The sequence below is a fragment of the Tetrao urogallus genome (genome assembly GCF_951394365.1).
Source record: "Tetrao urogallus genome assembly, chromosome: 6".
In the NCBI taxonomy this organism is placed as follows: domain Eukaryota; kingdom Metazoa; phylum Chordata; class Aves; order Galliformes; family Phasianidae; genus Tetrao; species Tetrao urogallus.
In genome coordinates this window covers 16,807,523-16,868,470 of record NC_136819.1, presented here as the reverse complement: position 1 = coordinate 16,868,470, position 60,948 = coordinate 16,807,523, and the positions used below count along the sequence as shown (strand labels likewise).

General features: G+C 38.8%; 2 protein-coding genes across 2 annotated transcripts; both read left to right on the top strand.

Moving 5' to 3' along the window:
- Nucleotides 1-11,622: 11,622 nt before the first annotated feature.
- Nucleotides 11,623-34,811, top strand: CPT1A (carnitine palmitoyltransferase 1A; the record flags this gene model as incomplete). Its single annotated transcript, XM_079537772.1, has 18 exons — nucleotides 11,623-11,763; nucleotides 12,775-12,914; nucleotides 13,315-13,486; nucleotides 16,527-16,628; nucleotides 17,367-17,504; nucleotides 18,722-18,799; nucleotides 19,524-19,631; nucleotides 21,263-21,350; nucleotides 23,923-24,118; nucleotides 25,394-25,582; nucleotides 25,816-25,921; nucleotides 27,564-27,680; nucleotides 28,432-28,596; nucleotides 29,843-29,977; nucleotides 31,117-31,269; nucleotides 32,187-32,291; nucleotides 33,155-33,247; nucleotides 34,725-34,811. 18 exons carry the CDS (start codon nucleotides 11,623-11,625, stop codon nucleotides 34,809-34,811), a joined length of 2,313 nt encoding a protein of 770 aa, XP_079393898.1.
- Nucleotides 34,812-38,799: 3,988 nt separating this feature from the next.
- TESMIN (testis expressed metallothionein like protein) lies at nucleotides 38,800-51,886 on the top strand (the record flags this gene model as incomplete). The annotated part of the gene is made up of 8 exons (XM_079537416.1): nucleotides 38,800-39,273; nucleotides 42,251-42,409; nucleotides 43,021-43,187; nucleotides 47,346-47,417; nucleotides 48,023-48,125; nucleotides 49,392-49,529; nucleotides 50,064-50,239; nucleotides 51,712-51,886. 8 exons carry the CDS (start codon nucleotides 38,800-38,802, stop codon nucleotides 51,884-51,886), a joined length of 1,464 nt encoding a protein of 487 aa, XP_079393542.1.
- Nucleotides 51,887-60,948: the final 9,062 nt, after the last annotated feature.

Genomic DNA, 60,948 nt, shown 5'->3' with positions numbered 1-60,948 from the left:
GGACACCAAAGGGATGAAAGTTACCAAATTCCAATTTGTTCTTGTTATAGGTAAATATATGCAGACATGGAAGCTGTTGAATTTGGAAGTGTTTTTAGTGATTTCTTTTCCTTTCTTTCTTTTTTTTTTTTTTTTTTTTTTGTTCCCCTTTCTTTCCCTCTTGCTAGTACTTAAATCCCTCTTCTTTTTTCCCTTTTTTCCTTGTTTTCTTCTGGGCCTTAAGTTTCCTCCTGGAATAATACCATCATCTTCAAAATGCATTATTGGGCATGGAATGCTGGAAGGGAAAATCCCAACCAGCACTGTGGTATTTTATTAGCGTTGCATGAGCTTGAGGGTAAAGGAGAGGTTCAGTCTGTAGCATCAGTTCATCTGTGTTTCATCACGTTTGTATGCTTTGGAGCCCTCAGGCACATAGAAATAGCAGCTGGCAGGAGCACAGCCGTGGCTGGGTGGATCTGATTACGCAGGGAAAGCCTATGGATCCCAGCTTGTGCTGCTTCAGAGCCTCTGTGCTGGCTCGACAGGTCGTGCCCTCATCCTGGAAGGGACAGAGTAGCCTTCCTGCTGCGATCGTACTGTAACCAAACATCCTCAAGCGCTGACTTCGTACTCAAGCCGTTTCTCCTCAGAGACCTGTACCTGTAAGTTCCCAGCCGCCACTCCACGACCCCACCTGAGCCCCGAGCCCGCAGGCCACCATAGCGGCTCCCTCACGCCCCGCCTACGCGCTCCCAACCAATCACATCGCGCAAGCCGCCCAACCTCAGCCTATCGCCACCCGTTTCCCTTCCCGCCCCCGCCCCGCCCTCCCGGGGAGCGCCCCGCGTCCCCCTTCTCATACCCCTTCGCGTTGGGCCCGCCCCCTTCGCTGCCGGCCGCCAATGAGAGTGCAGGCGGCAAGCGCGGCTCTGGCAGGGTGTGTGAGGGGAGCGGCCGCGGTTCCCACTCGCTCTTCGTCGGTGCTGCCGCTCGCTCCTGCTTGGCCGGCTGTGGGACGCTGAGAGCCGGAGCCGGTGAGCGGCGGCACCGCCATTCTGTCAGCGGGCGGGCGGGCGGAGGCGCGGCGGGCCCCGGGGCGGCGCTGCGGGCGGACGCGGGGCCGCAGCTCTCCTCTCTTGAGCGGTGGGCACCGCTGGCTGCGAGGAGCAGCTTGGGGGCGGCGAGGGGCGCGTCCGTCAGGTCGGGAAGGGCTGCGGAGATCCGCGCGACTCGAGAGCCGCAGCCTGACCTCGGCCGCTGGGATGTCGGCGCCCGGCGGCGGGCGGTGCGTGACCTACATGCGGCGTGCGCGCGTGGGGCCGGGACGTTCGTTCGGCGCTTTTGGGACGCGGCTCCTCCTGTCTGCGCTTTGCTCCGGGGCGCCGAGCCGAGCGGCAGCGCCCGCTGAACTTGTTGCTAAAGGCACGCTGACGTTTTGCCGCATCTTCCATCTCTGCCTTCTCGCTCGAGTTCAGGAGGCAGGATCGACGCGAAGCGCCGGTCTCGTTATTTATAGCCTGGCGGAACGCGGCTCTGTGCTGCTGCCGGCGGAACTGCCGCAGGGAGCGCCTTTCCTGGGGCGGCCCTTCCCTGCATCCCGCACGCTGCGCGGCGGCCGGTCCCAAAGCGGGACGCACTGTGCCGGGCGCGGCTCGCTTCCTCCTGCCGTGTTCTCGACCGGGGCGGCTCTGGTGCCTTTCGTTCTCGGTTTCTCCCGCGCTGTGTTTTCCTGCCTCTCTGACCTTCCCAACGCCCGGGTCGCGTCCTCTGCCTTGAGGTGAACCATTAAATGAGGGTTAGGAATGCGCTTTCGCAGCGGTGCTTTTCCTATTGTGGCCGTACTGAGTCTTTGGTGCTAATGAATCGTTACTGCTTTGTAACGCTGTGGGTGAGCGATGCGGACTGGGAAGCGATGCGGACTGGCTTTGCGTGCTGGCACCGAGGTAGAGCTCTGGCACAGCTGTAGAAATAGCATCTCTGAGGGCTCTTTGGAGCTTGGGGGTGATTGAGCTTTGGTTAGGGAGCAAGAAAGCCTTATTTTTAGAGGAAACCTTAACGCTGCGCAACCGAGGGGTCGTAACACTGCGAGCTGTACTGGAAACAGAACGTTACGCAGGCAAAGCACGTCGCTTTCTCCTGCTGCCTTTGAGATAGAGTCCGCTTCCTTCTCTTTAGTAACTTCTATCCGGCGCTGGCAACGCTCGGGAGCCGCCCGGGGCGCGCTGGCGCGGCGCTGCGGCGGCGCGACCTTTCCCCTACTTCCCGACCGCGGTCACGTGGGCCGGCCTGGCTCGCGGGGGCGCGCCCGACCGGGGCCTGGCTCGCGGGGGCGCGCGCGGCTGAGCGGCCGGGCTGCGGGCGTCCCGGGCCGGAGCTGGAATCGGGTTCCCCTGGGATCGGGCCGCTCCTCCACGTGGCCGTATCTGGGGGGTGAGGGGAGGGCTGGTGTGCCCTTGGCGGGGAGGGCATGTTTGCTTTCACTTCGTGCACACACTGTTGGAGAGCTGCAACTGGAGCACGACTGCGTGAGCAGTTTTGGAAAACCTTCTGTGAAGGTGACTCAAGTGGAAGCTAATGTTTAAAATAAAAGCCAAGTGCGTCTTTTTATATTTTGAAGCCGTTCCCTTTGTCCTGCACGGAGCTGTAATGCAGTCCCAAATTCCACTTGCTCAGAAAAACGGCATCTGTCTGACTAAAAAGCATTCCTGTCTTCCGTGTCTGGGTTAATGTTATTTGAATAATTGGTTCCAATATTAGTAAAATGTTCCATGCTCACTCATTCCACTCTTGGAATGATCATCGGGAGCAATTCATTCCGTTTGTCTTCAGTCACTGGACGTGGTGGTCAGCTTGTAGGACTTCAGAGGTGCTGGGAGGTGGACGGCTTCAGGTGCAGGGCTGCTGAAAGCGAAGACGTTACAGAAATATTTGCTGCCATCAGGAAGTTAAGCACAACTCTTTGCTGCGTGACCACAGAAGGTACTTAGTGCAAAGGGAGGGAGAAGTGGAAAAACACCTGCAGTGGTTTGAATGTCAGCAGGGACAGGGATGTGGTTGTTCCTCTCTACTCTGCTCTTGTGAGGCCCCATCTGGAGCCTGTGTCCAGGTCTGGAGCCCCCAATACGAGAAAGACAGGGAGCTGTCGGAGGGGGTCCAGAGGAGAGCCAAAAAAAAAATTATCAGGGGACTGGAGCACCTCCCCTACGAAGACAGGCTGAGGGAGCTGGGCTTGTTCAGCCTGGAGAAAAGAAGGCTGCGGGGTGACCTCATTGCAGCCTTTCAGTACTTAAAGGGAGCCTACAAACAGGAGGGGAATCAACTCTTTGAAAGGGTAGATAACAGCAGGACAAGGGGAAATGGTTTTAAGTTGAGGGAGGGAAGATTAAGGTTGGATGTCGGGGGGAAATTCTTTACTATGAGAGTGGTGAGGTGCTGGAACAGGCTGCTCAGAGAGGCTGTGGATGCCCTGTCCCTGGAGGTGTTCAAGGCCAGATTGGATGGGGCCCTGGGCAGCCTGGTCTAGTATTAAATGGGGAGGTTGGTGGCCCTGCCTGTGGCAGGGGTTGGAGATTCATGGTCCTTGAGGTCCCTTCAAACCGAGCCATTCTGTGAATGCCCAGATAATGTTTTTTATGGCAGCGTTTTTAAAAGAAATAAAATACTCAGAACCCAGAGGTTTGCTTTTGAGGGTGTGGGAGGCTTCTGCATGGTGCAGCAGCTATGCAGCATTTTGCTTTTTTGTGTTTATCTCTTACTCGTCAAGATGACCGAGTTTTGAGAAGATGAGAAGAGGTGGCTTATTGAATGAAATGTGTACAATCTAATGTGTGTTGCAGTGAAGATCAGGATGATGCAAAAGGCTTAGCAGAAGTTCAGTATGTCCTACTGCTCATAGAAAAGAATGTAAATAGCAACAATTGTAAGAGTTTCAGTTTTGATTACAGCTGTGGAGCAGTTCAGTGTTGCTGTTGTATGTTTGTTCTTGGTGGAGTAACATCATGGAACCATCCAGTAGAGCAGCATGATATTCAGGAAGAGAAAAGAGGCTATATGATCCATACACAGTAGGGATTAAAATTCATTAATGTTAGTCTAGTAATAAACACGTCTGCTATAACTGGTCTTCTTATGCTTTTTGCTTGACTGTCCTCAATTTCTGCAGGTGGGAAGACAGCTGCTTATCTATCCATGTCTTTTCTCCTGGAGGCACTGGTGAAAGCAGCCTGTTCTGTGAACGTGTCTCCAAGAAATCTTGGTGGGATCAAGGTTGAGTTTAATGGGAGCTTAAAGCCTGCAGGATAGAACTTGCATATGGATGTCTTAAACCGCACGATGAATCTGGCCTTTGGGTCTGGCCACTGGGATCACCTTGCTTGTTGCACAAGCCAACAGCCGCTAATTTCAGCCCTCAGAAATAGCTAAGAGAGGAGCAGGGCACTGGGTGAACTCTTATTCACCATCTTAGGCCTGCTAAATACAGCCAGATCAATCCAGTATATTCATGCAGCGTAGTGAAAAACAGTTTCACACTACTCTTTGTGACAATGCTTTCCTTTGGCATAAATTTTACTTGAGGGCTTCCAGTTTGATCCAGTCCCTCACAGCCATTGAAAGCTCTGCGTGAATCAAAGCTCAAACTGTTTTTCTTGACTTTCTGTTTCAGAGCTACAGTGAATTGTTTGTCATTGCCATCGTTTAATGGCTATTAGCAGCTAACAGCATTGGGATGAGTCTGGCTCTGAGCGTGTTCTGACCTACTCAAGAACCCAGCTGCAGTGAGTCTGTGGGATAGAAGATCTCTGGGGGACAAGCAGATCACAAATTCTTTTTTGAGGAATACAGAGCTGTTCAGGTATGTTTGCATTTCATTCTTTGGTCTGTTTGTCTGTTTTCATATTGTCCTTCCACATGTGCCTGCCACCCCATTTTAGCTTTTGGGAAGGGGATAAGGAAATTGGGCCAAAATTTCAAAGAAGCTGCGTTTGGAGGTTGTCTATTCTACCCCCATAAGTGATGCTGGAAAATGCTGAGGATGGGACGCAAGCTGATAGCTTTGTCAGTGGGGGCAATGAGTTACTGCACACTGCTTGGCTGTTCTGATCTCGAACTTGCTGCACGTGAGGTTTGTAGTAGGTCCCAGTGTTGCTGTACCTGTGCACATACATGCACTCACTTCTCTCGGTGGGCTTGCAACACACCATTTGTTCATTTTTTAGGTGCAGAAAATCCTTTAAACGTTGTAATTTCAATGGACTACAGCCCTCAGCCATAGGGGAGGATAAGAGGGATGGAAGCCAATGCTTATTGTTTATACAGCAATAATGACAACTAAAAAAATAACCCCTAAAATTTACATTAAAAAGTTCCTGTCTCATCCAGTGCTTTGCTTAAGCCATCTCAATCATTGGATTGGCCCAGTAATCCTATTTTGGCAATCCTTTGAGAGATCTATCATGTAAATAATTGCATTCAGCTTTTGGGGAAACTTAAACTGGTTTTAACTCCCTTCAGTTACAGCTAGCCTGGCGTGAGAGAACTTGTCAGGTTAGCGTAGCATTCAGCCCATTATCATTTAATGGAAGTTTTAAAGGCGGGCGATCGTTTGGTTTCTGTTTTATTTCTGTACCACAGTTATTAGGTTCACCCGAGAAGACCTGCTGAATTTAACCCACGTGGTTGTTTATTGCACACAAAAAAAAAAACTTGGCTTTGCTCCTCTTGGATTTCTCTTAATGGTTTTGTATCTGAAGTCCCATTGGAGTAGGAAAGTGAATTGTTGGTAAAACTTAAGCATGTAAAGTAGCCAGTGATAAGTGCAGCTCAAGCATGATTAGTTATTACTGAAGGTTTGTACATGAGCAAGCTATTCTGAAGTAGAAATTCTTAACTGAATAACAGTGTTGGTTAATCTGTATAGTAAGTTCAGAAGTCAGCCACTTGCAAAATATCACGTGGTTTGTGAATAAGCTCTTTATTCTTCCTGAGGGATCTCGTTACCTTTTTGCAAAGCGCTCGAACTCTAAGATGGGCCGCAAGAAAGTGGTATTAGCTGGTAGAACATCCAACAAACAAAAGCCTTTTTGGTCATGGTTAAATGTTTGGGCTGCATATTTCGCAGTGAAATATGAAGAGAATTGGAGATCAAAGAATTATTTTCCTTTGAGAGGCATAGCAACCTTTTTTGGGAAATTATACGCAAATAAAATTAGCCAACTTTCATCTTTGTATTTCTGTTAAATGGGATGCTTTAGTTTTAACTTCCTTCAACTGCTCATCAATGGAGCACCAGATTCTTGTAAACCGCTTCAGGCATCTTCTGGTTAGCTGTCTGCCTTACCCAAATCCTGTCTGATGTTAGGTTGTCAGGTAGTGGTGGGGAAGCACTCGTATAACGGCAGATGTGACTTTGACTGCATCGATGCTGGATACTGCTGACAGCATACGTTTCAGTGAATGAATCTTCTGCACCTATAGCAAACTCTCTGAAAAGACATCACTGAAGTCACCCAGGTTTTGTTATTGGTAATACAGGGCCTCAAGTGGATAAGAAGGGTCACTGTTTTCCTTTCCAATGAATCCACACATGACGTTAAGTTTCAAGGACTTTTTACTACTAGGAATTTGTGTTCTTTCCCACCATTTATATCACCAGCACTTAAGGTCAGCACCAGAAAGCTGCCTGCTACCTTTAAACCAGCCAGCTCTCACTATAGCAGTATTTAAAATGCCTCCATCTGTCTATAAAGTTCATACAGAAACGTCTGTGTATAAATTCTATTGTGGAATCCAACTTTCTGTCCTCCGGATTAATTATACGCTTCTGTCAGTTGCAGAAAGCACTTCCTGAGTGCTTGACTGGTTCTACTTTGTCTTCTAAGACATGATGGTCTTTCAAAGCAATTGAATTGTTTGTGCATAGGATTTCTTCATCAGGCCTATTTTTTTTAAATGAGATCTACTTTTAAAGATGTCTATGTTAAGTTTCAGAAAGAATCTCTGCTAGGTAGCCAGTTGAAACTCTACTTTTCAGAGAGCTTTTGTATTTATGTACAGTGTAAGTGGCACTAATGGTGAATTGGGAGTTTTGTTCTCCTGGGTTCAGGCCCTGCTGCAAATGAGATGCTACAGATGCTGACTGCTGGATGCTTTGTGTTGCACTCAGGCCATCCAGAGGAGTCTTTTTAAACATCATCAAGGGAGGTACAAACTTATCCTGACTTGAGAGCTTTGGTTGTTTTTTTTTACTGTATTAATTATTTTCTTCTGATGTCAGCATTGAGCTGTTGACTTGATCGTTTTTATTCCATGCCTTTGAAGGTGTTCTTTCAGCTTTCACTTCATGTATTCTTTCCTGAAATGTTATGCTTGGTCCATAAATAGTACATACATGGACTATAAGAAGCAGTAAGATTAAACAAAAGGGAAATGTGCTGCCTGTAAGGCGATCCATGCAGTTTCTTGTTTTTTTTTCCTGTTCTGCTCTGTATGTAGTGCTTCTTTTCTTCTGGTTCTGTCCTCTTTGCACTCTCCCTCTGGGTGTTTACAGACGTGGTAAGATCCCCCGAGCCTGCTTTTCTCCAAGCAATCCAGTCTCAGCTCTTTCAGCCTCTCCTCATAGGAGAGATGTTCCAAGTTCTTAATCTTCTCAACAGCTTTTCACTGAACTCTGGTTGCTTCATCTCTCTTGTACTGCGAAGCCCAGAACTGAAGGCGGTTCTCAGAATGGGACTTGAGCAGAGCTAGAGCGGGGCAGACTCACCTCCCCTGACTTCTTAGCAGTACTGCTCCTAATGCACCTCAGGGCTGTTAACCTTTGCTTGAAGGGCACCTTCCTGGCTGCTGTGCAACTTGCTGCAGGCTGGCTTTCCAGCCGGCCTCCGTGCTTAGACACCTCAGTGTTGGGAATTATCTTGCTTTTAGTTTAGTATCTGGTTATGATGTTTTAGCATTTGCATGCTGGTGATCTATCCTAAAACAACAAAATAGATAACAAATGATTTTTTTTTTTTTCTTTTTTTAATGACCATTTCTTCTGAAAGCTGCATCAAGCTCATCTCCTGAAGGGAAGCTTAACTGTTTTTATTTCTTAGAAGAAATGTGTGCACCTGCGTGAGTTTATAAGCTTTTCAGGTGCTTTTAAGCTCTGGAACAGCTTGCAAGCACTGGAACAGGTTGCCCAAGGAGGCTGTGGGTGCCCCATCCCTGGAGGCATTCAAGGCCAGGCTGGATGTGGCTCTGGGCAGCCTGGTCTGGTGGCTGTCAACCCTGCACAGAGCAGGGGATTGAAACTAGATAATCATTGTGGTGTCTTTTCCAACCCGGGCCATTCTGTGATTCTGAATCCAGCAGCATAATTTAGCTCTTAGCATGGAGATGTGTAATGCTTCAAGTCTGCCTGCCACCAGGGAGCAATCTGCGGTCAGGGTGTTGGAGATGTCTGAGAGCTCCAGCAACATTATATTTGGTGGGGTCCTATGTGGGGATGTTCTCAGAGAAACAATGTAGCAGTCATTGCTCTTCTCAGAAAATTCTCAACCATTGATTGTCAGAGTAGAATAATTGGGGGGATTTGCTGTGTAAGCTGAGTTTGATTCCTGACAGACGTATGCTCCACATAATGTACAAATAGATGTCAAAATATCATGAAGAAAGCTTCAAACTGAATTGTTGAGCTTGCTTGCAAGCAAGAGTCATAGAATTAAGTCTTTAACCCAGATTTTGGCAGTTCTGGGCCATGTGAATAAGAGATCTCTTCATTTTACCCTTCATTTGTGAATTTGCTTTGTTTGCAGGAAAAGGAGCAAAGGATGTAAAAACTACATTTAAATAGGAGACCCTCATCTCCTTCAGTGGCTACAGGACACGTAGGTTGTAATACGAAGAGGACTCTTTGGTGTCTGCACCCTGAAATCATTGAGTCTATGGGCAGTAGAAGCTAAAAAGTTAAACGTTATTATTGTAGCATCAGTAAAGGTGTAACAATAGCACAGTGAAGCTTTGTGTGTAGCAGACAGCAATACAGATTTTCAGTCATAGCATTTTTGGATGGTGAGGTCTATCAGGACTTGACGTGTTTTCCCAGCTGAAAAGCTTACTTCCAACCTACCAGCATTTTGTTTGTAACAAGAGGAAAATTGTGGCAAGCTTTGATTGGCTTAAGCTGAGATATGAAGAGGAAGAAGGAGAAGCATTGGTGGCTGATACAGCGTATTAGAATTGAACTGAAACCAGAAAAGAGCAAGGAGCAGGCAGCTTTCTCCTTTAACTCTGTTTGATTTTAGTAAGGAGCGAGGTGTGTTTTGAAGGTATGTTAATACTAGGAAAACAACACTCAAAGGATGAAAATAGCCACTTCAGGCTGATGGTGAACATGTGTTCATTTCTCTCTTCTCCTTTCAGTAAGATCGGCCAAACTGCTTAGCTCTTGTTTATGGCTGGGAAAGGTTATTCTGCATTTGCTGACCGAAACGCCTGGAGTTACGAGAAGTTATTGTTTCAGTGTTAGCAAGCTGATGGATGTGGGCGCTGCCTTACTAACATCGGCAAGTCAAATTGAGAATCCAGCGCATGCTCCTTCGGCCGGTGCCCTTTTCCCTACTTTGTTAGCGAGCACGTGACAGCGGAGGAATGCAAAGGAGGGGAAGTGTTGGGCAGCTTATGATTGAATTGGCCTGTGCGGGCTAAAAGAAGTGTTCAAAGGAAGGAGCTCCAGGAAGTCTTTGCTGCTCAGCCATCATAATTCAAACAAACAGTAGTCTGAGATACTCGGTTTTTCTTGAGTAAAGGAAAAGGATATGAAGAGAAGCATGCTGTGTGATGCTTTAATATCTTTCAGGATCAAGCAGTGCAGTTCTCTAACTAACCTTGTCTTCTGTGCTTGGTTACTTGATTCGGGTTTCGTTCTTGCTGGTTTAATGTTCTTTCATTTGTACTGTGGCTATAGGGAATGTTTTCCTTATTGAAGCTTATTTAAATTTAGCCTGACCATTGAACTAAATTTAGTAAAATATGAGGCTGTTTATGATTAATGCTATTTATAATCTTTTCCTACCTCGGACAATACAAATGCATGTACTTAAGTGAGAGGGTTTCCAGAAATTCTTTCTCTTCAGAAACAGAGGGAGGATGGTTATGAATTCTCAGGTTGAGAAGCCACAGGGGGCTTGAAGGGTAGTGAAAACCAGCTGACCTGCTGCTGATGCGTTGGCATCCCAGAATGTAAAATTCCAGGAGTGAACTGGAGAGTCAGTTGGCCTTTCTTGAGACAAATCGAGGAGCCTGTTTTTCCACTTAGAGCTATGGTTGGGTTTATTTTTGTTTTTTAAACTGTCTGAACAGCACTAGACTTATGATGAATTCTTTAATTGCTCTGTGTTTTTGCAAACCCTGTCGAGTCCAGGGTGTACCATGTATTAACCACTGCCTGTCTCTGCTTTATTGCTCATGCAGTTTTGGTCTCAGTGTAGAGCTGATGGTGTGTAACTCACATGAACGAGTACACAGCTGACTTTGACTTCCTGATACTTGCCTTCAACAATGCCATTATAAATAAGCAGTTGTTAGTGACTGAGTCATGGAGTGCTACAAATTGCAGCTGTTACAAGGAGGGCATACAGTGCTTGCCTTGGAACTTGTGTTCAAAACCAGTTTTGTTTTTTTTGCTGTCCTAATGAAACACTGTACATGCATAGATGAAATTGCATTCTATCACGGTATTGTGAGCGTTAGCTTAGTTTCTGGAGGCCCAGAAACCTGATTCACCAAGATTTGAGCCTCTGCCTTCCCCAGCAGCGACTGATGGATTTGGGAGGTCTTTGGATTGCCATCAGCTCTTCTAGGAGCAGTTGTATTTGCAGAGGCTGTCCTAGAGATAGGTACTTTTATAAATATTGCACTACCCGTTGGTCAATTACCTTACTAGATGTTGTGCAACAGCATTTATCTTGTTCATCTCGCCCTAATACTCTTTCTACATTGTGTATTTATTTCCTAGTCCTGTTAATACAGCATTCCCAGTGTTTACATTCCTTTACTGTATATTCATACACGAACCTTTGTATTTCTTCTCCCACGTTCCAGGTGATTTTGGCATTGTAGAATATTTACAGTGAGGAAGAGCGAAGTCACAACAGACTACTTTTGAAGTGCTCTGCTAAACTGTACTTGTTAGCTCTAACAAGCGGTTTAGCAAGGGATGAAGGTCAACTGGAACTTAATTTTTAATTAAGAAGTCTAAACTTGAGATTTGCAAAAGAAGTGCTACGCTTACAGAAAAACGTCAGTGCTGCCCTGGTCCAAATGGTGTTGATTATCGTAGAATCGTAGAGTCACCAAGGTTGGAAAAGACCTCCAAGATCATCCAGTCCAACCATCCACCTATCACCAATAGTTCCCCACTAAACCATGTCCCTCAGTACAACATCTAAATGTTTCCTGAACACCCCCACAATGACTCCACCACCTCCCTGGGCAGCCCATTCCAATGCCTGACCACTCTGAGATGAAGTATTTCCTGAAGTCCAACCTGAATCTGCCCTGGAATTATTATGATATGCTTGTGATTTTAGTACCTTTGTACAGAGTCTTAATTTTTTTTTTCTTTTTTTTTTTTTTTTTTTTTTAACAGAACTCTCTCCAAAAATGGCAGAAGCTCATCAAGCAGTAGCATTTCAATTTACAGTAACTCCAGATGGGATTGACTTGCGAATGAGCCATGAGGCACTCAAACAAATTTACCTATCTGGTGTCCATTCATGGAAGAAAAAGTTCATCAGATTCAAGGTACTTAAAACCAGTCAAGCCTACCAAACTTAAGGTTCTCATAGATGTATAGAAGTTTTGTTTAAGCAGAACTTAATTTTTAGGCCTCTTTGGCATATGAAGTTCCTTACAGCAAATGACTTCTGTGAATTTTAGTTAACAAGGGGTAGTAAGGAAGCATCAGCGCTGGCTGGTGCTGTGCTAAAAGTACAATGTCAAGACTGAAAGGATTCTTCTTTTTTATCTGTTCTATGGAATCAAGATGAAGCAGGTATTAGAAATTAATAATACCTTTATTTTATTCTCTTCTCAACAGCTCATAGAATTACATATTATCTATTTGCATAGATCAAAAATGTAATCATGACTTTCAAAATCACGTGGGTGCAGAGGTACCAAACTATGTTCTTGATTTATGTGTTCTTTACCAAAATAAATCTTCAAATTAGGAAAAAATGTTTGTTATTTTCAAAGGTACCTGAACATCCATCTTGAATAAATTACACCAAACAGTAATGTTTCTGATTGTTGTTTTGTTTTGCTCATAGAATCAGAAATGGTATCTATTCTATTAGTAGCACATGAGGTAAGCGACAGGCTGACTTCAGTGTCTTTTTCACATACTTTTAAAAAGTAGCCTTAAGAAAAATATCTTTGAGACAGACAGTTTAAATGACAATTTTCTGAATCTTGTCCAGTAGAGTATCTTTTCCCAGGTATTTGTTTAGGAAGGGCTAATAATGGGATTATGGAATCATAATTGGAAATGTCATTTATTCCAAAGAACTTTGCTGATTGCAGTGCTTTCACTAGAACTTGTGGCACAAACTGCATAATCTATGAAGTAATTATTGGTATTGTTGTGAGAATTTCCAGTAGCAATCAAACTTAGCTAAAATCCATGAAAGAAAATGCTGGATAATCTTGTTTAAAATTAAATGACTTAAATGTATTGATTTTTGTTTCTTTCCATGGTAATATGAAGTCAACCGCTTTGGTATGAAAAAATTATGTGAAGGCTTTTCTTTCCAGAATGGAATTATCACTGGTGTTTATCCTGCTAGCCCCTCTAGCTGGCTTATTGTAGTTGTGGGTGTGATGTCAACAATGTATGCCAAAATTGATCCTTCTTTAGGAATAATAGCGAAAATCAACCGAACCCTTGATACAACGTAAGTAGTCTGAAAACTTACTGTTCTCTAAACCAAATCAGTTTTATGTGTAATTGCTTTTCATCTAAATCCTGTTAAAGCATACCAGTCTTTGAACAGTGTCTTTGTGATAGAGTAAGCGTAAATCTTAATGCATGAAGTTATTAAATGTGTAGGTTGTTGTACCAGTATTACTGCATTGTTATATACGTGTTTGGGAAGTGCATTTGGCAACTTCTGTTGCCTTAGTTCTGGCCATAGGAGAGGAAGTTTGGAAAGGAGTTCAATAACAAGGAGCAGACAGGCGTAAAACTTGCACAATGCCTGCCTTTGTACCACAGAATGTAGGTTGGTAATGTTAAGTTCTCCTTAAAACTTAAACTGACGTTAACTGATTCATACTGCCTTTTGTTTTAAATAGTGGCTATATGTCAAACCAAACACAGAACATTGTGAGTGGAATACTTTTTGGCACAGGGCTTTGGGTTGCCCTTATTGTCACAATGAGGTACTCCCTGAAAATGCTGCTTTCCTATCATGGCTGGATGTTTGCTGAACACGGCAAGCTTTCTGCAGGCACCAAGCTGTGGATGGTAAGGATGTATTGTCTTTCTGTTCTATCTCATCTCTTTGTGTATGTGGTCTGTTTTCAAAGCTCTGAAGTAGATAGTTTTGTAGTTGTTCTTTTTTTCTGTCTTGCTTGAGTTTTCTGTGTCACGGAACAAGGGCTGTTGGGTATTTTTACTAATGACTATCATCCTTTTGATGCTTTAATTAAACTATTCAATATGGCCTTGTGGAAGGAAAAGCAAACACTTCAAGAAGAATGCCTAAATTTCCCAGCACCTTGGGACTGTGTGACTCAAATGCCTACTTCCCTATGTGCAACCACAGCTTAAACTCAGGCTATGGAACAACAACAAAAAAATGTTGTTCTCTCCAGAAAGCACTACTCTAATTCTTTTTTAAAATAGAAATGCTGGTATTTTTAGTCATCCGTTCTAAAATTAACCTTACATTTAAAGAAAACTACAGTCTGTCCCTTCAAACGGTCGTAGTGGTAGGACTCCAAACAGAGTTGGAGAAAACATATGAGGTGGGTAGCTTGTAACACAATTTACGCTTAAAGATAAGACTAGAATGACTTCTTGATAATTAAGATGCTTTGGAAAAGGGTTTGAGAGGCTGCCATCTCCCTTAAAGGCTGTAATAGGTGTGGGGAAGGTATGTATAGGTGCTCTGGAAGGGGGAGTGGATTTTTATTATTCAGGCTCAGTTGTTTAAACTTCTTCCATTGTTGACATAGAATTTAAGTGCTCTCCTAAGATAAGAATTAGCTTCCCTAAAAAAATCAAGAGATGTGTAATGATGTATTATGGAAGTTGTTCAACAACAGATATCCAGAATATACATTACAGTTCAATATTAGTTTGTTACAAATGAAATTTCTAATCAATAGTTTCTCCTGGAAGCAGTGTCAAGAGCCTCATGACTTGAATTTGTACAGTCCAGGCTCTGAATGGTAAGGCTTTCTGTCGATTGCTTGAAGCTCTCTCTGTCTGGGTTTTCAGCATGTCCTACCAAACAGATATGTTAAGGCTGTTAATCTTAGCTTACACTAGCCTTGAACAGTATGAACTGTAGTGCTACTTACCACGCTCTGTTGCATATTATTGATATACTTTGGTATATATGATATGCTGCATATATTTGTTCTATTTTGCTGTGTGTTACACGTGGTTTAAAAACAGGCCACTATACAGGTGTATGCCTAGCAGTATCTCATCTCTGTTTAATATAAGCCTTTATTTCACTCCTTGCATTTTTTTAGGTAGTTCCAACAAAAGAGAGGACTAGTTTACCTATAAACAGCACCAACTACCTCAGCTTTCTAAACCTTTGTTATCCAGGAGGGATTTTCCTGTGCATGTGTTGTTTTTTTCCCCAGCTGATTTTCATGCTGATTAACAGCATAACAATATACTCACGATGTTTTTCTTTGTTCAAATAGTGCTGCAGATAGCAAACTTGTGCTGCGATTTCAGCTGCAGTATTGATTGATTGGCAGGCTAATTGGAAGTCTGGTGACCCATCTAATGAAAATATTTCAGCTTCGAAGTAATTAGGTTTTCTGATGGGTATTAGGATGTGAAATCAGAGAAGTAATGAAGGAGGTGTCAGATCACTTCAGTGGTCTCAGACTCTTAAGTAAACTTGTAGTTGAGCATGTTTGTTGTATTTGTCAGTTGAGCAGGTAGTCTTACTCTCTATCTGAAGAAAATCATGCCTGGCTGAAGAGTTCTGGAATAAAATAGTCTCCAAGTATGGGAAGTAGATTTTCTTACGAAAAGCTGTGGTGTTTTTCTCACCTGGCTTTAAAATTGTTTTATCCACGAAGCACAATCAGATTTCATTGGGCTGATTACCATGGTGCATCTAGCAGATCTGTGCTGCGGGGAGGTCTTTTTTGCTGGTAACACACTGCGACTGTTAATGGCTTTGCTGCCTGAAACAGCCTCCTGTAGCTGTGCTGACCAAGGAAATGGAGAGGGAATGGGCTGTTCTCATAAGTAGTGTTTTCAGTTGTTTGTAATTTGGGTGAACAGGGCAAATGTTAGCAATTAAGTAGTGAAAGGGCATCTTCAGTTTTCTTCTGTCTTCAGCCCGTTTGAACACAGCATATTGAACTTCATAGAATATGCTATATAGGATGTTGAGATTGTACTTCACAATAAGTGAACTGTTGGTTTAATACTTGATTTTACTTTCTTGCCCAAATGGGATGATTAATATCAATATCCTTCCATGTATAGTCTAGAATTTGCCTGGTTGAGAGTTTCAACTTAGTGCATGTCACAGCTGAGAGGTATTCAGAGATAGAAGCAGCATTTCTATCTTCAGTCTCGTGGAGAAGATGGGATGCTGTAAAACTTGAAACTGAGTCTGAAACTGTTGTCTTTGATTTTTTTTAGTTTGTTTATTGGTTTTTGATAACACAAGGACTGTGCATAACATTGGCATGCTTGCACAACTTGATGTGTTTAAATCATGCAGTTGATTATCTGGGGGCAAACTGTTCTTAAAGAAACTCCCTTTAAATGTGTACTCTTGATGTTGAGCTATAACTTTGAAAAATATCAAAGCATGATTCCAAAGCATAATTCTTAATGATGGCTATTATTATGCGGGATGCTTGACTGAACGATTCCTGTTTTGGAGTACAATTGAGGTGGGTTTTTCTGTTGGCTATTTTGTAAGTAAAATATCGATGGGTACATTTGCTTTTTAGTCTTCATAAAGGAAAATGAATGAGGAAGTGCACTCAGTAACTGTCTCCATTTTCTATTGAGACCAAGGCGCGTCATATGCGAACAATATTGCCCAATGACCAGAAGAAGTCAGGAAGTCTCCATGATGCTCTTTTTCTTCAAATGATGTGTTGTTTGCTTTGGAATTTGCCATTGCCTTTTTGCCTTTGTCAAACAATGATAAAGATGATAGTTGGCTAAATTTAGTCTAATGTTGCTTACTAGTGAAAGGAACTCCCAGCTATGTTATTCCTTTTACTCTGTCATTTTCCTTTGTGGAGCATAATAAATTGAAGTGTATATTTTGATTTTGTTTTTCCTTCAGAGTCTTGTAAAACTCTTCTCAGGACGTAAGCCCATGTTGTACAGTTTCCAGACGTCTTTACCACGATTGCCAGTTCCAGCTGTCAAAGACACAGTCACCAGGGTGCGTGGAATTTGATTCATTATCTTTGGTAACATTGAATCCATGCTTAGATGCCTTTGTATTTATATCAGAGTGTTTTTGTTTTGTTTTTGCCGTGTCTTAAAATCATTATGTGGTGGTATCAATATTTTCTCATACATTAAAACGGAATGTGTAGAAACTAAGGGCTAAGACAAACCACTGAAATGGATGACAGTTTGAAGCTGGCTTGCTTCACGTTGGGTGATAGGGTGTCTGTTACAACACTTTCCAATGAAGTGATATGCAGGGCTTTCAGTGCATCTTGTATTTGTTATGTTGACTAGCATGCATGTAAGCGCGTGTTTTATGACAAAATCTTGCAGCAAAGTGTGTAAGTAGGACTGTGTGTTATGGAAACTGAAGGTTTGAAGGAAACTGAAGGAAAAGAGCTCGATGAAGCTGCTTAAAGCTGAAGAGTTGAGTCCTATGATAACAGTAAATATGTTCTTTAAAATGCTTTCTTCTCTGGAGAGGAGAATATATGGTTAGAAAAGTGACCTTTTCCACAAATTCTGGAAAAGTTTGCAGGAAAATGTTTAGAAGTGTTTTAACAAAACGGCGTTTTGCAGCCTTATACATTTGAATCTGAATGCTCTCTCTGCTGTAAATGATGTAAATGTTCTCTCTGCTGTAATGATGTATGTGACTTTCTGCTGAAATGATGAGAAGGTGCACATCTGTGACTACAGTGATGCTGATTCTCTTCCTGTATTGTAGTATCTGGAATCAGTCCGGCCACTTATGAATGACGAAGAGTTCAAAAGAATGGAGGGTCTTGCAAAAGATTTTGCATTTAACTTAGGACCAAGGCTTCAGTGGTACTTAAAGCTAAAATCGTGGTGGGCCACAAACTATGTGAGTAGATCAACAGACAACTTCAAATTACATCTGTTGAATATTTGTTTCCTGTTGTATTTTTGGCTTATTGTTCATTCTGTCTTAAATGGAGAAGAAGGGAATTGAAACTTGTGCAAAGTGCGTTGGAGACCACTGGATTTGCACAGAAATAAGTTGATGTGGGATTTTGAAAACAGAAAGTTTGGTAAATGGAACTTTATAGAGCACATCTTTGTTCAGTTCTGTGTTTGTTATTCTGGAGCCAGTGATTTAGCTATTACGACTGCTCATAGGCTATCTATCCTTGTTAAGATTTGTAATTAAACCCTGAACATAGCTGTCCAGGTAGTTTAGATAGAAGAGTACTTTAGGAAAACTTTTTTATGTAGAATTGATAAAGCATATGGAAAAGAAATAAGCAATTGTAACAAATGTTTTCCATCAAAAAGAAAATCCAAACTGCAGTATCATAGTGAGAACTGTGTAATGCAGTTATAATCATAGAATGGCATGGGTTAGAAAAGTCCTTTAGGAGGACCTCACCTAGTTTCAACTCCCTTGCAGTAGGCAGCGTTCCCAACCACTTGATGAAGCTGCTTAAAGCCCCTCATCCTACCTGGCCTCAAACGTGAGGCATCCACAGCTTCTCTGGGAAACTTGTTCCAGTGCTCACCGCCCTCATAGTGAAGAATTTCTTCCTCAGATATCTCATTGAAATCTCCTTTCTTTTAGGTTAAAGTCATTACCCTGGTTCTATCCTTTTATGCCTTTTTACAAAGTCCCTACTTTCCTGTAGGCCCCTTTTGTGTGGTGGAAGGCTGCAATAAGTTCTCTTCTGAGCCTTTTCTTCTCCGGGCTGAACAACCCCAAGGCTGCCCTTGAGCTTCCTGATGTAGTATCTAAAATCTGGCTCTACACATTAACTGTAGTTCTCTTAGGTTACCCCAGCATTTGGGGTTTCTGATGCATTTCAAATGTCATGCGAAGATGACAATTTATTCAGAAACTTACTATTTCTAGAATTATCCTACTTTTTTTTTTTTATTTGCTTTCCTTAAATATTAACAGAAATCAGTGGAGGATTTTTGTTTCTTTGTATGTTTTTAAGTGGGGGGGTGGCAAGCTGACTGTTAAATTTCTATTTCTGTACAAAGCACTGTAATGTGGAATTATCAACACAGCAGATGTCAACTATAGAAATAATGAACTTTTACTCATCTTTTTTCATCCTACAGGTGAGCGATTGGTGGGAAGAATATATCTACCTTAGAGGGCGTGGACCAATTATGGTTAACAGTAACTATTTTGCAATGGTAGGTAAATGCTATAAATGCCTTATGGGTCAAAGAAGCATTGGAAAATTTCTGTCATGGATCTTAACTTATTTTTCTTTAATATTTCCCTTTTTAGACCTCTGTTGCCACTGAGTATATGGCTGTCCTTGTTCTTTCTGGAGTACAATCTGAAACAAATGTCTTACAAAGTGCTATCTTCATAATGAACGTAGCACATCTGGCAGTTGGGCAAACTTGTGCAGTGATGGCTTCTTTTACAGTTTTATACTTACTGCAACAAGCTATCTTTAAAAAAGATTAATGTGAAAAAAAACAAACTGATGCATATGCATAGCACAGTTGTGTGTTCTGGTATTTGTAAATGTCTGTACAGGAAGTAAAATTGTGAAAGACCCTGAGGTTAAAAACATAAGTAGGAAATACTGTGGTTTTGAATTCAAATTTTCAGTAGCACTATATGGGATGACTGACAGCCATGCTGTAGGTTTTCAAACTGGTGCTGTTAAGGAAATTGTGGCTATTGAAGGAATGGAATTTAAATCATCAACTCACTGCACTAATGTACTTCATGTATTTTTAAGACTTGACTTCACTGACCAGAATATAGCTTAAAAAAATTTATTTAAAAAAAAAAAACAAAAAACAAAAAACAAAAAAAACAAACCACAAAAAACCAGTAGTATTGTATATTTTTCAGTGTTCTATGATAATAGCTAACTTAAGATTCTTATGTTCTTTGCAGGACTTCCTTTATTTATTTCCCACAACCATACAGGCAGCTAGAGCTGGTAATATTATCCATGCCATCCTGCTCTACCGGAAAAAACTGGACAGACAAGAAATCAAGCCAGTATGTACATTGGTTTAAATAGGTTTTGGTCTTTTCCAGCACAGTTTATAAGGAGTTGATCAGCTTTTACAGCAGGAGAGGGAAGAGTTGTGCCAGAACCATATGTGAGACTCAACTGAATTTGTGATCTCAGGCATCTTTGTTATCACTTGAATTGCACATGTGCACAAACTACTGGCTATCAGATGCAAGCTTCTGTTACACCAGCTAATTGCAGCACTTGAAACTGACCTAGCTATTTGCCCAAAAGAGAAATAAGGTCTTATGTTTGCATACGTTAAGTACACCACCTAACAAATTATTGATAGGTAGCAAGCATGTCATGGTACTTCTGAACCACTGAGTTCTGGAAATCCCAGCAGGAAAACATTTTCCTATTTCCTGCTAAAACTGACTGTAAGGATGAATTTTAAATTGAGTAGCATATGAAGTAGGTTATATGCTGAAATATCAACTACAATTGGATGTGTACTGCTTGCCATATTTTCATGTTGTGCTTTGTGATTTCTGCTTATAGTTGCTTTGCTTAGTGAATCTGCCAAATGCAATGAATTTATTTACTTGATATATCAAGGTAGAAAATAAACACTTCAGTATATTGCTGAATTTACTCATTTCTTAAGCTGGTGTAGCAATAAAGCTAGACAACTTTTTTTAAAGTTAAGTTTATCTGAAGTTTAGAAACATTTGATTTACGCTAAGTGTGTGACTTCATACTTCCTCAGGACACTGCATTTCCAGAAAACCTAAGTGTCTTTCAAGCAGATTTTGTTTGAAAACTTGATTTGTTTCTATTTCATATTTTATTCAAGTAAGCATCATAACCCCCAGCCCACATACTTAGTCTGTGATGATTCAGTGGATACAATTTCTTTCCTAGTGTCATATAAAGAAACACTAAGAAACGTTTGTAGCTTTTCTTCAAAGCAGGTGTCCTAGGGAAGTCTTCCTACTGTTCTGTTTGTTTGTATGTTTGGACCCAGATAATTGGAGTAAATACACGGTGTGTCTAAGAAATGGTATTTGTCAGGCAGAACACTGCCTTAAAAACATCCAGACTTCAGAGGAATTCAGATCCTGATGTGGACATAGTGGTTATAAGAAGGTCTGCTTGATAACAAAAGACACCATTGAAAGAGTGCAGTTGAGTAGCTGTTGCTGTTTGAAGCAAAGGTTGTCCTTGGACTTGGTGTTGTGATTTCTCCTGCATAGGAGAAATCCAACAAGGAAGGGAGCCAAAGTAGATAAGGATAGGAGGAGAGTTGTGTACTCTCTTGGGTTTATGATGTAATTTCATAGGTGGATTAATCAGAAACAGAGGAAGAAATCAAGGGGTAACCCAGATTGACCATAGAGCACATTGGATTTCTGATGCAAGCTATCTTAAGTGCTTGCTTCTGAAGAGTGAGCTTTGATAAGAATTAAAAATAAAAATAAAAAATACAGCTACTGGAATGTAAGTGAGTGAAATCTTCCACATGTAGTTGAAGGGAAAACAAGGAACTGAAAAAAAATGATGCATTAGAAATATTCTTGTTCTGCAGCCTCTTGTTTACCCAGATTGTTTTTTTTCTTTTAAATTTACTAACGATCTATACTAAATTAGAATTTAATCCACATGTTTTGTACAGATTCTTCTGATGGGATCCACTGTTCCGCTTTGCTCAGCTCAGTGGGAGCGGATGTTTAATACCTCCCGCATCCCAGGAGAAGAATCAGGTAAGCAGGGCTATCCAAGGAGAAAAGAACATCTCAATGGAGCTCACAGTTTTGGGGATATTTTCTGCTAGACTCCCTTTTTTTCCAGCTAAGGGGTTGAATGACACCAGGGCACCAGTACTGCTGTTTCTCAGGAAGTAATGAATTGTCATAGAGCACATAGATAGTTTTTTCTGTTCTGAATGACTTTGAAACTTCACTTCAGTGTTTGTCTCTTTAATTCAAAGCTGACTTCAGGAAATTCTGCCTTATGCTTTTAATTTATATGTAACTTTTTTTTTTCTTTTTTTCCTGTTCTACCCTTTCAGGTTTCTTTTGATACACAGAGTTTTTCTTTGCGAAGATTGAGTTCTCTCATCTGAGTCATTTTAAAATCTGTCCTTTTTTGATTTTTTTTTTTTTTTTTTTTTTTTTTTTTTTTTTTTTCCCTTCAGTTTATTATTTACAACAGCATCTTAATGTATTCTGCTCAATATGAATGTGTGTTCAGCATTGTTGCTTACCTGGGTTAAAGGCAGGTACAATCTTAGTCCTTAGGCAGGCTTTTCAGTGCCAGTGTTATCTTGATGATTTGTATGCATTGTAAGATACCAGATAGATGAATCAGCTCTAAGAAGGACAGTGACTAAATCTTTCTCTGTAACACATTAAGGAAAACACATTCTTTTTTATTAGCTCCTGCTCTAACTTTCAGCAGTGAAATGATTATTCTAAGTTTTAACTAAATTTTTACATCTTACTGAATTGAATTGAGATACCTGTTTAAGTAGAACAGGGTTATTTTTGTGTGAATCTGTTCCTGCAGCTTCTATGGGATATTAAGAATGTATTTACAAGTTCACAAGCAATCGTATTTGCTAGCCATGCCCAAAAAGCAATTGTATCTGTAAGTCAAAGTTCATCTGTACGTTGTCACTGTACATTGACATATGCTTTCAATTCAGACAACAGGAGTTAGGTATGTCTTGAAGGAAGGCAGATGCATGCATTTTCATTAATGCATGGATAGAAAAAACATGGGTAGAAAAGTAGGGTATGTCACACCTCTTCCAGTCCTTTCAGTTGCTTATTGAAATTAGCCATGTAACCATGGGGTAATTTCATCTCCTTATTTTATTTTTTAATGCCTTCTCTGGCATAGCAAGGATTTTTTTACATATCCATGTTAAAGTTGTATTGCTCTTTCCAGGTGACAGTGATGTTCTTTAGTAGTGTCATGGAGTCGTAGAATGGTTTGAAGAGCTATTAAAGATCATGTAGTTCCAACCCCTGCCATGGACAGGGCACCTTCCAGATACCTTTCCATCCCTGTCTGGACAGATATTCCAGATTTTCCCACTGCTTCTCCTATAATTCACTTATACTGGTGTGAGTCTTAGTACCTGCCATGTTGAAGAGTTATGTTGAGGCTTAACGAATATGGTGGTCTTGTTCAAGGTACGTTTGACTGTCACATAGGCTTGTATAACCTGGTGGGTTGGAGCTTTAATATTCCTGCATCCTGAAGATCCTAAGGAACTTTAATTTTTTGCAAACTTTAAAGGGGCTTATTCCCATTCAGGGATTTGGGTTGGTCCTGACGAACGTTTGGTGACTTGTTTGTTGTACTTGAATGTGACAGTCAGTGCATCAGCTTTGAGAATTTGGAATATTAAAGCACTTGAGGCAAATTGTTCTCCGTGCGGTGGTATTTTTCTATGGAGTGTATCCCTAAAGGCTTAGTAGGGGCTTCTCCCCCGAACTGGCCTCCAATGATCCCCCCCAATAGCCTGACCTACATTCTCTGGGCTCAGCTTCTTTTTATGTTTGTGGCATTTTTTTTTTTTTTTTTTTGTGTGTGTGTGTGTGTGTGTGTGTGTGTGTGTGTACGTGTGTGAGGATGCTTTTTTATTATATTTTTTTTTCAGTGTCAAAACAGAATAGGAGGCAGATCATCTGGAAATACTAACATTAGTAGTCAACAGATGAAAGAAAATGTTGCTATCCATTTTTCTCAGTTCTGAGAATGAAACCCTGTACTAATTCTGCAGCAGATTTTCTTGGAGCTTTCAGGTGCCCTTGTGATACTTCTACAAAAGCTTGAGCTTTATCTAGGTTAGCCAAAGGTGCCATAAGTATAAAACTGCTTCTGGTCAGTGGATACCTCTCAAAACTTCATGGGTAGGTCAGAACACCCAAAGTAGAGAACTCTTTCCGGGTACTATGTTTCTCAGAATAATGAATTTTAGGCTTTTAGGATGTCTCTTCACTGTCTCATCAAATGATTTCCTCGGATTTATAAGAATGTCAGCAGGAAGAGCAAAAGAACTCAATTACTGGTTTCCATCATATGAGGAGTTTACCTAGCTGCTTAGAAAGCTTCAGTAGGTGTTTGACACAAAGCCGTCATGTCGTAAGCCTTCTTAGGCTTATTCCAGTTGACCTTCTGTTTATAAACAAAGTGAAGATAAACTTGTTTGAATGAGTTGTGGCTAATTGATAGTACATGCAGCAGGCACTCGCCGTTACATAGTGTATTATTAGTATTTTGAGACTTCAGCTTTGTTTTCATAAAAACTATTTAAAATTCTAGATACTCTCCAGCATGTGAAAGACAGCAAACATATTGTTGTCTATCACAAGGGGCGTTACTTCAAAGTGTGGCTGTACCACGATGGTAGACTGTTGAAACCTCGAGAGATTGAACAGCAGATACAAAGAATTCTTGATGATGATTCAGAGCCTCAGGCTGGTGAGGAGAAATTAGCAGCTCTTACTGCAGGAGATAGGTATGGCTATTATCATTTTTTTTTAAATTAATTTTATTATTTGGAAATATATTGCTGACATGTTACTGCTATGCTGTCCTTTGTAATGATGATGTGGAATTAAAAATAATTTTGCAATTGCATCTCTGTATAGACTCCCCATACTTAGCTGGAAAGCTAGAGAAGTTTGCTTTGTGGTAAGAAGAGCAATTTGAGGCTTTGCAGTAGTGAGAATGTTAAACTATGTAAGCTTTAGGTTTTCTCTGAGATTCAGTGACATTTTACAGAATGTTCTCAAGATTGAGAATGTAAATTCACCTGGCTCTTTGTGAGAGATCATTGAATTCAATTCTATTTTGACAAATTCAGTTCAGTCTTGCCCAGGCAAGACTGGGCTGTTTCTGGACACTAAAGAGAAATAGCTTTGGTTTTTTAATATACTACCTAAGAGATATTGTACTTCAATACATTTTTTTCATTGGAAAAAGTTACAGATTTCTAAATAAATAAATGTGGCACTGCTGCATAGAAATTTCTTTGTTCGTTAACTTTAGATCTGTTTCAGTTGTTTACCATGGAAGTTTTCATGGAAAATTGTCCAGATGCTTATATTTAGGTGTTATAGCAATAGATATTTTTATCAGTGAATTGTTTTCATTGTTATTACTGTTTTCTTTCACATAACAGGTATCTTCTTTTGTTCAGTTATTAAATGTAGATGATCGATGTTATACATGTTGTGTGCAGCAGAAACTTCTGAAGAATAATGCTTATGCTTTGCATTCATGTTGTGATACGAAGGCATTATTGAATAGTTTGAGTAGGAAGGGACCTGAAAGTTCATTTAGTTCCAGCCCCCCTGCTATGGACAGGGTTATTTTCCACTAGACCGGGCTGCTCAGAGCCCCTCCAACCTGGCCTTGAACACTTGCAGGGATGTGCATCCACAGCTTCTCTGGGCAGCCTGTTCCTCATCATCGTCATAGCGAAGAATTTCTTCCTGATGTCTAATCTAAATCTGCCTTTTTTTAGTTTAGAGACCTTTCTTTCTGCACTCCCTTATAAAGAGTCCCACCCCAGCTTTATTGAAGAGACCCCCTGTAGGTACTGAACTAATGCTGAATTATTTCCTAGTGTTGTATTATTACCTGTATGTTTAGAACTTTTCTGTGCTGATACAGTTTAAATGAATGCAAGTCGCAGCTCAAAACTTGATACAAGTAGGAGGAATGTCTCAGGATGATAAAATATGCACTAATGCATGTAACCTGGCTGTAAATCAAATTCTTTCTGCAGGGTACCATGGGCTAAGGCTCGACAGGCTTATTTTAGCCGTGGAAAGAACAAACAGTCCTTAGATGCCATTGAAAAAGCAGCATTTTTTGTGACATTGGATGACGACGAACAAGGGTACAGGAAAGAAGATCCAGTGAGGTCACTAAATGAATATGCAAAATCCTTAATACATGGCAGATGTTATGACAGGTACAGTATTGACTCTGTGAAAAGACCCTTCTCTTTTTCAGAGATGTGCTAATTCACGTGGCTAATGCATATGAGTTAGTGACTTATAAGCATATAAATTTGTCCATTTCATACAAAAAAAAAAACCAAAAACAACCAGCATTGTCTTCGAATCTTTTTCACAGACACGAAATTAGAGTATAAAAATGTTTCTGAAACATAAAAATTCATAAGTAAATTTAATCTTTTTGTAGGTGGTTCGATAAAACGTTTACTCTTGTAGTATTCAAAAATGGCAAAATGGGCCTGAATGCTGAGCACTCCTGGGCAGATGCTCCTATTGTTGGACACCTGTGGGAGGTAAGTGTTACATACAAAAGGTTAATGTAGAATATAATGTTAGGTGGTTCATGCAACACCTCTGAATAACATCAGATTCCAGTCTCTTGCAACTGTGTTGCTGATGAGTGATTTTGCATCACTTTTGTCTTCCGTGTTGTCAGTAGAATTCAAAATAAACGAACAAGCAAAACTAGCTAAAAAACAAGTTGCATTGCCTTAAAGGCCTTTATTAAAATTTAATGACAACAAACGTGTTTATAGGAAAGTGATATGTCACCCTATCTAGCTTGTTTTTAATATTCTAAATCAATAAACTATTGCCTGTTTGACATAGCACTTCATTTTGCATATGCACATGCTGCTGAAGCACCTAGGCTTCCCTGTGCTGTAAAATCCCATGTTTATTGTTAAAACTTAGAAGTTATACTCTGTAGCATTTATTTCCCTTAAGCTATTTTTACGTTCTAGATTGATTTTATTTAAATTAGCTCTTGTGTTTTGCTGCTATGAATGGTATAAATGGACTTTTTGTCAAATTTGTTCATCATGGAGATAGTTTATTGCTTGAAATCCTATCTGAATATTTTTTCTCTTTGATGTTTAGACCTATAAACAGTTACAACTTCATCACTCAAAAGTATTTCAGAAACATTAGCTAATTCTGATTTAATTATGAATCTGTGCAAGTGGAACCCAGGTCCGACTGACGCCCCAAGTCATGTCCTGATTTTATTATCTAAGAGTATCCATTTGTATAAGAAGAGAAAGTCCTAACTGCATTCTCTAAATGGGAGAAAGTCAAAACTCATTCAAGGTTGATTGAACAGTCTAGTTCAGACTGGCTGTTCTGGCCAGTGGAAAAGTATTACTTTGTTCTACTTCAGAGAATCGCTCAGTGTGCTTAGTTCATATCTTTGTACTTACTGTTAGTTGGTTCCTTTTCTGCTGAGAATCAGGAAGCCCAAAATAAAATAGAATTCAGTTTCCTAAGAAATTCTGGACGTTTTGTAGTTGGTGTGTTCTATCCATACCAGCAAGAGATTAGAAATAAGTACAGACATATAACGGATTTTTATCAAACTTTTTCTTTCCATGTTGAACAGATTGATAACCTCAAGGTAAAAAACAAAAAAAAATATTTCACTTGAAATCTTGTAAGGCAAAGTCTTTGTTTGTCATTCAACCTCATCATCCATCTTGAAAACTACTCCAAGAAACCCAGTGTGCACATAAAATGTACTGAAACATTGAGCAGCTTGTGAATCTTGAAAAGAATTAAAGATTTCTGATTAATTTTTTGGAAATTCACAATCTGCAATAAACTGTTTTTGATGAACTGGTTTTGTCAGATAACAGACTTACAGAAATTCTTTAGAACCAAAGTTGAACAAAGATTGAAAGCCTTTTTTGGAGGAGGTTTAATTAAAGCGTTTTGCACCACTGTAGTACAGTATTTTATGTATATCTGGTATTTTTCTGCTTAGAAGTAAAAGTGCCTTGAAGTAATAGGCAGTATTTGAGAATAGATTGTATTTCACTGTGTTTAAAAATGTGTTATCCTGAAAATGTTGGAACTTATTCACTGTTTTTGAAATTACTTACTGTTGTGGAATTAGGATATAATGTGTTTGCAATTCTGAAAAGGTATCTTTCTTCACAGAATGTAATGGCAACTGAGTATCTTGAACTGGGCTACTCTGAGGATGGACACTGCAAAGGAGAAACCAATCAAAATATTCCTATCCCTACCAAACTGCAGTGGGAAATTCCAGAAGAGGTAAGGGGAAAGGAGCTCAGCTTTTCTTAAGCAGTCAAATCATATAATTAATTACTGAAAACCTTACAAGTAGTTAATTGCTTTGAGCCCTGTAAAATATGTATTTTGCTTGTGCGCATTACCCAGTGTACTTAAAAGGATGGCAGTGTTTTAAACACTGCTTTTTAAAAATTCTGCTCAGGAAATAGCAGCTTTTTTCTAGAAATTTTCTTAGCTTAGCAGCTTGTCAAAAATAAATGGCCATCCATTGTAAACAGGAGCAGTACTGCAGTGAAGTTTGAGTTGCTGCTGTGTTGTTATTATGCCTGTGTAATATTTCCTTGAGATTAGCTGTCTTGCATGCATTCAGTATGTATTCTGTGGCTGGTGGTACACTTAATGTGTGATCTGAACAGTCTTATGTTTTTTGTTGGAAGAACATTTTTGGACTCCAAATGTGTATTGGCTTAAAACTTTGTTTAAAGCTGTTTGAATCTTAACTTTCACACAAATATATCTTCTTTTTCTCCAAAGGAAGAATATTTACACAATGATGTTAATGGCTTATAATTTATAGTTACTTTATAATATTATATGTTTATAATAAATAATTATTTTTTAAAATTTTATAATTTTACATTTATTTTATATTAGTTAAACATGTGTGCACTTTTCTTTTGAATGCCTTCAAATGCTTATACCTGTGTATGTGCGTATATATGTATGAGATATATATATATGTATAGATAAGTCATTTGCTTATGTGTTTCAGTGCCGAGATGTGATTGAGAAGTCTCTGAGCACCGCTAGAGCTCTGGCAGATGATGTGGACTTCTGTTCATTTTACTTTGATGTTTTTGGGAAGGGGCTAATAAAGAAAGCAAAAACCAGCCCTGATGCCTTCATTCAGCTTGCCCTGCAGCTTGCTCACTACCGAGTAAGAAGAACAGACTTTGACTTATGCTGTGGGCAATTTAATAAGATTCTGTGTTTCTGTACTTGCGATTAGAATGTGTGATTGTGTGAAGTACGCTGTGCTTTCACGTAACTTTGCACTGCTTGTGTTATTAAAGACATTCAGTGGAAGTTAGTACAAATGCTGAACAGATTACCAGTCGGAAACTCATTGTCCAAAGGTTGATTTATTGATGCTAATGCAGATTTTTCTCTTCTGCTTAGTTGTTTTAGCCCTAGGTATCTTTAGATACGAAAACTTTGGTAGGTGAATTTGTTGTTGCTGTTCAAACCCACATAGTATTAAACTTACCTGTTAGTTTGGAGTCTCCCTTAATTCTGTAATAATGAACATTCCATTCCTTAACATTATTAATAGGTGTGCCTGCCTGTTGGCTTTTTCTTTTTAGCTCACCTTTTTTTTCCCTGCACATTTTCATAGGATGCCCACATAGCAAAATGTACAGGTTTTGCATTCTGGCTGTCATTGCTCAATATTTATTGGTATTAGCTCTCCGAATTTATCTTTTGTTGCTTTTTTAAATGCAATTCTAAATTGAATGTCAAAGCACAGAGATTCCCTTGCTGCTATTATTACTTATTATCTTTGTTACCATTCCTTAGGGCAGCTACATGGCAAATAACTTGACTTTCACACACCATCCCAACCACCTTTTATTTCTATATTTTCAGTAACCACCCAATCTCTTAATTTGAAGCTGAACAAACTTTTGTGACCTGAAAGAATTGGTACCATGTACTAGATAAGCTTTTACAATATAAAAACTTCAGAATCTGTGTATTTTGGATTTTGCAGATTGTTTTCAGTTTTCACTTTCTCAGATCATGTTCTTTCACTTTTTTTTTATCTCCATGCTGCCATACAAATCTATGCTGTTAAACTTTGAATTGAAAATATTGTAGCTTGCTTAACTACAGCTGTGTTAAGTAGCCACTGAACTTTCTAATAAGCTTTTGATAGTTTTTGAATTAGTTCTTTTTGTGACGAGCAAAGAAGTGGGTATAAAATGGGTAGTCTTTGCTGTAAAAGCATTGATCAAATCCCATTACTACTTTTTTCTGTAAGACTGCTAATGGTAGACTACTAACAACTTGCTTAACTTGTGGAGTGATTTGCCTATGTACTTACCTTGAATGTTACGATCAATTAAGAAAGAGAGGCTAAGTCTGTCTAAGCAACTAAGACTTTTTTTTTTCCAACCTTCAAGGACATGGGAAAATTTTCTTTGACATACGAAGCCTCTATGACACGCTTGTTCAGAGAAGGGAGAACTGAAACTGTCCGTTCGTGCACCATTGAGTCGTGTAATTTTGTTCGAACCATGGAAGACCCAAGTGAAAGTGTAAGTTGATTTCTAATACAATCCACAAAGTACGCAGCTAGCACTTTTTATTCAGGTAAATTTCTGTATATGTACAGAATGTATATATTATAAATGTATATATACATTTAAAGAAAGAGTGATGCCTTGTTTTGAGAATGGAAGTGTAGCAGCAGATAGCTTCATCCTCTGCCAGTATGGCAGGAATTAAAGACTACACCGAAAGAGAATAATGAGTCACTAATTAACAAATATGCCAACTTCATGGATCTTAAACTCCAGAAAGCTGATAATATTTGTGAATTTCTTATTTGTGAAGCAAGGAATGTCATGCCAAACTCTCAATTGCCATTAAAGAACTTTATTGGGGTGAGAGTCTCTTGAATTGCTGCTGTAGAGTTGATAGGTTTGGTTTAACAGAATGTGCTTAACTTTGACATTCAGCGAGGCTCTAGAAATATCTAAGAATAAAATTTTTGATGGACACATTTTAGTTTTAACGTGGTATTTAACAAGGATTCTGACCTGCCATTATGGAACTGTTCAATTTATAGAAATGTGGATGCTTTCTATCACAACCATCCCCCTGAATGTACTGTTTCTGCATTTTTGACACATAGCTTATTCACATGGTCTGGAAAGCTAAGTCAGTAGATACCTTTGCTAGTATACTCAAATCTCAATTCAGTTCTTTTTAATACTTGCTTTTACTACTTGCTTCTTATCTGTGTGTTTTTGCCCTCCAAGAATTTGTCCTCCATGGACTATCCACAAAGCTTTATTCCAGAGTGCCAATAGGAGGCATGCTTAGCGTGACTACCAGTGATTTAGAAGCTTTCATCTTGGAGACTAATAGTCTGTTAACAGCGTCCTGAATAAGTGGCATAAAATACAGCGATGCTGGGCCTAAGTGACAGGTTACCATATTTTCAGTGTTGCATTTGATATGATAAGATCTTAGCAAAGGAGCTATCTTAAAGTGAGTTTGAGACTGAAATTTTCTTTCAGCCCTTGCGTTACACTCATACGCTGTCATCTAAAATGGCTCTTGCAGTTCCTGCCTTTCTTAAACCACGTTGAAACTTGATTTTCTGCAGCTTTCTAAGAAACCAAATAGATTCACTTAATGGAATTTTTTTCCATCTTTCTTTCATTGTTAGAATGAAAATAAGCTGAAGTTATTCCGGCTTGCGGCTACCAAACACCAGCACTTATATCGTCTTGCCATGACTGGTGCAGGCATTGACCGCCATCTGTTCTGCCTGTATGTTGTTTCCAAGTACCTTTCTGTAGATTCTCCTTTCCTCAAGGAAGTAAGTTATCTTCATTGACTGGTTGCAGTAAATAACCATTTATTTATTTATTTAGTGTTTTCTTGTATCTGGTTACATATTAATAGAACTCCAGTTTTCCTTAGAAAGAAGATAAGAGTGTAGATAGCATGGCCTAACATCTTACAGCTTGTTTTCATTTTTTTAATATATATCCATTTACTAATAGACTTTCAGTAACACCATGTTAAGGTTTGCAAGAAAGATATAATCAGTATTACAATAAAATACTGGCTCTTAGCACATATTCACCACAGGCAGCCGTGTGCTTTCTCTCAAGAATATTCTTTTGGAACTGTAACAAAATTACTTTGTTGTACATTGACATGAACTAATGGAGCCTTATTGTGTAATTTTTAACTGCAGTGACAAATGTTTTATTAAGCCATATTTTAAAGTTGGAATTTCTGAAATAAAGTTGGAATGCTCCTGCTTTAAGTTAAGAATCAAACAACCTTGTAGAGCTTCTGCAGCTTTCCAAGAAACCTCTGTATTGTTGGAGACTTTACAAACTTTTAAGAACTACTTTCTGTAGTATTTACCTGGGATTTGAGTACCACCGCTGCTGATCTTGTAACAAGTCCTGTTATGCAGAGTTTACCAGGCTATAGATCAGTTTCATCTGTTTTGAAATAACATTTGTACTCTTAAGAAATTTTATTACTTTTTAGAAATGAACATCAAGATCCAATATGTTGATGGTTTACATGTTAGGACAAGTTAAGTTGTTTCTTTTAACACTCAATTATTCATTCCATTGACGTGTGAACTAGAGTTACCTTTTAATATTGCTTTATTGAATATTTTTAAAGTTATTTTTATTGTTTCTTGAGAGAGTTGCTTGTTCCTAAACAATATGATGTACTTGATTTTCTTTTTTTTTTTAACCTCTAATAAAGGTTTTGTCAGAGCCTTGGAGGCTGTCAACGAGTCAGACACCACAGCAACATATTGATCTGAAGAAGAACCCTGAGATGTTATCTTCTGGTGGTGGATTTGGACCTGTATGTTTACTAAATACAAATATCCCTTTTAAGAACAGTTTTGTTTCAGACCCGTAGTCCCCTAATGTTGCACATAAGAAGTGCAATATACACTTCAAAAGTGTGTTTAAAGTTTTCTAATTATGTGAATGTGCTCAGAAAAACCAACATCACCTTTTTCCCTTGTCCCACTAAAAAATGGGTCATCCTTAAGGAAATATGCAGTTATCAAATGTGGCATAAGGCTCCACAGGAGGGCTGATAAACTGGAGGCTTCTGTCCTAGTATCTATGCCTGCAGATTTAGTATGTCAAACTATTATTAAAGTGACAAGCAGTTTACTACTTACACTAGATTTTAAGATTGTGATTTGTGGAAAGTAAGTATTTCACTGTTATGAGGTTTTTTTCATTTTTAATTTCTAATTAATTTAAAAAAAATAATTGTTCACACTCTGAATTAAGCTAATCAGATTGTCTGCTTGCCTTCCTAAATATGAGTAGTGGCTAGGATAAGAATAAAACAGTTTTGTGGAGCTAGTGTACTGTTAGAGTTGTAAATGAGCTTCTGACTTGCTATAATATTTCACCAAGATTTGAATATGGAAACTGGTAATATTCTTGTTAACTCTGTTAGGCAGGCTTTTCCATGTCATAGACTGGATTCGTCTGTTTCAAAAAGCATTTCTATTAAAAGAATGGTGAGGGGATCACAGGACTACTCTTCGGCACTCAGAAATCAGAATAATTATTGTGTATTTTGGCTGGCTTGTCAAGCTGAAAACCGGTTTTGTGGCCGTTGCTTGATTGGTTTGAAAAGTTCAGAGACTGTTGTAGAAAGTGAAGGAAAAGTAAGTTCAAGACTTGTCATTTTTCTTCCCTTAGGTGGCTGATGATGGTTATGGTGTTTCTTACATAATCTTAGATGAAAACTCCATCCATTTCCATGTCTCCAGCAAATTCTCTTGTTCTGAAACGGTAAGGGACAATCCTTTCCTGCTCTGATATCTGCTTGTAAAACTCTTCTACTCACTGTCTACTAAAAATGTTAGGACTTGCAACATACAGTTGTACTCTGCTTTTTTCTTTGTCAACATATGCTGTATATTAATGCTTTTCTCAGCTTCTATAAATTTAGTGACTTGATGAACCAAGGGAACGGTACAATACTTCCCCTTTCTGTCAGATGTAAAAAATAATAATAAAAAAAGCCTAAGGTCATAGTTGTGCACATGCAGTTCTCCGGGATTCCTCTGAAATGACTCCTATCTGTCCCGTAAGCAGTAAGATAGGTGTCTCCTGGCTTTTGTTATTACAGTTTAGCTTTGATTTGCCTCTGGCTGCAGTGGTAAAGATGATTCAGTGGTGTGCTCTTTATTCTTTGAATCTCCTTAGCCTAAATAGTTCTGACGGAAGTTGATGGATAAATTTTAATCTGTGCTTGGGAAACTTAAGTATCATAATTTATCGGAATAACACCCATCTATTGAGAAGTAGTGATGTCATCCATCACTTCTGTTGCAGAGATCAGCATTGAGTGAGCTTCAGTTTGTCCTTCCCCTTTGTTTTATGACTTACCAGCATACTCGGTTTTGGCAGGAGTACATAGACCTTAACTTGTCTGATAGATCTTGGTGCCTCTGGTTAATCATTACATATTAGAAAATATGACTCTGTTCATGTGTGGTTCAAACTGTTCTTCAGATGCCATTTAATTTATACATTAAGTTTCCCTGTTCTCTTATCAGTCAAGGCAAAAGTCCACAGAGAGAAGGCAACGCTTTATGTTCTTGTCCTTGATATTATTAGAGCTTCCTGTAGTAGGTTTTATAATGTAGCTAATGATTTATATTCGTAATCTTTTTCTTCCCTGTACCATTCATCTCTTGGAATAGTTTCTTAATGTTTAAGTAATTGTGATTTTCATTTCCTGTACTTCATGTTGTTCTTCCAATGGATTCAGGATTCCAACAGGAACTCAAAGGCAATTTCTTTTTCTTTTTTTTTTTTTTTTTTTTTCCTTTTTCAGTATTTTTAGGTTGTTTTATATTTTCTGGGCATTCTTTTGTGTTGTGAGAAATGGCTTAGATAAAATCATCTTGTATGAACTAGATGTTTTCGGGTTTTTTTATTATTATTATTATTATTTTAAGTAATAGATGCATTTGATTTCAAAGCTAAATTCTCAGTGCTGTGTGTAAAAAAAAAAAAAAAAAAAAAAAAAAAAAAAAAAGCATAATGTAGAATTTACCAGTCAATAATAGCATAAAACTGGATTAACTTGCATAGCATTCAAATTTTTGCAGTTTAAATTACCTGTTTTATGGTAACAGATGTGATCTAAGCCTGTGTTCCAAAGTCACAAAATATTGAAGTTCTTTCTTTTGCTTATAAGATAACTTTACCAGAGAGCACAGCTCATTGTATCTCATTGTATTTTTATTTATTTATTAAGGATTCTCATCGCTTTGGAAAGAACATCCAAAAAGCAATGGTTGACATCATGGGTTTGTTTCAACCTCCTAAAAACTGTACCAAATGATTTGGGTTATTGCCACCAAGCCAACTCCCATCATTGGGATGGAAACTCTTCTGAACAGCGAATGAAAGCAAGGTTTGCAAAAACACTAGCTGGTGAAGAAACTGAGTGACATCGAGTTGATCTTCTATGAAAACTTTAGCCATGGTTTGAATGTTTCATGAATATTTTTTTTAGTAGTTTGGAAGCATTTAGTTCCACAAAGGGCAACTTTTGCAATTTTATACATTTCTAGGGATGAAGTATACCACTATTGCACGAAGGCATGTATATTCTAACTCAGTTTTTTTCTCATTTCTTTTCTTGTTCTTGAAATTATTTGAGTCCACTTGTGTTCCAGAATGGAAGGGATAAAACATATCAAGTCTTAAACTCAAAGCCTTTAAAAGATTTGATTCGGTATGCATTGATAGCAGGATGTTCTTCAGAGTATCTGCTGCTTTATTTCAACAAATGACAACTCTTCTGGCTGTTTACCTTCATTAACATCTTTAAAGGTAATTTCATGAGATTAGAAAAAAAACCAAACAATCATAACCTAGTGCAACACATCCAACTGGTGTGTGTGTTTCTTTTTGGGAAGAACTATGCGCTACAGCGAAGTAGTAAAATATGCAAATTAGCAGGTATCAAACTTTCCTTGTTACTTATAAGCATGTTTGCCACATGATTGATTTTATATCCATATAAATGAACCTGTGTGCTTGTTTGTGCCAGTGCCTTAGTAAAAGAAATACCCTAAACACGGGAGAAAAGCTTATGCTGGGAGTTGGTTTTACATTATTTTTGTGGAGGGGAAATAGCAATGCAGATCTAGTTCTGAAATTATAAATTAGGGGGCTATAAGTAGAATTGAATTTGCTTGTGTATGGTGCAGCTAGGTTCAAAGCTCTGATGAGATGATCTCCTCTTACATGGCAAAGACCATTCTCTAAAGTGCAGGAGTATCTTTTCAGAGCTGTGGATACTCATGATCTCATTTAGCTGAGTGGTATTGGTGATTCGCTGAGAGAAGAGTTTCTGGGTCCTAGGGAATGTAAATATATTTAAACTCAGACCTGTTAGATAATCTATGAATCAATGCTGCATGTAGAGGCTGAGCGATTGCAGTTTGCTAGGTTTCAGCCTGAAAGGACCAGAATTGCATGGTCAGCTCTCTGCATGAAACAGGCTGTGAAGGCAATGGAGAATAGCTCCAGAATGGGGAAATTATGGCCTTCTCAAACCTCTTCTGCATGGCCCTTTGTGTCAGGCAGTTTCTGAAACATGCAACAAAAATGGGGGTGGGAATAGGGCAGACAGTTTCACTGAAAAAGGGGCCTATTTGTAAGTGCAGAAGTAAAATGATTGCTACAAAACTGAAGTAACTTGGTGTGTTATACTACTCTTCCTCAAACTTTTATCGGTGTCATTACTTTTTTAGATCACATGATACAGTGCACCCATGAAGGCAAATTTATTTTTCTGGGAGTAAAAGGTACAAAATATTTAGTAATGTTGCTCCAGAGCTGTGCTCATTTTGAAAGCTCTCTGGGGGTGCTGTGAAACTTCTCATTAGGTTTTTTGGATTTCTTTTTCTGGCCAGTATTTCTAACTTGATATGCCTCTACATGTGTTTTGTTTTTTTTTTTCACTCTGATCTAGCTGTTGAAACACCTGTTATGTGTATGTTTGAGGTGGAAAACCTCAGCAAAGGTCCTAAATGCATACATAAGCAAATACATGCATACATAAATACAGGTTCCCCCCGTAGGAATTGGCCAAAGATGCCCATTATTTGATTGGATGACGTTTGTGGGAAAGGAGACTTTAAAATAAGCCTTACTGCAGCTAACATTTACCAAATTACTGCATCAATGTTATAGTGATGTGTTTTTCTGGAGCTGCAGAAATAATGCACTGTTTTTTTTTTTTATTGACCACTAACCAGTCTGTGCTTAAATTAACACAGGGCTTCTAGGATTTTCCAAAAAAAAAAAAAAAAAAAAAAGTTTAGATTTGACTCTCAGGTTTTAAATGTTTCATGTCTAATTGTATTTAGTGCAGTTATCAATGCAATTTTACATTCTTAAAGTACAATTGGCACAGAAAGTTGTTTTTTATTGTAAATGTTTAAAGGAGTGGTGTTAATTGTATCTTCTTTCTTTTTTTCTTTTTTAATTTGAGTTAGATTGTAATTCCTAAACAGGTAGGATCTTATTTCATTCTTGAAGATGTCAACGGCATGTAAATAAAATATGCTTTCTGGATGTAAATCTTAGAAATCCACAGTGAATGTAGGCTGTTAATAAATAATTTAAAACTTGATGTTCAATATGGTGTACATACAGTAAAACTACTTGCTTTTTTGCTCAAAAGCCATAGGAATGTAATGGAAAATACTTAGAATTGAATGAACTTTCTAGCACAGTGTACTTTAATGTCTGTATTTTAGAACAGCTGTTCATCCATAACTAAACCTGGAATCACCTGCTCTCAGTAAAAAGAGCTCTAAGTGAGGGATGGCTGGGTTTGGATAATAATAAATTAACCTGTTGGTTAAATACCTGTTTTTTGGAATTGATGGAATCCTTTAAACATGAACTTGCAGAATTTATTATTTCAGCTCTTTAATATGATGGAATAGCTGAGATTTGGTGCATCTAGAGGCTGCCATTGTCCAGGACTAAGGTTATTCCAAACTGAGTACTCTTAAGGGTTGGGCTTCTACAGAACCGTGGAGGTGTGCAAGCCTGACCCTGAAATCATGGTTCTAATTCAGCCTTTGTACCAATTGCTTCCTTGTATAAAATGTGTATTACTTTCAGCTGTTTTTTATCTTGTTCACTTACTCCTGTGGTTGGTTATTTACATTCAATAGTCTGTCCCAATGTTCTACCCTCTTCAGTGACTTCAAAAAATAAAGTTTCACAATTATCACTACTAAGTAGAGTGTTTCCTGTCTTCTGTATTTTCTTTCCAGGCTCCCTTGCTTTACTGGGCTTGCGAAATCATGGAAGTTAAATCCAATTCAGAGCTGTAGCAGGACGCTCCTCAGCTTATTTAAGAAGTGTTTTATATGTAGACGCTTTGCTAGTTAACAGAGAACGTGCTAATGAGCAATTTTTCAGGTTTAATAGAAACATCTCGAGGTGGGATAGCTGGTAGAAAGTTTCAGTGAGACTGCCTGCTGGCAATCAGTCCTGGTCTGAACTTGACAGCTATGGAGCACGTGGCTCCTCTCCATACTGCTGTGGGTACGTGGCTCCTCCCGTCAGGAGCGCGCCGCCGTCCCCGCGGCGCGAGCCGACCGTTACCGCACACGCGCGGCGCCCTGTAACGGTCGGGCACGCGGCGGTTCCTCGCCTTCTCACAGAGCGCAGGGTGGAGCTGCAGAGGGGGGTAGAGTGAAGAAGGAGGGCTGGTTTCGTGTCGTAAGCGTCAGCATCCTGTTGTTAGCCTAGCCCACATCTTGGAGTTGCAGTGATAGCAGAGCAGGTGGGGCTGGGCTGCTGTCTTGCAGGCGCTGTGGAGCACGGAGGGCAGAGGGGTGCCTTGTCTCCACCTGACAGTAGCGTCGTGGGGAGCATAGGTGATCTGAGCTTACGGTGCTCAGTTATATGAGACTGACAATGGGACTGCTGCTCTCCAAGCTCAATGCTGTGTCAGATTTTTCTTTTTTTTCTTTTTGTCTGCTAAAACCAAGCAGCTAAATTCTATTTGAAGTCTGAATGCCATGAATGCTGCAACGCGAACAGTTGCAAGGTTGTTCTTATGCTAAAAGCATCTGTTTGTGTTGGTTTGGTGGCTTTTCAGGACCGAAACAGCTGCTTCAGTGTTGTATTCTTCAGTTTCGTGTTAATTGAGTTAATCTTCAGTACTGCACATACTTGTTTGGTCAAGACTTATTTCATTCCCTTTTAGGATATCTAAATTATCTGGAAGAATAGTGGGATAGAAAAATTAATGATCTTCAAGTAAATAAGACGCACCTGACTTTCTGCCTGTGACTATGGAGAATCAAATATTGTTTGACATAAGATCAGCTACAGATGATGGATTTCTAACTGAAATATTACATCAGAATGTTCTTGATAGTTCTGAAAACTTTAGTTTGGAAACCACAGTAATTAATAATCCTGTTGAAGAAGGATTGCCATCCAGTCAAGGCAATCAGTTATACGCTATAAATGTGGAAGAGTCTTTGTTGGATCACTTTGAGAATCCTCTTTCCACTGAAAATCAGAATACAATAGCAGTTGAAATATATCCACATGGAAACAATAGCTGTGACAATGAAGATCTTGAAAAATACAAAGCATTAAATCTTCCAGAAGAAGCTGATTATACGCATTCACCTTACCTGCCTTCAGATGGTGACCATTTCCTTTCTTCTGTGGTGACACAGCATAAAAATTGCAGTGTTCCAACTTCAAGTGTTTTCTCTTCAGAAGGAGCAGTCAATCAAAATGTTGGAGCCGTACCCGTAAGATGCATAAAATAAGTATTTTTGTGTGTGCTTCTTTGTAATTTATAGGTAGAAGATCACCACATTAAAACTTGAGATGGGATCCATGTAATCTTTGAAGTAATGTCATAGATCTTGTACTAGAATGAACTTAGTAGCGCATACAGAAATCAAATTAGTTTCCCTGTGCTATAAATAACATGCAGTGAACATACAGTTCTGTTTGCTGTTCTTTCTTGCCTGTGTTTGGGAGCACTATTTTTAAATGGCTGGGTATTTTGCTTATTAAGAAAGAAAGTTACCATGCAGTACCTGCTTCAGTTTTATCTATTACTGCTGATAGTAGCAACCATCTGATAGTTGGACAAAGTAGAAACATAGTATCATAGAATGGCCTGGGTTGAAAAAGACCACAGTGATCGTCCAGTTCCAACCCCCCTTGCGATGTGCAGAGTCGCCAACCAGCAGACCAGGCTGCCCAGAGCCACATCCAGCCTGGCCTTGAATGCCTCCAGGGATGGGGCATCCACAGCCTCCTTGGGCAACCTGTTCCAGTGCCTCACCACCCTCTGAGTGAAAAACTTCCTCCTAATATCTAACCTAAATCTTCCCTGTCTTAATTTTAAACCATTCCACGCTCTTGTTTTTATGCTCCCTTCAAATGTTGTAAAGCCACAGTGAGGTCTCCCCAGAGACTCTTCTCCATTACGTTAACTTTTGTTCTTTAGTTGTGCAGCTGGCATGCTTGTCGTCTTAGTGTAGTCTGAATGTGTTTGCAATTAATTTATTTGCAATGGTAAACTGTGGCCTGTGTTGTTAAATATCTGTAGAGGAAGTAGTTTTGTAAGTGGCGTGCTTTGAAGGTAGCATCATCTATTAATTAATTACTGCCTATAAAGACGTGCAGCATTAAACTTTCAATGATGGTCAGGGGACCAAATCCATCTGCTTAATGCGGACTATTCATATTTAGAATACTTAGATGTGCTTGTACCTAAGGAAATCGCCTAATTCAGCTTGTGCTCTGTAGGCAGCTTCTGGGGGAATACTGTGTCCTCTGGGAAGCTATTGTGAAATAACTAAGTGCACCAGTTTCTTTCCAATGTAAATATTTTAACAAACGTTGCTACTTTAAGGTTCAGAAATTCAGAAAGGCATTAAAAATCACCAAAAATTAACAAAAATCACTTGGTTGAGAATGGATCCGATGCTTGTTTCTTGCAGTATCCCACCAAGGTGCCAGACTGAAAATCAGGTGGCAGCTGTAGAGCATTTCCCGGTGCCATTTCATCTGAAAATGTTTGAAGTCTTCCTTGGCATTAACCTTATGTGTTTTAGCTTGCTTTCTGAATTCAGGTTAAGGTTTACAGAGATCTCTAGCTTCAGAGATTCTTTAAATGCACGTCCAATATTATCAGTAATTCTTTAATAATCAAACTCTTCATTCTTTGGAACTATTAGTAAGTTTTAAATCTCTCAAGAACATACATAATTAGGGTGTAATAATTCCTTTCTTCAAAGTCAAGCTGGAGGTAAAGAAAATGTGTTTGGCTCACTTCTTCTACACAGTGGTCTAAAAATGAAATTTGGAATCTCTCAACCACCTCTTTTCCTGTTATCCTTACAGCTTACCACACTGAATCAGTTTCCTTCATCTGCTATGTTTCCTGAAATTATTAGAACAAAATTATATCATGTTATGAACACTAATTTTACTGAATTAAAGCCAGTTGGCTGTTTCTATACTGCTTGTTTATCCCCCTGAACTACTGTCAGTGTTTAGCAGAGGAACCAGGAAACAGAGATGGAAAGAAATTTGTCTGGTTCAAACAATCTCAGTTCTAACTTGAAACTACAGATGCTCTTGTAGTTACCAAAGTGTTAGATTTAAAACATAACTGCGCACTGAACAGAAGGAGAATTAAAGATACTTGTCAATAGTATCTGGTAATGCTGGTTATTCTGCAGCATGTATGTGCTTAATTATAATTTAGAAATACAAATAATTTTCAACTTGAAGATCACTACAAATCAGTTTCTGTTTATCTCTGTATTTTTGTTTTTTTTTAAAGGAGATGTGTAATATATAAAGTAGTTATAAAACATTATTTTCTTCAGGCGTTCAGATCATTAATACCTCCAGCTGAAGATGAGAATAACTGTATTTATTATGATCAGTTTAAAGGAATCCAAAACAGTCCTATGCAGTCAAAAAACTTGCCAGATTGCTTTAATGGTAAGTGCCACGGGTCTGAGTGGGATTATTTATTTGTTTGTTTGTTTGTTTTATTACTTTATTTTAACTCCTCTTACAGGGTTAGAAAAGGGTATGAATGTCTAAATAAAATAATTTCTGGATTTGGGAAGTTGCAGCATGAGCCCCTTCTGATAATGGTCATAGAGCTAAGAAAGTCTGAAAGGAGAAAGTTTTGAAACAGATCAGTGTTTGTTCATGTGTGTTCTTGTTGCTTCAGACACAGAGTTCAGGCTTACTTTTGATTTTCCCTTGTTCTTTATAACGCATTAAGTCTCCCAGCTGTCCTTTGTATGATAGCAGTACAGTTTTCAGTGGAAGCTGACATACACATCAGCCTCGCTAACGTACTCTCATTGCTAAATGACCTTTATCAGACGGTCACGATAAACCTTTTAGAGGCATTGAACACATATGGAAGCCTGTATTTCCAAAGTCTGCTACAAGAGAATACTAAATATTGTAAGACTGTAATGCTGCGGTGACATCAAAATCTTGATACTGTGAGCCAGCTCCTGGCATTAAAGCCAAGCAAAAGCAAGCAGATGCCTTAATAAACAAAACTTTCTTTATTTCATGTACAAGAATGCTTCAGTGGTGTCTACGGCTTGCCTCAGACTAGTGCTTCTGTCTATGATGAAATAGTAAGTATGCATTTGATTTCTAAATTCATGGTATATGCCTGCAATTCAATGAAGATTTTAAGGAGTGCCTGTTAAAGTATAACACTTGTTTTTTCAGACTGAAGTAAGAGATGCAATTAGAAATGTTACGGAGAATCACGAGGACGGAGCAATTTTTCAGAGTTCAAATACTGACGAGTCTAACTGCGAGTTATTAGCACTGCATGGTGTGACAGAGGAATCTGGATATTTACACAGAAATTATTCCAGCCCCCTGGTAATTTATGTCTGGTAACTGATAGAAGAATTATATGCTAAGCAAATGTTAGCTTGCTTGTACCATGCATGCACCAAAATCCCACTTAGTAAGTTTTATGTCAACACTGATTAGACAGTGCTTTTCTCAGACTCAGAGACTAATTTTTATTTAGTCAAAGTGCTGTTTTACATATAAAATGTTATTTTATTACAGTAATATGAAGATTATTTCACAAAGGAACAGTCTTGATTTACAGTTGCATCTGAATAAATGACATGAAACACTGAAGAGAAATTGGGTTTATTTTGGGTAGGGAATTGAATGTTAGGCCAGCATAGAAGAATATTAGTTAGAATATGTTACACAAAGCCTCATAGAACAGTTTAGAGAACCAGGAGTGCATCTCACCCTAGGTTGAAGAGCTACAGTATCACAGATTCTTCCAAAACCAAACAAGTTGAAAGGGTCAAAAAGCAGACACCTTTGTGTACAATGATCCATTTGTCTGAGAGACTTCAGTGTGTGATGGTGCAGCTTTATGAAGCATGCTACTCTTACAAAAACCGTTCTGTCTATGCTTAGAGTTGCAGTTTCTCAGATGGGAGGCTATCATTATTTACTTCTTCCAGATGATCTGCCAACTGGAAGGAGGTACTCAAATGCTCTGTATAAAGGATTGTGGCACACAGGATCTAAAAACAATACATCTCATTCCACAGTATGAAGACCAACGTCATTATCTTCAATCTGGTAAAATCAAAGTTAAAGTTATCTCTAGCTTGTCAGATAGCAGACCGTAGTTAACTTGCAAGTGCACGTGTTTAATTTCTTATCAGCAGTGAGCAAAGGTGAGGTGAAGACAGTATAGCTATCACAAGTTATTGTTTCACTTTATTTTGTAGCAATTAAAACGAAATCTAGGCATTTAAATGTCATGAAAATGATGTAATGGACGTGTTGAATGTAATGATGATTTTTAATATACAGATCAACTTCTTTTATGAAAAGGCTTAGCAGAAAGTGCCTGCATACAGCTGCATTTACCCTAGCATACCATGAAGTGTCACTGTTTCACTATAAATGAGGAACATCATTGAGGGCTGTTGGATATCCTCCAGCCTTGGGATTCTAAATGTCCCACAAATGTTTCTGTTCTTCAGTGAACTTGAAATTCCATCCGTTTTTAAAGAAGGTGGTTTCTGAGATCTCAAAGCTCATTGTTTATCTATTCAAATATTTAGTGGAACAATACGTTTACATCTTAGGAGCAACACTACTTAAGTTTACTTAAATATTTCTTTACCCGCATATAGCTTCCACAGAAACATAAACATTACTTCCTCACTTATCAGAATCTCCTTATTTCAGTGGTGTGTGTCAATCTCATTGTAAAATCAAAGCCTTTCGTTAGTGGGCACCATACAAGCACTGTTCGTGGTGCCAGTAGATGCTGAATGTTTGAATCTCAGCAGATGCCCTACTTATGGAGCATGATTATTTCTACTTATTGGAAGAGTAAATCAGGTGCATTCAAATTACAGAAAATGTGCCTATAAAAAACATTCAAGCTCTCATTAATTTGCTGCAACATTAGGGAAGAAAAGTCTGAGGAGAGCACTGACTGTTTGTTTGTTTACTTTTTATTTGCCCTGTCTTCATTTCATTTTACTGATCTTCCCAGTAAGTAAAGGATGTAGGTCCAGAAGTTGTATCTAAAAGTTTCTTTAAACCTAGATTAATCTTGTCAGCTCAGTGAGACTAATGGAGTAATGCTTACTTTTTTCTACGTAGCCTAAGATACTGATTTCCTTAAATGCAGTGCCTCAATGGGGCTTGCACAGAACTCTATTCTTACAGCCATGGGTTTCTTCATAGATTTTCAGTTGTTGTTTCTTTGTCGTTGTTTTTTTTAACAGGCTAAATACCTCCTTTCTAGATACTCTGACAGAATTCTGGGAATTCATAAAAGAGCTCAGGATAAACATCTGCTTTGGTCATTTTTCATATCAAAATATTATAAGTCTATGCAGTTTCTAATTAGATGTACTTGATGTCATAGATTAAAAGCATGTGTCCACATTCCTAGCTAAAAAATTGGTGAAGAGTTGAGTTCTCCTGTGAAGGAGTTGTTTTGTATTGTCAGTTTCCTTTTTCAAATTGAGAAAAACTTTTCTGAAGAATGAACTGCTAGGTCCTTCTTTGATACAACTGTGGAGTAAGTTTGCTCCCCACACTAAACTGAGTAGATAGTGCAAAAAGACAGACAGTCAGGAAATATTTTGGGTTAGATTTTTGTTTTTTATTAATACAAAAAGTTGAAGCTACCCATTTGCCTGTATGCTTAATTGAGAACGTTGAATGCATAAATTAAACTTAATACTTGTGAGCAGTCAGTTAAATGTCATCTTTTCAGATGTGGGCAGCCCTGTAACAGCTGTACTGGGGCAGCTTTTGCCTGTTTCAGGTAACCTGGATTCGAACAAACAAGAGGTAAAGCAGCTTTATTCTTGTCACGTATAAAGCACAGTATAAATTTTCCTTTTCTTTAAATAGGTTCTTGTGTCTAATGTCAGGAGGTAACAATTGTGTGCATTTTCTGAATTCATTTTAGCTAGCTTAGGCAGGTCAGTTTTACAATCCTGTGTGCTTCCTGTGTACAAACTCTCCAATTTGAAAATTTTCTATAAATAATAACAGAATTTAAAAGTGCAATTCTAATTTTTCAGAATCAAATTTGGTATTTATATAAATTACATTATTTCTGAGAACTATTCTGTAACTCTTTTGAGAGGTGGAGGAAAACACATTGACTTTTACCAGAATGAGAATGTTTTCTTCCAGTAGGATTCCTTGCTCTGTATTTGTTGAGTAGGACTTAATAGTCAGTAAGTCTTTATCATTTTCTCAATTATTATTTGCTAGTGGAGTGATAGAACTGTATTTCAATTTATTTTTAAAAATGAAAACAGAAGACTAAAAATCTTTGTAGGTGTTTGATTTCTCTTGTCATTTCCAACAGAGCTGGTAGCAAAAATCATTGCAAATGTTTACCCGTTAACTTCTGATTTGTGTTAAATGAATGTAATGTCAGTGCAAATACAGCAGATGGTTTGTGGGTAACAGCCACCCTCGTAAAAGAGGAAATTAAAAACCCAAGGGCCAGATGGAGCAATGAACTATAGAGTCTTTCATCACTAAAAGTAGAGTACTGACAAATTGGTGTCTAAATTTTCTAGAGATGTAGACAGCATTGCAGTTCTCTCTCTGATTTTATCCCCAGCCTGTTGTTCCTTAGATTTCTTCTCTTGCTTCAAATATATTAATTTTCTTCTTCCTTATTGGCAGCTAGGTTGATAACTAGTTAAAATAGCTATTATTTACAAGTACTCACAGCACTTCCTTGTACCTGTTTTACTAGGCTATTATATCATAGAATCACAGAATGGCCTGGGTTGAAAAGGACCACAATGATCATTTAGTTCCAACCCCCTGCTATATGCAGGGCCAACCAGCAGACCAGTCTGCCCAGAGCCACATCCAGCCTGGCCTTGAATGCCTCCAGCGATGGGGCATCGACAGCCTCCTTGGGCAACCTGTTCCAGTGTGACACCACCTTCTGTGTGAAAACTTCCTCCTAATATCTAACTTAAACTTCCCCTATCTCAGTTTAATACCGCTCCCCCTTGTTCTACCCCTATCCACCCTCGTAAACAGCCGTTCCCCCTCCTGTTTATACGCTCCCTTCAAGTACTGGAAGGCCACAATGAGGTCTCCTTGGATCCTTCTCCAAGCTAAACAAGCCCAGTTTCCTCAACCTTTCCTCATAGGAGAGGTGCTCCTGCCCTCTGGTGGCCCTCCTCTGGACCCTCTCTGTCTGAAGAGAAAATAGATCTGCATTCTGTTTCGATGGCCTGTAAGCTAACACATTTTATTTAAATTGTTTAGTCTTCAACCAATTAAATGCCATATTGCAGCTGAACATAATGTACATCATCAAATCACTAGCCAGTTTTTGTTGATTACTACAATTAAAAGCAACTGAACTTAGAATTGTCAGTACACTGAAAACAATGTGCAAATACTGCAGCACTCGTGGCTGTTCTTGATGCTTTACATTGGAAGAAACGAGTGTCCTGATGTACTGAGCAGTTTCAAAGAGAAATGCATGCAGTTTTCACAGCCTTATGCTTCCATGAATTTTATAGCTTTACGTGGCAAACAAAGCATCCTCAGAACATTTTCTTTGTATTGCTTTTTTTAACTCACAGTAGTTTACTTCTAAAATTTAATATAAGCAAGCTGTATATATTTTATCTTGAACAGTTTGAACATGAATACTTACAATCAGTAGCTAGCACTTCCACTTTCCAACCAGAATCGAATCTGCAAGTGGAAATGACTTCAGCTGGGTAAGATGCTTGCAACGCTTAGTCCATTATGAGCTTTGAATTTTATACTGGCAAAGACTCTTAGACATTTTGTGTAATATAGCTGCTTCTCACACAATTTGGCAAGAGTGATTTGTGTACTCATCATGGTAGCCATTATTCCATTTACTGGTGGTCAAGGCTTCCAGGATTTCTTAGGATCAATGCAACTGTGCTGTAAATGTGTCCTAAAAGCATTTAATTTTTGGAGTTAATTGATATGTTTTAAAATATAATTAACATGTGTTTAGCTTGTATTTCTAACAATAATGGGATTCTTTTAATAAACCTTAATTGCAGATGGTTTTTAAATGCAAGGCAGATGCGAGCCCGGTGTGATAGATGAGAGTGCTTTGCAGTTGTGCTGCAGTTACTGGGTTCTGAGTGGTTGCTGACCTGCCCCTAGGAATGACCACTGGTGGATCACAGGAGGGGGGGGGGAGAATCTTGCAAAGTTTCGAAAGTATAGACCAATCCATGATTTGTATATTTATTTTCTTATTTTCTTCCTCTTTCAACCTGTGTAGCCAACCTTTTGGTTCGGGGATTACAAAGTCTAAGAAACCATGTAACTGCACAAAATCTCAGTGTCTTAAACTGTGAGTAATAGCTTAGCAACATTTAATAAATATTAATAGCAGTGTATTTTTGAAAGAATAAACATACAATAAGTGTATTCTAATGAACAAGCTATATGGGGCAAAAATTGCTCACCTGATCTTTAGTTAAAGATCAACAGTTTGTGTGAGCTAGTATCACACGAATTCACAATTCAGGGTGTAGATGTGGATGACTAACGTAATTAAAACCATGGAAAATATGAAGAGAACCTAGAAGGCATTGTTCTAGAAAATCGTGTATAGAATGAAAATGCTGTATATTGAAGTATCATTTCTCTATCTCACTTCTGTACAGCAATAATCTACATAACTACTGTGCAGAATCTTATTATGTATTTACATGCGTACGTAAAATGCACACAAGATGCGTACATGAGGATTAAAATTTGATCCATTTGTGGAGTGGGTGTTTGTAAAACAATGTGAAAATGAATGAGAGATAGAGAGAAGGTCTTTGGGTATATTTGGATATGACTGAATAACAGAGGAGGGGTAGGAGCTATAAACTCTGCCTTGAAGTAGAGTAACATTTAAAACCAGTTAATCTTTTCATTTCTGAAGTTGTGTTTATATGTTGATTGTAGATATTGTGAATGCTTTGCCAGTGGTGACTTTTGCAACAACTGCAATTGCAATAATTGCTACAACAATCCACTTCATGAAACTGAACGCTTTAAAGCCATTAAGGTAAATAAATAAATAAATATAAAATACTGTATGTACCAATATCAGCTTTGTGTATGAAAAATACACTAGTAGTTTTTTTTCCTCTAGTTACAATCTTTGAAATATGTTATTTTTATACAAAATATCACCAACTGCTGCTGCTATATTTTTTCTTACATAAAAAATAACTTTTTTCTCTTTTAATCTACTTTTAAGCCTCTGATACTTTTGATTACAGCTAATAATATTAACGGAATGATAATTTTCATTCTTGGAACAAAATGTGCAACTCCAAATTTAATTTCAGAAAATGTTTTCACTTGAAGGAAAATTTTTGTCCCAAAGTCAGAATTAGGTTGATGATGTTGGTTGATGAAAAACTCAGCATGAGCTGGCAATGTGCACTTGCAGCCCAGAAGGCCAACTGTCTCCTGGGTCACAGCAGAGAAGTGTGACCAGCAGGTTGAGGGAGGTGATTTTGCCCCTCTGCTCAGCTCTCATAAGACCCTACCTGCTTTGTTGCCCTTCTTTGAACCAGGGCCTCAATGTCTTTCTTGCAGTGGGAAGCCCAAAACTGGACACAGTACTGGAGGTGCAGCCTCACCAGAGCTGAGTACAGGGGGACAATCACTTCCCTGTTCCTGCTGGGAACACTGTTTCTGATACAAGCCAGGATGCCATTGGCCTTATTGGCCACCTGGGCACACTGCTGGCTCATGTTCAGCCAGCCATCAGTCAACACCCCCAAGTCCATTTCTTCTACGCTGTCTTCCAGCCACTCTGCCCTAAGTCTGTAGCATTGCCCGGGGTTGTTGTGGCCAAAGTGCAGGACCCAGCATTTGGCCTTGTTGAACCTCGTCGCATTGGCTTTAGCTCAGCTCTCCAGCCTGTTCAGATCCCTCTGCAGGGCTTTGCTACCCCCAGGCAGATCCACACCTCCAGCCAACTTGGTGTCATCTGCATATTTACTGAGAGTGCACTCAATGCCCACATCCAGGTCATCAATAAAGATATTGAAGAGGACAGGCCCCAGCACTGACCCCTGCAGAACACCACTCGTGACCGGTCACCAGCTGGAGTTAGGATAGTCCATAAAATCATGGTAGATCCCACTCAGCTCTGAATCCTGGAATCTTTGAATTGTTGCCTTCGCACACTTTGGGAAACTTACGTACGTTTCTCTTATCACCAAGTGAAAATAAGAATTTCTTTGCTAAATACTGGGAGTCACTCAGATGCTATAAAACAGTCTTTGAATGTCTCTTAATGTAATGCTTTTTGGTTTAGGTCTGCCTTGATAGAAACCCAGAAGCTTTTCTACCAAAGATTGGACAGAGCAAACTGGGAGATATTAAACCTCATCATAACAAAGGATGTAACTGCAAGCGTTCAGGATGTCTCAAGAATTATTGTGAGTGCTTTGAGGTGAGTCTGTTGGATTTTTCTGTCAGTGGTTATCACATTAACATTCATTGTATTCTGTAAACAGTAGTCTTTAAAAAGAATTACTCATCTCTTTGAATAATTCATCATAAATTTTTTTTGAATGCAAGGGAAGCAGTCTCTCTCTTGCCATGTCTTCTCATGACTTCAAATAATTAATTCTAGCTGAAGTTGATCAGTTAAAATGTTCAGTATTATGAGCTCTCAGCCAGTGCTGTGCTCCAGATGAAAAGAGGAATGTATTTCTGCCTACTCAGATAGTCTTTGCTCAAACCACGAGTTTATGGGGGCATTGATTTGTCCAATATACAGAGCAAAGAGAATCATCATTCTCCAAAAAGGATTCCTGCAAGGAACAAACTTGTTTCCTTACATTGATACTGATGGTCTCTCTCTGGGAGTATCCAAGACACGTGCATCTAGAATAAGTCCTGGAGATTTACCTCTAGTTGTTGCTTAGCTTATGTTGCATTCAAGTTTTGTACAATTTTATTCTAAGTATTCTATATTTGCCAGGCAAAGATTGCATGTTCCTCTATTTGCAAATGCATTGGTTGCAAAAATTATGAAGAAAGTCCAGGTAAAAAAACCCAGCTGACCACACTAAACTGCATGGATATTGGAAATAATGATGAAAATACCCCAATTTTGACAACAACATTTGAAACTTCACCAAAACTGGAGAAAGACAGGTGAATATTTGGAAATACAAAAGATAATACATTGATCTGACTTCATTAATTTTTCAGTTAGCTGTTATTCATTTATTTCAACCTGCTCCATTTAGAAAAAGGCCTTCAAGATAATTGAGTCCAACCGAAACATAACCAAACTACCCTAACTCTAACAGTCCTCTGCTGAATCATGTCCCTGAGCACCACATCCAAAAGGATTTTAATTTGTAATGGGTTATTATTCACTAATGAATTTCTATTGTATTTATCTAAGAAATGGTGACTAAAATGACAGACAGTTTATATAAAAGAAGTCACATGGTTTTTGCCCTTCCAAGTAAATTAAAAATATCTAAGGGGGAGGCTGTTCCTATCCTTTAGGAATATAATATAAAGAGTTCAGGGATATGAGTTCTGCTTAAAAAACAGCACGTATTTTTGTACTGTTCACGTACTCAGTTCTCTTCATGCCCTGCCTCCCATTTATTTCTTACAAAACTGCTCCTAGAAGTATGTTAAAAGGTTTGTGGATTTCATGTAATGAGCGTGTTTATACCGCTCCTCCTTCCATCTCTTCGTCCTTTGGCTCGCTACTTGTCAATTTTACTTTGGCCATTTGCTTGCAATGCTTTTCAAGAAGACCATACTATCCTAATGTTATACTTAGTAATGCAGTTGTATTTTTGGTTGATTGTTTTTAGTCATTGACTTATTAAAGAAAAACACCTGTTAATAAAAGTTCAAATTAATTAAAGCACCTTTTATTTGATCTTAGTGAGATTTACTCTGGGCTTTTAAATTCTCAGTTTGCATTCAGTATTTTCTTTGCATTAACCACTACCTTGAAATTCTTATGCCAATTCTGTTTTAAAAGCATTCTGATGATCTCTTTTGAAAATATTTGAATAATTTCTGCTGTGGGTAATATGCTGATTGGATAGATGGTTCCAATGGAGTGAGTGTTGCTATTAATGTAGCGCAAGGAGTTACGGTGTTAACAACTGGTAGTTTCAAGAGCTTTTTTCAAAGAAATGTTGGTAAGGTGCCATTCAAAGAACCCTTGAGAGACTTGATTCTACTTCTTTCAACAGCAGTAATCTGATACAGTTAGTACCTCCTAGATTCTGACTAAGACTTTCTTTGTACATGATGTAGGATCTGACTGTTGCTGGCTTAACTAAAAGCTGTTTATTGTATAACCTTTCCCTGCTACACTTACTGGTCAGCATTTGTAGAGATCAACTCTGTGGTGTGAACACAGTCTTCCATGTGATTAATTAGAAAAATTCAGAAGCAAACCATTGGAAGTAAAAACTATTCCGTGTAAAATGGAGATTTCTACAGGGATGTGTCTCACTGTAACAGAGCAGCTGGTCTGAGTCAGCTCTGTGCATTCCAGCTCTTGGATAAGAGGTTTGCAGTTTGTCTTTTAAATTATTTTCTGTATTTAAAATGCATATATTTTATCCTAGTTTCTTTTTCCATGTCAGGGAACCAGCTGTATCTGTTTCTTTGGAAGATGTGAAAGCAACATGTGCTCGTCTTCTGGTGCAAGCTGAAGAGGCAGAAAAAGGAGGTTACTCTGTCCGTGTAGCTGAACACATGATCATGGAGGAATTTGGGAGGTGTTTATCCGAGATCCTACATGTGCAATTAAAAGACTGAAAGTTGAATAATGTTCAATGCATTATAAAGTCAATGAGTAGTAATACTGATACACTGTCATAGTCTAAATGATCTTACCTTGAATTTTCATAGGACTAATTTCACTGACCTCAGCTGCATTCTTTCTGAATTATGCTGATGTAAGTGAAACTTGGGGTTTTCTGGGCCAATTGTTCAGTCTTTACATAGACTGCAGTTTAAAGTAAATTTAACTTAGAATGACTTTGTTGAATGTTTATGTGAGTGGAGAGCCAGTAAGCACTGAGAAAGAAGTTGCTATCTTAGTTTGGTTGTTACTGGTTGTGAAACAGTTCAACTTCCAGCGATGGCTGGCAAATCTGCTGATTTAGCTTTGTGTCTTCTCTGATTTGGCAACTTATTTCTCTTATTGCTGCCATATCATTATGATTGCTGCCATGTCATTTAGATGGTATATAAAAATTATATAAAAATATATGAAATTATATAAAAATTAATGCTCTTTATTTTAGATGTTTTGTGCTGGTTTAATATTTGCTCGGATATTTTTGGCTTTAAGCTTGAAAGAATAAAGATATTCTCCGTGTGTTTTGATTCATAATTCTTGGTAGGATAGCAGATATGATTGCATGTTATTTAAAAATGTATTTATTAAGAGGTAGGGCTTTCTTAATGAATGGTAGTTGATATATGAATGGATTGGATTATACATCTTTGTTTTTAACAACTGCTGCTGGGGATTGCTGAAGGTTGCTGGAGAAAATGGGTTCTCAAAGTGCTCCAAATGGGACATGGTATCATCTCAATGTATCGCTCCTTCCTTGATCCTTCACTTCCTAAGACCATTCCCTTTTATTTTGGAGTTAATATCTACATAATGGCATTGTCTTAAAATGTTTGTCCCCAGAGAGTTATATGGGGTCATGAAATCAGAAGAGCATGCACAGCTATAGAGTCAACAGACTCTAAACAAATAAGTGGAGAAATAAAATACATTAAAAGCAGGGGAGATGAGTGGTAGGGAAGGTAAGAAATTCTACAGCCAAATGTAAAAGGTAGAAGAGCAAGCTGGGGAGAGGTATAAATGTAGTGCAAATAGCAAAGTAAGGAAAATGAGTTAGATAAGACTTGACCTACAGCTTTCAGCAGCACCCTTAGGCAAGAGCTGTCCCTAATTTTTCTTAATATATTTTTTAAAAAGAATGAGCAAGCCCATGGGTTCATAACTCCATGAACTGATTACATTTTAACCCTGCAGATAAAAAAAGTCCAGATCTTTTTGAAACCGCCAGTATCTTCAGCCTCGTTGAAAATAGCAAGAAATCTTCCTTTTTTTTTTTTTTTAATTCCTTTTTTTTCCTTTCTTTCTTTCTTTCTTTTTTTTTTTTTTTTTTTTTTTTTTTTTAAGATGGATAAAGTTGAGATTATTTAATGGCTACAACTGCAAACTTATTTAAAGCAAACATTCTCATCAAACATCTTTTTTCTATTTTAGTTTTTAACAACGGATATGTCAGAGTACTTCAAAGGCTTGGTAAACTGTTGTCAAGATTTCCAGTGCAGGGGCTTGGGGGGAGGAAGGGGGGGAGGATGCAGTGAAGTGATAACTGAAGTTATGGCAAAGAATTGTATGGATTTTGATACATTGGGTAAAAAGTCCTGTGAACAGCAAAAATATTCAGTCTTGCTTTCCATTTTCATAAAGGAATTTGAGAATAGTATTCAAAAGTGCAAGACAAAAATAATATTTTGGTTTATTTGCAACTTCATTTTCAGCCAACATCAATACACTATTTGCAAATTCTCGAGAGGAATGTTTAGAATTGCAATCCAAGATCTGATCATGTCTCCTTACCAGACTTCTATAAGCCCTCTCTTACTAGAGAGAAATATCCCTTGCTTTGCAGTCAGGCCTTATTCATGTCATTTGTTTTGGCTGTATGTACATTTGTGAACAACTTTTTCAAGGGTGAAGCACAGGAAGAGTGGGAAAAAAAAAAAAAAAAAAAAAAGATCCTTTTCATCAAAAATCTGACAAACACCTTGAGAACACACTTAGAATTGCAGCCAGACTGATGTTAGTTTTGTTGCTTGTTTTTATACATTTTAATTAAAAAAAAAAACCATTAAAATAAGTTTGTTACTTACATGCATTAACCATATTACATTTATTTTATGAAGGCTACTCTGAAAGTAATGCTTTCTCTTTTGTTCTATTGGCCCACAGTGCTAGAGGTGGATGTTGGTGGTGTGGCTCGAGAGGTTGAACCTTCCTGCCAATGTTCTGTTACATCTTGTTGCTGAGAGACAGGTGGCAGCAGAGGGGCAGTCTGACAAAATGGCGTCTGACATCGAAGTGTACATGAAGCAAAGGTATGGAATTGGTTTCCTCCACATGGAAAAAACTGAAATTCATCAATGCTTGCTGAATGTCTATGGTGATGAAACAGTGGATGTGAGCACAGGGAGGTGGTGAATGGTGTGCTTCAGCAGTGGCAACAGCAGCAGTGGCTCATCTCTGCTGGTGCAGATTGTTACAAACATGGGCATGTGGGCTCTTGTTCACTGCTGGTGAAAATGCATACCTAATGGTGGTGAGCGTACTGAAAAACAGTTTTGTAGCTGCGAATTTGCTCTAGTCGTGCGATTTTACTCTTTACATTGTTTGCCATTTCCATGGCAATAATTAAGAGGCATTACTTTCAGACCAACCTTTGCAGATGCGGCAACCTTTGCAGATGAGTTCAGTGTGGCCAGGCAAGCCAAAAGGCTGGACACTCACAATGTAATGCAGTGTCAGTGGGAAGATGGTCCAGCATTGCGTTTAGAAGTAGCCCTTTTATGTAGAAATAATTGCATAATTTAAGCATGTTTGCTGGGGACAGTAAATTAGGTGTGTGGCACTGGAGTTTGGGTATCTGTGTTTTGGCATATTCAGGGGATTTTCAAAATGAGAGATAGTATATTATGCTGTATTTGCCTTGCATTAATCTCATACTTTACAGCTTTTACTAGTCATCAATGGCACCCGGAAAAATATTTCTTCTCCTTTATATGTCATTCTTAGAACCTCTCAATGCTTAATACTGCTACATGCTGAGGAAAGATGCAAGCAGAGTGTATTCCCTTTCCCAGAGATACAAATTCTCCTGTTTAACTGTGCATGCTCATATTGCTTTGGTGTCATGAATGAATTTTCAACCATGTAAGATACAGAATTCACTGGGAATTTTGGAAATTTTCTTTTATAATGTAGATCTATGTAGGACCATCTGTGAAATTTTTTATGTTCCGCCAGTTCCAAAACTTATCTGTTGTTGTTGATGCTCTCAGTCTCTGATTCTTTCTGTATCACAGTTTTGTTTTGAATCGCTTGAGTTGTGTGTGAAATGTACAACAAACTGCTGGGAAGTGTTTGGGGAATGTAAAGCAGATGTTCTGTGGGCCCTTTGAAACTGTACACATCATCAACAAGGGACCGTGTCTGAAGATCCACCTCCCTGTGCCTACAATCCACACCAGCAATGTGCGTGGTGCCTCAGCATGGAGAGCTCTTGGGACTAATAAAATGATCTGTTTGTTGCTTGGCAAGTCTGTAGTGATGAGGTAAATACAAAGTCAAACCAGGAATTCAAATAAGTGAGCCAAGATCAACACGGTTTGTAGGTGGGCATAGGTATGTCTGAGAAGTAGCTCAGGAGGGAGCAAAACCTGAGTTTAAGGACACCTCCTGGGTGAAGGCAGAGGCTTCTCACAGCACTGGGATCCTCAGAGTGTGGTCAGCACAACAGGTATATTGTGCTGCTCCAGGTTGATTTGGTTAGGCAAAGATCTGTTCAGTAGGAAACAAATAGACAGCGTGTCCCCATATTATACTCACCATCATTCCTTCTTCCTCCACTTCTTCCATCCTTGTTTGATAGTTTCAACCTTGCTGGTGACTGCAGTAAATCAGCCCGTGCCTTTTAACAATATTTTCATTTTTCACTCAAAGGGACTTCCTGGTTCTACATTTTCAGTGTTTTACATCTAAAAACTTCTCACGTTATTCTATTAGGTTAGCTCAGATTGTGGCTGGGCCTTTCCCTTGTCTGCAGTATGTGGCAGTTTCTCACACTTCTACCCTACTGGGCTAAAGCTGGCTAAAGTCTGGGCATCTGTACCTTAACAAGTAATGAGTATTACTGAAAGTGACAAACTTTGAACACATATAAAATAATTAGATGACTTACATGATGTTTTACTGCACTGACAATGTTAGCAATCTTACTGTACAATAAAACTCATAATTTGTCATAATTTGACTTCTGCCTTTAGGTGAATCTTCTTTGGTTTGGTTTTTTTGGTTTGTTTTTTTGTTTTTTTTAGGTTTTTTTCAAGATTATTTTTCTAAAGGCAGAAATAACTGTGATAGCTGTTGCAGTTAGACTTTATGCGTATGTTCAGTATTTGGGGCATGTCTGTATTTCTGGTATGTGGCAAAACAACATTAAGCCAGCTCATTCTGTTGAGCTGCATGTCATCAGTAGGTCAGGATGCATGGAGACCATCTGTGTACAGCTGTCCTTTTCCAAATGTTGCAGCATGGCAACCTGCTGTGGCATACTTTTTTGTTTAGTTATTATCATTCCTTTTAACAATCACAGTCAGTAACTAATGAAGCTGTATCAGACCTGCCCTTTGAGATGTGCTAGTAGTTAGACGTTCCTAATAAAGTGAACAGCACAGAGCTCTGTGCTTTGTGGCTAAGGAGAAACATGAGGACTTCGGAGAACTAAGTTCTGCTAGCTCTGCTGCAGGCTTCCTGGCAGAACCTGAAAGAGATTTGCTGAACTTCCATGGCCTTGTTTCAAGGAAAAGGACCTTCTCGAATTAGAATTCTTGTCCATTCTATATAACAAGATGACTTATGCTTTTCCTGCAATCTTCCAGTTGTTTCAGGCTCAGTCCATAAAACATCTAGCCCATTTACTTAAATGGGATCTTAGTCAGGTCTTTACAACAAGCTAGAAGCAGCAGATCCTGAGCAAGTACCTAACACAATGGGGCTCTGAACTGAGCCCTCTACTGTAGCAGAAATTGCAGAAATACTGCTAATATTTTAGGGAGAGCAAAAGGTATATGGTGAATTTGCAAAACCCTGTAGCTTACCCTATAAGCATATCCCCCAAATGATGCTTTCATTTATCTTCTTTATAGTGTGGATGTTTGCCAGTCAGTATTACTCACTTCAGAGACCAAATGTGACTCATTATTGAATTACTACAATCTGTGCTGATGTAGAAGCACCCCTGACACATCTTGTTGTGAGCCATTTTTTCAGAGTAATTGCATTAGTAATAGCCGATTACACAGCAATCTTGTGTTCCTACAAAATTAAGGTAATTACTGTAGCTAGAAACACATCCCTCTGTATTCTGTCCTGGCAAGGAAGCTGGTAAAAGGCAGTGCAACGTTTCAATTCTTTGTAACAAGAGAAACATGAAGCTGTAATTACATTATTGGTGTGGGGGAGGGGAAGTTTTTGCATTTGAAAGGAACATGGAAACAAAACTGTGATTTGAAGCTGCGCATTCCTATTCCATAAAGGAAAAAAAAAAAATCTTTTGTATTTAGGCTTCCAGTATGGAAGAAATGTATTTGAAATACATGAATGAAGTTGTGTTCTCTGTTTTGAAAGCCACAGATGTTTGCCTTTGAAGTAGATTTATTGTGCAAAAGATGTATTCTTCTTTGATCTGGATGGTCCAGCAAATCTGATATGGATTTATTGTTATATTGAATTAAATAGTTATTAATTTGTTCATATGGCAAACCTCATGAATACTGGGGTCAGCTTCTAATTAGTCTATGTGCAACAGAATTTAATTTGTGCTACAGCTTTCACCTTTTCTTGTGTCTTGGGGGAAAATATGATATTTCACATTGATGCAGTATTAGGTGTTTAATGTATCAGCTGAGGAAAAGCAGACAAACCATCCTCTGTAGCTTCGCTAAGTAATCTAGAATGGGGTTTTAGTCTTTTCACAGCTATTATGCAGCATCCAAATTCATAGACAGAAGGTGCCACTTGGCACCCACAGCTTGTGTTTGGGTTTGAGCAGGTGAAAGGGTGTTGCCTGATGCAAGTACTTGCAAATTTTACTTTCTGCTGCCTTACTGTACCATATTTGAATTGCTGAGTGCAAGCTGATAGCCTTGGAGTAGAAAGAATTGCTCATTTGTTTTCCTTCATTATAGGATGTGCAAAACTGATAAGAATAACATGGTGCTCCAAATTGTTTTGATTATGAAGGTAAAGCCCACCAACTACATATGGATTGTTCTGTCAACACAGCAGATGGAAAAAGCATCAATTTAAGCTAAATTCATTTGATGCAAGTGTTGTATGTAGTTGTCACCTATTAGCAATGCTTATGGTGAAAGAAGTGGCTCCTTTGAAATGATCAGAAATCACACGGAATCAGAGTAGCTACTTCAGAAATATTTTTTTCATAAAGAGTTATGATGAAAGAAAATACTGCGTTTCTCTGGTGCGGGGCTTCTCCCAACAGGACTGGGGAAACAGAAAACAACTACACTGTGAAGCTGTTCCTATTTAGTGTTTATTCTTCCCCATTTTCATATTGCTCTTCCAGCCTTACTTCATCACTGCATACATTTTCTCTTGTGCCTGTTTCAGAAGCCTATTAAGATTTACATACTGTCAAAAGCAGAAACAGGCAATTCTTGAGAGATACTGACTGCAGTGAATATAATCATCATCAGAGGTTGCTGCAGGTCTGCCGTGATTTGGAAACTGTCCATGCTACTGCAGATATAATTAAGGAAAAGGTACACATTGTGTATTGTCAGAGTCCAGTAATAACGTTCAAATTGTTAATACAGCTTAGTTAGTCACTATTCTTTGTAAAATTCAGAGTGGCAGCAAATATTTCCATTTTCCAGACTTTTCTGAATTAAGGGGAATGCTGTTCTGTCTCTAGGAGTAAGATTGTTGTTGATCTTTTTTTTTTTTCCCAATTACATGTACATTTATACATAATGTGCACACACACGTGTGTATGCATCTTATGCAGAAATTATTTTTTCTGTCTTCAGTAGAAATGTATAGACAGATCTTTTTGTCACTTCTAGGTTTTATCATTTCTCCTTCATTTAAGAAATACTTGGGTTTCTTTAGAGCTTGAAACTACTTTTTACTGAGCATCTGTCTTGCAGAACTGCTTTGTTCAGTTCTGCAACTTTCACATAACTTTTCTTTGCTCTAAGTGCATATGAGCACATTTAGCAGCTGTCTTCTTCATCAGAGCAAGAGATATAGAGTAAGTGTAAATGGGGAGAGCTGGGAAGTGACCTCTCATCTATAAGCTGGGAGAGGTACAGGCAGTGGCAAGCTCTGGCTGCACAGGAAATGGTGGTGCTTAACTGCTCCCTTGTTTTTGAAATCTGAGTTAGTATAACGTGTGCCTCGCTCCCTTAGGAATGGCATGGGCCCATATTTATATTCAAGGCCATGCTGGATGTGGCTCTGGGCAGCCTGGTCTGGTAGTTGGTGACCCTGCACGTAGCATGGGGGTTGAAACTAGATGATCCTTGTCGTCCTTTTCAACCCAGGCCATTCTATGATTCTATATGGGCTGTTGAAATAATTTCTTCCACGGAGCCGTCCTTGCAATTGGAGCTACTAGCGAGATTTTCAGAGCTATACATGGCATCTTGAATGTGCTATTTTCTGCATTATAGTACTAGGATAAGCAATGAGGAAAAGTTTTCCTTTCTGATGCAGTCAGTTTTAAGCAATCAAGTGAAATTGGTGGGAGCCTTTCACTCAATTTCAGTTAGTTATGAAAGCCAGTGATACTATGCAGGGACTTGCTCATACCTTGCTTTGTTCCTCTGCACTTCACCCACTTCCATAACTTCGTCTCTTTCAGGGATAGTCTTGTATTTGTATAGTGTCATTCATTGTTTCCTTCAGTACAGTGAAATGCTTTACTAGAGTACGGCTGTATTATATAAGTGGCATCAACAAACTTCACTGAATGCAGAATTGTGACAGTCTATTTATCAGGCAGCAACATCAGACTATATAATCCTGGATAATTTCTTAACTTCGCATGGAAGTAAATGGATTACATAGAGGTACATGGATTTAACTTTGCATGGGGCAGCTGCCCTGTGTTAATATAATGAGTGAGAAATTAAGTCGACTTTTCAATAGGTAAATAATAAGATCTACCATTTGTATAGAAAAGGTCAGAAGCAGCTTTCTTGAGATGTTCGTGTTTTTCTAGATCTCAGGCAAGAATATAGCATGTTTTTAGGAAGGTTCATGAAATTGGCAGCAACAAAATCTTTTAAATATCTACTCAGATTTCTAAACTCTGTTTTAATGAAGCTGGAAAAGAAAGCATGCACTACAAATTCAGTTGTATTAAAATATCTGAAATATGATCTGGTAGATGGCTCTTCTGACAGTTAATGTTTCTAGCAATTTCTTGAGTAAGGGGCGAACACTTGTATCTGTGTTGAACTAACCTCTAAAGATAATGCAATCATTTCCGTGTGTCATGTCGTAGAAGCTGACTGATTGCTTGCCTCAGGTGGTCAATCAGAGGTTCAAGTGTGATTCAGCAGTTCCCATACACTTTCCAACAATGTCACCATGATCTAAATCACTAAAACTGAAGCTGTGTTCATTCTCTATGGTTGGCTGAACTGTTGCTGGGAAAACCCATTCTCTTTAGAGCTTTGTTTCCGCCACTAATTTTCTGGTAATATTTCTACAATCACTATTCTAGGAAGACCTTGAAGTGAGACTCTCTATCTTTCTTTTTTCTTATCCCCAGATGTCTTCCTGCTATAGTCTTTTTCCTTTTTGGCTCTGAATGTGCACAAAACTGCTGCTGGCCTTTTCTCAACTCTGTTTATGCAGAAAGACCACCAGTGTTCTTTTTGTTTTCTCCAATAAATAGTTCAATTCTTAGAATACCAGTGGTTTTGGAGAGAGGGCAGTGCTGTGTGCTTGGTTTAAGTTGTAAAAGGCAGCAGGAACAAAATCATTCTTAGCACTTGGAAAA